At 36.7% G+C, this 70866-nt stretch overlaps 5 protein-coding genes and 2 long non-coding RNA genes across 27 annotated transcripts; 5 read left to right on the top strand and 2 right to left on the bottom strand.

Moving 5' to 3' along the window:
* Positions 1 to 3809: 3809 nt before the first annotated feature.
* LOC130993645 (uncharacterized) lies at positions 3810 to 7124 on the top strand. The gene is made up of 3 exons (XR_009091729.1): positions 3810 to 4118; positions 6188 to 6252; positions 6848 to 7124. It is a non-coding gene; the product is annotated as an uncharacterized LOC130993645 (long non-coding RNA).
* A 4521-nt stretch (positions 7125 to 11645) lies between these two features.
* LOC130993642 (methyl-CpG-binding domain-containing protein 9) lies at positions 11646 to 25619 on the top strand. 4 transcript variants are annotated; one of them, XM_057918613.1, is made up of 11 exons: positions 11646 to 12372; positions 15693 to 16353; positions 16811 to 17896; positions 17968 to 18546; positions 19290 to 19592; positions 19707 to 20042; positions 21054 to 21152; positions 21507 to 21944; positions 22167 to 22445; positions 22598 to 24346; positions 24826 to 25619. In XM_057918613.1, exons 1-11 carry the CDS (start codon positions 12017 to 12019, stop codon positions 25180 to 25182), a joined length of 6243 nt encoding a protein of 2080 aa, XP_057774596.1. In that variant the 5' UTR covers positions 11646 to 12016; the 3' UTR covers positions 25183 to 25619. The 4 variants fall into 4 exon arrangements, with proteins under 4 accessions (XP_057774596.1, XP_057774595.1, XP_057774594.1 ...); XM_057918612.1 differs by having other exon boundaries at positions 15660 to 16353; positions 22601 to 24346; XM_057918611.1 differs by having other exon boundaries at positions 15660 to 16353.
* A 666-nt stretch (positions 25620 to 26285) lies between these two features.
* LOC130993643 (RNA-binding motif protein 25) lies at positions 26286 to 31530 on the bottom strand. 11 transcript variants are annotated; one of them, XM_057918617.1, is made up of 9 exons: positions 30939 to 31475; positions 30484 to 30567; positions 29830 to 29896; positions 29461 to 29705; positions 29160 to 29309; positions 28507 to 28951; positions 27741 to 28403; positions 27084 to 27658; positions 26286 to 26706 (listed from the first exon to the last, which is right to left on the bottom strand). In XM_057918617.1, exons 1-9 carry the CDS (start codon positions 30987 to 30989, stop codon positions 26455 to 26457), a joined length of 2532 nt encoding a protein of 843 aa, XP_057774600.1. In that variant the 5' UTR covers positions 30990 to 31475; the 3' UTR covers positions 26286 to 26454. The 11 variants fall into 11 exon arrangements, with proteins under 11 accessions (XP_057774600.1, XP_057774601.1, XP_057774604.1 ...); XM_057918618.1 differs by having other exon boundaries at positions 29881 to 29896; positions 30939 to 31458; XM_057918621.1 differs by lacking the exon at positions 30484 to 30567 and having other exon boundaries at positions 30939 to 31527.
* A 5605-nt stretch (positions 31531 to 37135) lies between these two features.
* LOC130993639 (ubiquitin-like-specific protease 1D) lies at positions 37136 to 46290 on the top strand. Of its 7 annotated transcripts, none has more exons than XM_057918608.1 (14): positions 37136 to 37571; positions 38194 to 38230; positions 39003 to 39094; positions 39196 to 39458; positions 40843 to 40891; positions 41592 to 41674; positions 41806 to 41835; positions 41968 to 42063; positions 42981 to 43083; positions 43558 to 43652; positions 44309 to 44431; positions 45422 to 45536; positions 45680 to 45787; positions 45919 to 46290. In XM_057918608.1, the coding sequence occupies exons 1-14, from the start codon at positions 37275 to 37277 to the stop codon at positions 46033 to 46035; spliced, it is 1608 nt and encodes a 535-aa protein (XP_057774591.1). In that variant the 5' UTR covers positions 37136 to 37274; the 3' UTR covers positions 46036 to 46290. The 7 variants fall into 7 exon arrangements, with proteins under 7 accessions (XP_057774591.1, XP_057774590.1, XP_057774589.1 ...); XM_057918607.1 differs by having other exon boundaries at positions 41803 to 41835; XM_057918606.1 differs by having other exon boundaries at positions 38194 to 38236.
* A 245-nt stretch (positions 46291 to 46535) lies between these two features.
* On the bottom strand, positions 46536 to 52759 carry LOC130993640 (uncharacterized). Of its 2 annotated transcripts, none has more exons than XM_057918609.1 (19): positions 52455 to 52759; positions 51504 to 51541; positions 51347 to 51369; positions 50615 to 50721; positions 50489 to 50540; positions 50319 to 50403; positions 49811 to 49901; positions 49329 to 49364; positions 49149 to 49216; positions 48989 to 49051; positions 48803 to 48858; positions 48651 to 48724; positions 48484 to 48576; positions 48300 to 48401; positions 48082 to 48162; positions 47911 to 48002; positions 47781 to 47796; positions 47026 to 47136; positions 46536 to 46937 (listed from the first exon to the last, which is right to left on the bottom strand). In XM_057918609.1, the coding sequence occupies exons 1-19, from the start codon at positions 52572 to 52574 to the stop codon at positions 46812 to 46814; spliced, it is 1434 nt and encodes a 477-aa protein (XP_057774592.1). In that variant the 5' UTR covers positions 52575 to 52759; the 3' UTR covers positions 46536 to 46811. The 2 variants fall into 2 exon arrangements, with proteins under 2 accessions (XP_057774592.1, XP_057774593.1); XM_057918610.1 differs by having other exon boundaries at positions 51347 to 51415; positions 52455 to 52474.
* Positions 52760 to 55614: 2855 nt separating this feature from the next.
* LOC130993641 (uncharacterized) lies at positions 55615 to 56729 on the top strand. The gene is made up of 2 exons (XR_009091728.1): positions 55615 to 55752; positions 56164 to 56729. It is a non-coding gene; the product is annotated as an uncharacterized LOC130993641 (long non-coding RNA).
* A 6757-nt stretch (positions 56730 to 63486) lies between these two features.
* LOC130993638 (CBL-interacting serine/threonine-protein kinase 12-like) lies at positions 63487 to 65098 on the top strand. Its single transcript, XM_057918601.1, has one exon. The coding sequence runs from the start codon at positions 63626 to 63628 to the stop codon at positions 64265 to 64267; it is 642 nt and encodes a 213-aa protein (XP_057774584.1). The 5' UTR covers positions 63487 to 63625; the 3' UTR covers positions 64268 to 65098.
* Positions 65099 to 70866: the final 5768 nt, after the last annotated feature.

The following is a 70866-nucleotide window of genomic DNA, read 5'->3' as shown; positions in this document are numbered from 1 at the left end:
CAAGCACAACCATTTAGGGTCATTCTAGACCAACAACTACTCTATCCACCACAACCCCCTTAAGTTAGAACCTATGCCCCGCACAAGAATAAATAAGGAAGCAAACAAGGAAACCTAATAAGTATGGGCACGCTACTCAACACACCTGTTATACTTCTGTTCGATACGGGTGCCTCGCATTCTTTCTCTGCAAGTGCATGTGCAAATACCCTAAAACTCATACCTGAAAAGGGCTAATCTGGACATGAGAAATTCTTTACTCATAGGAGGGGCGACGATAGAAACACATGCTTACTCAAACCAAGAGGTAAACATAGGATCATTTAAGGTCATAGTAAACAACTTGCAGTTTATACAATATAGGACATTGATGTAATCCTAGGGATTGACTGGTTAGCTAAGAACTACGCCACAGTTTTATGCAAGGAGCGGAAGATTGCTTTTAACTTTTCGGGGATGGATGCTTTGAGATAAACCTGGGGAACAGGATACCAATTATTTCAGCCTTACAAGCGAGGAAGATGATGAACAAGATAGACTGCCAAGCTTTCCTGGTATACCTGATCGGAGGAGTTGAGACCAAAGGGATAATTGAAGACGTAGAAATTGTACGGGAATTCTGAGATATTTTTCAGAAAATTTACCAGGGCTGCCACTCGATAGACATGTAGAATTTACCATCGATTTAGAACCAGGATCAGCACCGGTATCCAAGGCACCTTACAGGATGGCTCCAAGGGAATTGGAGGAGCTAAAGATCCAATTACAGGAATTATTGGACCTAGGTTTTATCAAACCTAGTGTATCCCATGGAAAACGCCTGTGTTATTTGTCAAGAAGAAGGAAGGCACCTTGAGGATTATTTATTCGACCAACTCAAAGGTGTGAGTGTAATCTTTAAGATCGATTTGAAGTTTGGGTATCATCAGTTAAAAGTTAGACATGAAGATATACCCAAAACGGCTTTCCGAATAAGATATGATCACTACGAATTCGTAGTTGTGCCGTTCGGATTAATAAACGCGCCAGTGGTATTCATGGACCTCATGAACAGAGCATTCTATCCTTACTTGGATAAGTCCATCTTGGTATTCAAAGACGATATCCTTATCTACTCCAAGATTAAGAAGAATATAAGAAACATTGAGAATCGCGTTGCAAACACTAAGGGGTGAATGTCTTTATATCAAATTCACTAAATGTGAGATTTGGCTTAAGGTCAGAAGGTATCAAGGTTGAAGCAGTACAAGGATGGAGGTCACCAACAACTCCAAATGAGATAAGAAGTTTCTTAGGATTAGCTGGCTACTATCGAAGATTCATTGAAGGATTTTCAAAAATAGCAAGACCAATGACGCAGTTACTTGGGAAAGAAATCAAGTATACTTGGACTGATGAGTGCGAGAGAAGTTTTCAGCAGCTCAAGGACATGTTAACTACTGCACCAGTGCTAGCAGTTCCAGAACCAGACAGGAAATATGTGATCTACACGGATGCGTCGAAAAATGGACTAGGTTGTGTGTTAATGCAAGAGGGAAAGGTGATAGCATATGCATCGCGACAACTTAGACCACATGAACTGAATTATCCAACCCATGATTTAGAATTAGCTGCAGTGGTGCATGCACTGAAAATATGGAGACATCACCTATACGGAGTTAGGTGTGAGATATTCACCGATCATAAAAGCTTGAAATATTTTTTTCAAGCAAAGGGATCTGAACATGAGACAAAGAATATGGCTCGAACTAGTAAAGGATTATGATTGTGGTATTAACTACCACCCAGGCAAGGCCAATGTAGTAGCCGATGCATTGAGTCCTAAAGTCTCGTCTAAGTTAGGATACTTTCTCACGAGGGAAGATGAACTCATTAAAAACTTTGACAAGATGAGGATAGAAGTGATTAAACCACCTAATACAATAGCGAGTGTTATTGCGACAATACCCAGTTTGAGAAAAATGGTGGTAGAAGCAAAAAGGAAGGACGAAAAGATGGAGAAGCTACGAGGAAGAATAAGGATAAGAAGTTTCAAGAATTACAACGACGAATCAGATAATACTATCTTCTTTGAAGGGAAGATATGCATGTCCATGACAATGAACTTAAGAATAAGATAAAGCCATGGCACCCATATACTGTCACCAGGAAGTACTAAGATGTATTAAGATCTAGAAAAATTCTAGTTAGGAGGAATGAAACGAGATGTAACCTCATTTGTTGAAATATGTCTTGCGTGCTAGCATGTGAAGGTTTTACAACATATCACATTGTTACTTTGAGTCTTCGAGCTCATAAAGTCAAGCTTAATGTCGTGTTTGGGACAAACTGAGCCCTTAACGAACCAATGAATTTCGTTGTCGAGATGGATTTTTTTTTTCGAATCCATCATACTTAAGCAAAGGTTGTCACGAAAGGGGGCAGTCAATGCCCACATGACTCGAGATTCCTTCGATGAATGAATAAAAGTTTATAACGGCGTTTTAGGCTGACTGCCTATATGCTCGAAATGGTTGGTCTCCTTACAAACTGTTTAAGTTGCCTTAAGAATGCTCTAGAGATATTAGTCATTATAGTTCCGCTTAAACGACATAGAAATTACTAATAAGGTATGTTGAGGAAGACCGAGCTAAACCGGGGTGAAAGCTGAGAACATGTTTTTGCCACTCATTGTGAGACATATAATACCAGTTATCAATTGACTATCGATAAATTGGCAAATGAGGCGTTATACCTGAGGAAATATAGATCACCACTTTGTTGGGATGAAATGGCGATATGATTGAGATCGTCCGTCAAATCAGAAAAAGGAATCAAGGAGGCCCAGGATAGACAGAAGTCATATGCTGACAAACGCCGAAAGGACCTATAGTTTGAGGATGTAAAGAAAGTTTTTCTGAAGGTTTCTCCATCAAGAGGAATCGTTAGATTCGGTGTAAAGGGTAAACCTAAACCCCGTTTTATAGGCTCATACGAGATTGTAGAAAGGATAGACCCAATAACTTACTGGTTGGCGTTAGCGCTAAGCTTTGAGAATGTGCGTAATGTATCCCATGTGTCGCAAATAGAGAAGTATGTTTACGATTCAAAGCATATGATCCATAAGAACAACATTATTATTAGTCAATATTTGAGTTACGAAGGAAGATCCAAATCTATCTTAGATCGGGAAGTTCAGGTACTAAGGACTAAGTCAATACCGATAGTAAGGGACCTATGAATATATCATGGTCAATAATAGACTACCGTCTTACAGGAAAGTGAAGTACTCAGAGTTATTTTCTGAGGTACAAATTTCGGGACGAAATTTATGTTAAGGGGGATAGTATGTAATGCCCCGACTTTTTTATTAAGGATTATAGACTTTTAATTATTGATTTAAGGATTTCTTATGGTAATTAGGGTTCAGCATCCATTAATAAAATACGGACTTATGTGAATTTGATGATTACATACGTGATAATTTATTTTTATTTTTATTTCAACGGATGATGCACTCAAAATATATTTTGAGTCCATTAAGAGAATGATGGAGCTCAAAGATTTATTTTGAGTTTTCAAATCGAAAAAAAAAAAATTATGTATTTATTTATTTTTACCGAGAAATTTAGGAATGATGAGTTATAAAAATTTTCCATCAATATTTTTCTCAAATTATTTTCCTATGATGTATTTATAAATTGAGAGAGTGTACTAATGTTAGTTCTATTTATTCTAATTTTGATCACAAGAGTTTTATGCTCTAGCATTTTATTAATTGATGATTAGTCTTACATATATTTTTTTTCTTACACATGGGTTATTACTACACCACATTTTTATATTTACTTAATGTAACACCCCATTATCCTCCACTAATATTTTCTTTTCCCTACCACTAATCTTTTTCCCTACCATCACTAATATTTTCTTTTCCCTACCACTAATCTTTTTCCCTACCACTACTCCTACCTCTCCACCACACTACTCCTTTTCCCCCACCACTACATTCTTTCTCCCACTCTCACAACTTTTCTCCCACCATTATCACACTCCATAGAAGCCTTTGAAGCCCCAAGAGAAGTAGCAAAGCAAGGGAGAGTGTGGGAAAACTATAGAGTGAAGGTTGTGCTTCGAGGGTGAGTTTTTCTTTGCTTTTTCTCAACTGAAAATGCTTTATGGCCATGGATTTTTACACATTTGTGTGCTATATTATGTGAGGATATGTTTTATGATTTTGGATGATTATTTTGGTAGAGTTTATTGGGTGAAAAACCGTGCATGAGGTAAGGCAGCGAATCTGCCATAAGCACACTGCTCGGCAGTGTTTTGCAAGGCGATTCCAGCCATCCAAACGGTTCCCAAAAATTCCCAAATTACTTGTGTATCATCTTTCATATGTTTTCTATACTTTAGTAAAATTTCAGAAGGTTTGGAGCTCTTATGATTTATTTATGAATTTGTAAACATCACTGCCCATCTGGAATACATTTTTGGTAAACAATCTTTGGGAGGCCATAAGTAAAGTTTCAATCGGTGAAAACCTTTGAAACTTGAATATGTCACTCTAGACTCCCGTATCTTTCTTTTGACATCGGTCTCACCATTTTTGAGTAAGGGAAACAACCGGTATAAATTCTTGAAATCTAGTTCTTATTCCTTGTACCATCCAGTAGATTTTACAAACCTACGACTTTGAGGTGGCAAAGGCCGACTTAAATCTTTGATTCTCAAGCCTATCTTTCTACTGAATATTCACTGACATGTTGGGAACTTGTTCAGTTTTAGAATTTTTGGTGAAGCCTAAAGTGGTTTTTCCGATTTATGTTCTGAATCTGCCAAACTTGAACTCTTTTTGTGCACTGAACTTTAGACAGTCATATCTTCTAAACCATGAATGTTCTTGGAGTAAATCCAACTGGAGAGTGTTATGATCTCTCCCTAGTTTCCAGATTGACCCTTGGGGTTCCCAGTGGAGTTTTGTAAAGGGAGATATGACTTTTTAAAGAAAGCCCACTGACTTGGTTGTAATCTGGAAATCTGAAATTTTCAGATTTTTGCTTGTTAAATACCCATCTTGAGAGGGCATATCTTGCTCGTTTGAATTTTTTTTCATTCGATTCAAATTGGAGAATGATCCTTGAAATGTCTAGTTTCCAGAATGTCTTTTGGAGCCTCATTTGGAGATCCGAGGCAGATTTGATGTCTGTTGCAAAACAACCTCTTAAGAGCTCAAGTTGTTGAATTATTTTCTATGTATCAAAGTTTATTTTAAAGGATGTTTCATGAAAGATTTAGTATATGTGCGTAACGAGTTTGGGACTATTTATTTTAAATGAGGTCCGTTCTTTGATTTAAATTATGATGGACTTTTAATGAATATTTTTGGGATTAAACTCTTATTTCTTGATTTATATAAATTATTTTTTTTAAGGACTTATAAATATGAATTTCGTAGGCCTACTGACCTACTGTGATCGACGGTTTATCGATGTCTAATAGCTTTGAAAATTGTATAGCAAGTCCCTACATGAGTCTTGAGTACCCTGGTAAAATTTCAAGCCATTCCAACTTCGTTTGATACTTCTTTAAAATGCAAAACCTAAACTGCACATTACTACCGAGAATTTCAGAGAACAGAGGAAAGAGTCATTCATTTCAGTAGCTTCCTGTGTGATCTAGCTTTCCAAATTTTTATGGTATTAACCTTATTGTGTTAGCTAGATATCCACCAAAGTTGAGCCCAGTTTGACAACGTTTACTATTTTTAAAAAATCCAAGTTTTCGATTGTTCAAAACTGCCGAACATGGTAGATCGTGGTAAAAACGTCATATCTCTCAAACCACTTGGAGTTTTCGACTCTACTTTTTTTTATATGAAACTAGACTCGAAGATCTTTCTTTCGGTATGAGTCTCGAGTCCAGGAGATGTCGGAGTCAGAACAGATTAAATTTTGAAGTTGAGTCAGTGTAAAAACAGAGCATGTTTTGATGATGTTTGATTGTGATTCTTATGTGCCTTATGTGTTTGTGTTGCCTATGTGTTTGAATGAGATTAGACGAGGTATGATTGATTTTTGACTGTCTTTAATGTAACGAATTATGGATGCTAGAACCCTAAAACATTAAAAGATACCCTAGGCACGTAGAATTAGACTTTGTCTTATGACAATTTCTTCACGAACTTATCGACTCTTCATCAATGAAGGTCCGGGCGACAGAAAGTGAAGCCGAAGAAGAAACGACTCCACGCCAGCTTTAAGAACAATTGAGGTGGGCATTACTTTTACTATACGTATATAGAGATCCCCTGCGTGTCGTAGGCCTCTTATACGAATATATGCATGAGATGATTTTAACTGTTAATTTCAGTTTATTATTATGCCCAAATGATAAATGACTCTTATGAAATGAAAATGAAATGTTCATGAAATGAAATGAAATGTTTATGAAATGATTGACTGCCAAAAATGTTTATGTTTTTATATGTATCCTATCTGTGTTGGTTCGCCAACTTTAAAGGAAATCCAATTGGGATCCTATGCTAGACAAAGGTCGCTAGCTAGGGTTAACGTGTACACTCATGGAGACCGCGAGTCGCTTGCGACCGGTCTTGGCGTCCGTGGTAAGGAGGCCTCCTTCCCGGCGCGTGACAGAAAGGACAGATATGGATCATATAGACTGAAAATGGGATGCGCATCCACCTTTATGAAAATGAATTAAATGTTTTAGTAAGCGCAGGTCATTCAAGAAAACCCCTGTGTGTTACTGTTGGCAGTTCAATTTATATATGTATGCATGTTGTATTTTCGGCTTATGTCACTGAGTATTTTTATACTCAGCCCTGCATGTATTTCTAAATGTGCAGGTTGAGCAGGCGATGGAATGGATCGGTGTTGAGCGGATTTCCCTTTTGATGTTTATGTAATGAAACCTTGAGTATGCATCTCCATATGCATAACTCACACGTTTTTTTCGCTGCAAACACTCTGACTTATTTATCATTTCTACTTGAACTTATTACTACTTCATTTTAATTAACTTTCAGTTGGGGTCTAGTCGTTATGGCAGACTCATTTGTGAATTACCCAAGTGGTTATATATATATACCACTAGTTTGTTATTAATGTTGGTTACTTAGTAAATCCCCTTTAATTTCCGTTTCTTATTGATCACCCCAAGTCATAACCCCGGTTAACCCGTCATTGGGATAGTGGGCTGTGACACTAGATCTTTTTGAACTCAAGTGTTAGAGTTCAGCTATCTAGTTAGACTGAAGAATTAAAGACTGAAGACTAGCGAACTGAAGTTTGAAGACTGAAGATCGCAACTTAAATGGCTGAAGACAAATACTGAAGTATTTAATGGACGGAGTTTTTACTGAAGATTCAGTTACAACTGAATAACTAATGCTGACCACGTGGAAATAGCGGACTGATACATAAGTTAAGTATTAGTGAACATTCTTCATCGGACTGAAGTCTTAAGTTTAAAATAAGCCACGTACACATCAAGTACAGCCGCATTAAATGCAGAGATATGAAGATCGTCCTTTCCTGTGTAGAGCTTTCTTATTCCGTGCTAACTTTTCAGAAGCACCATGCTCCTACAGCTAGAGACGCCCATTCCTCAACAAATTAGGAGCCTCGAAGATTGAAGCCTGAGCCGAAAATTTAAATCTATCTCACAACGGACGAATTCTTGAAGACCATCTCGCCAACGGATCTATTCAAGACTTTGCCTATAAATAGGGCTCGATGATCATCTTCAATCTTCACCGATTCAAACACTCGAGCTGAAACTTTGTAGAAATTGCGACTCAGCCTACTCACTGCTTTTCAAAGTTTGAATCGAAGAAGAGAATATTCAAAGTTCAAATCAGTTTACTGATTACCCAAATTCTCTTACATCCTTAAGCAATTTCCTCTCAAAATCCCTAGCCTAAGTTTTGATTCCAGAAACCCTGTTCTCTGTAATCATGTTGGTATTTCGAACCATTTTTCAAAAGAGTGAAAAGAGAGTTTGAGAGAGAGAGAGAGAGTTCTAGACGGTTGTCAGAACTCAATAGTTCTTAGCCCTCGCAAGCAAGGCGAGTGTGGTCATTGCAACTGCGAGCTGAGAAGGAGACGAGAAGTCCAATCCAGTGTATTGGCACTGAAACTTTGTTTCAGTTTAAGGTTTGCTGTGCACCCGTAAGCACAAGCCCAGAGTGATGGCAATTTGATCAACTGGTCGTGGACGTAGGAACTTGTTTCCGAACCACGTAAAAATCTCGTGTTGTTTATCGCTTTTAGTATTTACTATTCCTTACTTGTGCACAAACTCTTCATTTAACCGAAACTGATAAACTGAAAAGAGAAACATAAAAATTGACTAAGTGTTAATCACAAAGGCTATTTCCTAAGTTTTATTTCCGCTGCTAGTGTTATCAGTCTAACTGACAAATCCTTGGATAGGAAGTAAGATTTATAACACCCATCTGATTTCAAAATCTAGATTGAAACCTTACGTGGATCTTCAGTTAAAGCTTAGTGCCTAACTGAAATCAAAATACTGAAACTGATTCAGTATCAGTCTAAACCCATTTCTAAATTGAATCATCTTTGACTGTTGACTTCAGTCGACACCTTTCAGTATCAGTCGATACTCACTTCAGTTTTACAAAAGATTTTTGAAAAATAGCCTACCGGTGTATCCCCTCATACACAAGTTCAGTGACCCTACGGGACCCAACAAATATTATTTTATAATAATTACATAGTACTATTAATATTTTTAGTATAAAATAAATATAAATACATAATTTGAAAAATTAAAATATTAAATTTAAGAAAAAAATAAAATAAAAAATGTTTAAATTATGGTTGTTAATTAGTTATAAGGAAAATATCACAACTTAAAATATAAATTATCTAATAGTATATTAAAACTTTGAACTATCATAATTTGCTCATTTTAAATCTATTTTTTTTACCTATTATATATTAAATTAAAAGGTAATTTCACGACATTGCATTCAAGATTTACATTACATATTTATTATAAAATATAATCACACGAAAATAAAAAATATATATTTTACCTACAAAATGAGAAAAAAAACGGAATAGATTAAAATTTTAAACTATATCCAAACAATAGCATCACCTCTAGGGCAGTTTTTTTTTCCTTCTTTTAGTTAGCATTTTTTTACAGTTTTGAGTTTCGTGAATTATAATTAATATGGATGATATCATGTGTGACGGTGTATTTCATGTTCAACTTTGGTTGTAGAAAGAACATCAGGGCGGAGGGATTTTAGACTAAAATAATGAAAGGTTTATTGGATATTTCAATATTTTTGGTAAGTAAGTTAGCATATATACATGGACATTGTATATATATATATATATATATATATATATATATATATATATATATTGTAATATTACGATCTATAATTTTTTTTGCAATAAGAATGACATAAGTAACAACCACCCTGATCAGCGCAGATGATTTGAGTATCATTCACAATTGTGGTCAAATCTCATGGACTGTACGTAGATGCCGAGAGAAATGAAAGCAATCCTGATCAGCCTTATGTGTTATTCGTGCGAGAATCGTCAAACAGTCTGAACATTTCTAACAAAAAAAAGGACAAAATCTAGTTTTTGAGTTAGACGAGTCTCTTAGATACGCACGATTGATATAATTATCTATTGCTTTACACGTGAAGATGGAAAAATCTAGATTGCCCTTGAATTGTAAACGTGTATAAATAAACGTTATATATAGGCTTCATTTGTAAGTTGTAACCCACACACTTTTCTTAAACCTTTCTCTATAAATACTTGATAAAGTATCCTCTAGTAATATAAGCTCCTATGCTATCCTTCATATCGTTTTCTATAATTCTTTTTATTTTCACTATTAAACCACCATCATCACCAATTATCCGTGAGAAAATCGAAGACTGTTTAAACTTTCACACTAAAAAAGGGACATGAGAGATCACCATTGGTTTCTGACTCCCTCAGAGAAAGCATATTTTATTAATTTTTGCCTTTAATTAGTTAATTAATTAAACAATTTATTTGTTCAGATTTAAGCCGATTCATCAATAATTTTTTTAATTCCAAGTACACCATTCAAATAGATTTTATTTACCAACTTTATATATATATATATATAAAGATAAAGATGTGTATTTGTATTACATAATTTTGAAACTCATGTATTATGTGTAGCAAAGCATGATCTCTACCATTATATTGCGAAACGGTGCATTTAAATCTTTAAATCATACCATGAGAGTTGTTTATAGTAAAAAAAATTGGATATCATTCACAATTAAAATTGGACTAGTTAAGAAAAAAAAAACTCAAGTGCAATTCTTGAATTCCTGAAAATATTTTGAATTTACAAATAATCAATCATTTCGCTTGGTTGTGACAACAAAACATAACTCAATTGGTAAGACGCTTTCCCTCCAATCAATAGACGTGAGGTTCGAGTCGAGTCACTAAGGGGGAAAATGAGAACTATTATTGATCCTCTTTACGAAAAAAAATTGATTGTCGGGTGTGTTCAGTGTGTCCAGCATGTCATTTTTTGATAACCACGTCAAATTAAAATTAAGAAAAACAGACAATTATACCAAATCTAGAAAAAATAAAAAATTATGCATCATAAAGAAAAAAAGAAGAGAAAAACTTAAATATAATTCCCGGATTCACAAAAATATTTTGAATTTACAAACTATTAAGCCTCAAAAACAAAAAGCCTACAAAAAAACATAAGTACCACATATATAAATATTTACTAACACTCTCTAGACTTTTCACACAGACTCACAGAGTCCTTTTTTTAAAAAAAGGGAAGCTGATTTTGCTTCTATATGTGTTAGCAAGTTATAATCTTTCACACATAAATCCATCGTGTGTTCAATATTTTGTTGAGATGTTGTGTACGATGCATGCATGCATTTTAATCATATAATGTACCCACTCCGTCCCACTTCAAATGATCCAAAATGGGACGAAGGGAGTAATTGAAAAATAAAAGTTATCACACGTTTATTTCAATTTTTTTTTGCTATATTAATATTTATTAAGACAAAATCACCATATTTTTTTGTTGAATTAACAAAACACCATATTTGACAACTCGTTTGAATATTTTCCTAAGATACATTCATTTAGAACTCTGACATCTAAAATTTTACAGTATTTGCATTTTATCATCTCAACAGTTCATAAGTTGTAAGTATAGTATACCGATGATCGCGATTCTCTTTAAAAAAATATATAACTCATTTGTTGACCGCGTATTATGTGTTTCTAAATTACTTCAAATATAATAAAATAAACACTTGACAAACATTTATTGTGGTGATGACACTAATTCGAAAGAGAGTGGTAAATTTACATATTGGCCCGCCCAAAATAAAATATTCCGACATGTAAATGCAGCATGGTCACACGTGTAGATCGACAAAACTCACAAGTGCAAGAAAACCGTCGTGGAAGGGGTAAAATAGTGATTTCGACAAAAAACCCGGATGCGCCTCTCAACCAAAACAGGGGTAATTTCGTAATCCCAAACCCTACCCCACACCCCCCCCCCCCCCCCCCGCCCCCCCCCCCCCCCCCCCCCCCCCCCGCTCTTCTCCGAATTCACTACACACCGATTTCAAGAATCCCCGCCCGGCACTTCCTCTCTCTCTGTCTCTCTCTATCATCCCCTTCTTTATCTCTCTCTGCAATTTCTCATTTAATTTGACCCAAAAAGTAGGCGTCTTTCGCCTCATTCTCACAGCTCTCCCTGTTGCATACGTTACAAGCGACTGAATTGTGTTTTCTACCAAACAATTCGTCATCACTCGTCGCTCTTCCTTGTCCGCTTTCACCAAATTGATTGCTTTGCTCCTTAACCCCTTCCTGCATCCCACTCAATTCTCGTCGTCTTCCACCAAACTCCCGCTGTGCTCTCTTCAATATTTTCATGTACATAGTCAGTGCTGCATTAAGCGCCACAGGAGCTGAACAGCGTTTCAGTAATGGAAGCTGAAACCAGTAACGCGAAAGGGGGAGCTAAAATGGCGTTTCAAATAGATCTAAACGAGATGCCAATCTCGTCACCCCGGGAAGTAGCCGACGACGCCGTATTGCGAAGCGCTGGTGCTTCTTCCGTCTGTGTGGTGTGCCGGAAAGGGGTTCCGGTCGGGATAGTTCCCGACAAAGTGACGGGAGAGCTGCGCCACGAGAGAAAGTGCTTCCGGTGCTTGCTCAGGAACGATAACGCCGGTGGAGGCGACGCGGGGCGGTTCGACATCAATGCATCGCCTCCACGCGAGGCGGAGGACGGCGATGTCATCACGGTTGTGGCTGGCCGGGATGGGACCGGCGGGGGGAGGTATGCATTTAATTTTCGGTTCACCCCCTTCTTTTTCTTTTTTTTTTTTGTGGGGGGGGGGGGGGATTTTTTTAAGTTAATTATTGCCATTCCCCTTGTTTATGCAATGCTGGACCTTAGTTCTTATACTCTCATGCTTATAATGGTGCCTTTGAGTGCTTTATGTGCGTTTTTAGTCTTTTATGTGCTAGGAGTTTTGCAAATCCTTTTGTTTTATTTGTGTTGGGTCGTTTGTGTTATGCTTATCTTTCTCGTTTTTGTTATTTGGCTTAATGCTCACTTTCTAAACCCTTTTTTCCCCTTCCTTTTTAATAAAAGTTGTGTCGATTAAGTATGTTTAGTGTGTGTTGGCATACTGTATGTGCATACGGTAGAATAATTTTTGAAACCTTTGCCAAATATCACAAAGCTTCTAAAGCTCGGCGCTTTTGAAGTAACAATGGAGAATGACCATATCTGAAATATCAGATATGCATGTCAATGTAAATCCTATGTTAGGGAGGACACAAATTTTGACATGTATGTGAGTAGGATTGACCATCAGCATTCTCCTTTCTCATAAAGGAATTTCCATATCCAACTAAGCAACACTACTGAGAACCTGTTTGGATTCTTTGTAACAGTATTAATAATCTAAGAGCATTCTCTTCAACTCTCGGTCTCTTTTGATTTTTAAAACTTCCTTGCTCTTAGTTTAAAAGTTGATCCCAACAATTAGACAGTTTTCTTCATTAAGCTATTATGTTCAAGCTGAGCAGTTTTCTCCCCAATAAAGATTTCAACATATTTCAAATTAAGTATCAATAAAAGTCTGTAAAATCTTTGATTTTTTTGGCTAATGTTTGGCTCCAAGCTACTTACATATAAAGCTTCTTTCTCATCAAGTTTTGTGGCTAGGATGTATAGTGCTAAAATGAACTAGGCACATTTCACAAAGTTGATGCAAAAAAGATACTGCTGTCATCCATTTCATTCCAGTTCAAACCATGATAGTTGAAGAAGAAGAATCTAAAAGTGCATACCTCTCATCTATCCGGATTGGTCTTGCAGTTTCCGATGTTATGGACAAGGCGTCACGAGGGGCCTAAGGACAAGGGAAATAGAAGATTGTAATTTTTTTGGCCCTGTCCAGATCTCCTATGCATTAATTGTAGCAAGCTTGAGAAACTAATGAGAAAGGCGGTAGAATAGCTCACCTTTCTGATCACCAATCAGATCTTTGTTGAAGTTGTAGAAAGGGAAAAGGGAGAAAGAAGTGGGAGGGGTATGTTTCAGATACTTTTCTAGTCGAGTAGTTGTGTCTCTTAGTCCCCTCCCCTTTTAAATGGTAGGGTTTGCTAACATTGCATATGAAATTGGGCCACCTTATATATAACTTATATGGCCTAAAACCTTGATTAGTGACTAGTGGGCCTAAATAGCTTTTTGATTGGGCCGAGGAATGTTGATTGCACATTTGTGAAGATATGATTAGACACTGAATTTTCTATGTATCCACAGTAAGAAACATGCATGTAGCTCCACCTCGAATAATGCACGATGCTGGTTTATGATCTTGACAACATGTAATGCTTGAATAAAATTCAGTGGAGGTTGTCGGATCCAACATATTATTGTTTGACATCCTATGAGCTTAACCCATTGTTGGTCAATATTCTAAAAATTTGTTATAAGCAAACTATAAGTATAATAAACAAAACACATCTTCATGTAATTTTCTTTGGTTCTTCCCTTTTACTATCTTCTAATTTTCTAGTTTATATGCGCCATTCAGCTGCTGAAGTCCTCTGCTGCACGTGTATCTTGTATTTTCTTATGTAATTTATAAATCTCTCATGAAGCAAATTTAATTTATCATAATAACAGATTTAACATTCTTATAACGTGCTCATATCAATACATAAAGTTTTTGGATATGACATTTTTATCACATATTATTCCCTATTTGTTGATATAGCTACACACCATTTTTGGATATACAGTTTTTTGGACTAATTGAAGCATTTTCTTAGTTAATGTTTCATCATTGAGTGACATATTTATCACCTGATTGCTAGCATTTCTTTGAATTTTTAGTTGTTTAGTTCACCGTGTACATGATTGACATACGAGTTACATAATTCTCACTGGCTCCACTTTTGTTCATGTTGGTGTGTCTTCAACAAGAGTCCATAACTCGCCCAAATATTTTATGTCGGTTTGAGTTCCAATGCTAGGCCACAACTATTTGTCAATTAGCTACACATGCCTTCTCTCAGGGATGCGCTTTTTTGCTTGAACATATATTTCTTTTTGTTGGTTCTCATAAATAAATGTCTCAAAATGCCTTTTTTTATAAAAAAATTAATCCATCCAGATGCTCATACCTAACCAAGGACTTGTTTGATTGAAGCAGTTTCTTTTTTCATAAAAAGCTATGGTCATTTGTCGATGTAAATGTGCATCTTTTCCATGTGAATATGAGCTATTTATGCCAAGAAATCTCCCAACTACTAACATAGGATTCTTTTTCTTTACTTCTTTTTCGCATTCTTGTTTACACTATTTCAATCATCATTTTCTTCTCGATTTGATTACTAAATTTTAAGGTAACAAAAGTAAGATCTTTCTGTGTTTATTCACTTATTTCTACCTGTCATGGACAACATACTTCTTTTGTCTATGTTTGATCCCTAAGCAGAGACAATGTGTGAAGATTATGCTAGCGTTTGAAAATTAAAAAGACTCATAATTTTTTCTTTCTTTTCTTATCATTATATGTTAAATATGTCAAATGAGGCCAAAAAAGACGACTGTGCTCTGAAAATCTACTGATATACGTTTCCTTATGGAAACAAATTTATTTCTGAACCTTGTTTACGTATTAACCGCAATTTTTGCCTTGATAATGACTGGGAGATATGAGCCATACTGAGCTCATGATTCTCTTAGAGTAGCATCTGGAATCTGAAAACTTTTGTGCGCTTCTCCCTTTTATATGCCTCCTTTTTTGTGTCTGTTACTATATTGCATTTATTGAATAGAATTGGTGTTATATTGTTGATTGGTTCTTGTTTTGGTAGATTTACCTGATTAAAGGCATTATAAACTCCTCTTGCTTGTAAAACTTCATCCCCATCTCCATAACCTTTGCATTTTCGTAGTGTTTGCCCTATCTACTTGAAACCACACAAAGAATTTGATTGCTGTTTCTCCCAGAGCCTCTTGTTCTCCCCCCCCCCCCCCTCTCCCCCCCAATGCCTATGCTGTTGAACTTTTATCAATTCCCATGTAATTCCAATCTGCAGAGTACAGGCTTATGTCCACTCTTCTTTCTATAGCCATCATGTGAATACAAGCAAATTAAATCCTATGCTGGATGGTATTGGGCATGATCTCCCAAAGACGTCATCCATTGCAGTAGATTCTCCATATTCTAGATTCCGCGGTGCATTGCTGCAAAAAGTGCATTCTGATGGAATCTTAGGTACAATTCACAAAGAATCTACATTTGCTGCACGGCTCCGAGCTAGTCATACTCCACCGGAGTTTCCTCCTGCAAGTCCAAATGTGTTGTATCTACAAACCCTTAGAGAATATATTGCCGAAAGATCGGGTACTTTGGGAGAAGGTTGGCGTGTTGAATTTGAATTTTGTGACAAAGAATATAAAACCTCTGCTGTTTATATCGCACCTGATGGCAGTAGGTTCAGATCTATGGAAGATGTTGCTTTCCACTTCGGGCTGTCTTCACGCTATCACTATTCGGAGAATGATAATGTAAGTACAGAGTCTGCCTCCATTCGGAGTGGGATGAAGAAGGAATCACCAGTGATTATGACTGCGCAAAACTGCAGACAAAGGCAGAAGATGTCAAGGGCCAGCAAGAACCAGGGTTTTTTGTTCAGCTTAGGGGTCAAAAGTTGTCCTGAAATTATTTATAACAAGAGTATAAGAGAATTTGGCTCTTCAGAACATGGTGATCTCCATGATAGTATCCATGTAAGTGTATCCTCAAACTGCAATTGAAACTCATTACAAAAACTGCTCTCTTTATGCTTAATCTTGCTTGCCTGTGTAACTGATATCTTCACTATTTATGATTAAAAGTCAATTAAAATGTCATGAGCACCAACTCAAGTGCAGCTCTCTATGCATATACGTTCGGTAGTTAACGTAGAGGCTAAAAAAGGAGCTATGGTATTCTTCCTTAAGTTAGCAGTTATTTTGTAAACTTTGCTTTCTACTCCTTCTGAAGCTGGTGTGCTGGCAGAGTACCAAATCTGCGGCATTTAGAAGTTGCTCTTTGACAGTGTTTTGATATCTGAATATGGCAGCTTGGGTAACAACAATTCTACTGGTTTAGCTTGATCTTATGGTAGAACATATTGATTGATTTGTTAGTAACTGTGAACTTGATGTACATCTCCACTTGACATTTATTTCCTCTATTTCCCAGGAGGGTTTCCCAGTTCAGTATCATGACTTCTGTCTTATATCAGCTGGCAATATTGATCCACGACCATCATACCACAATGCTAATCAAATCTGGCCTGTGGGATACAGATGTAGCTGGCACGATAGGGTTACCGGGTCTCTTTTTCTATGTGATGTTTCAGATGGTGGTGATAGTGGCCCAATTTTCAAAGTTAAAAGATACCCATGCACCATGCAGTCAATACCAGTTGGCTCAACCATCCTTGTAAAGAAGAAAGCAGCTGTCTGCAAAAGTGATGGCATTGAGGGTTTAGATGATTTAGCTACATTCCAGGTGGTTGATGATGATAGTATATCCACAATCACACTGCTAAATGAAGAAACCCCCCCATGTCTAGACAACTGTCTCTCTACTCTAAAGAGAGAAGAGGAGGTTCAAAATCCCCAGGAAGATAATTCTTCAAATTCAAATCTAGAAGTCCCACCTCAGAGAACCGGAAATCTAGTAAATGATGCTGCAGGACTGAATGATATGATAGGGGAATTTCAAGTTGAGGGCAGGTCAATATCATCTGTGTGGGAAAAGGTTTCTCAAGCTTTCTTGTATGCTTGCCGTGAGATGTACAAACAAAAGGGTGCAATCAAGTTTTTCTGCAGTCATGATGTGTTTGGAATGAATAATGATAATCTTGATGGTGCTGATTCTTTATCAAAATATTGTTATTTTGAAGGACTTGCTAGCATCCCTCCATTGGTTCAGAATGAGAATGAGCTTAACAAGGCCTGTGAAGTGCTTTCAGCATGGTTGAAGCAGGACAGGTTTGGTCTGAATGAAGATTTTGTTCGAGAGATTCTAGAACAGATTCCACTAGTCACTGCTTGTTCAGAATATGAAAAACTGAAAGACCGGAACAAGAATTCAGGCCTACAAACAGTTGGAAGTGGGTTTCTGCAGGTTGAACAGAAGACCAACAATACCTCTGAAACTTCTAAGAGATCTCTGCTAAAATTGGGTGAGGCAGAAGATACTTTAAAAAGGGATCCCTGCCCTCCAGGCAAGCAACTTAACAGAAGGCTACCGTCATACTTGATGGGAGATGCTCTACAGGTGCAACACAGTTCTCTTTTGTGTTATAGATTTAAATTCTTTATGCTTATATCTATCAGTATCTTTTTCAGGTTTGGGAGCTAGCTTGGCGTTTCTTAGAAGTGCTAGAGCTTGGGCAGCCTTTCACTTTTCAAGAACTTGAATCCGAGCTTGTAAACCCTTGGTTAGATAGCTACCCTTTGGATTTAAGACATGAAACTGTTGAGACAGGGGATGGTGCTTCCTCCAGTTGTGAGAAGGTTTCTCAAGCTGGATCAGCCTCTATTGGCAGATGTACTGGTCTTCTTTTGGCCAAGATTCTTGGCTCGCTGCTGAAACTGCTTGTTACTGAGCTGTTGTCAAAAGCAGCAGTATACGTGCGCCCTAACCTTGATGCTGGCGAATCTAAATCTAAGAGAGGCAGGAAAAAGGATTTGGACTGGCTGGCCGAGTTAAAGAAAACCAAACTTGATATGCTTCCTGTTAATGAGCTTACATGGCATGAAATTGCTCGTCGGTACATTTTAGCTGTGCTGTCCATGGACGGTAATCTTGATTCTGCAGAGGTTGCTAGCCGTGAAAGTGGGAAAGTTTTCCATTGCTTACAAGGTGATGGTGGGGTTCTTTGTGGATCTCTAACTGGCATAGCTGCGCTGGAGGGAGATGCAATGGTAGGCATCATTTACTTTTTATTGTTTGATGGTTATAATTAATTTTTCCAGTTAGATAAAACTCTAGAATCTTGAGTTTTATGGTAATGCATTTAATTTGTTCTCACAACTTCTTTATGTTTCAAATTCTATGATCACGACTCAAGTTAAAGATAGGTATGTTGGATTGCTATTTGATACTGCACAACGAAGGAAAATGATGACTAACCGCAAAAGAAAAGTTATATGAACGATTATGGGCATCAAGATCCTTGTCTTTTGGGTTTCACAATGAACCTATATCAAAATTGTTCACCTCACTTGGTAACAGATACTTATGACATGCTCAGATCTAAGACTTCTTCTAGTAGCAGTTCCTCTCACAGATGGTCATCATAAGAACTTATGAAGAATGCAAACAGAAGTCTTGATATTTTAAAAGTTTTTGTAAACAATCCCCCCCACCCCAACCCTAACCAAAAAGACAATAAAAGAAAATTAGTGACTGATGGGTAAGTCAAGCCTGTATGGTCAATTTGAAGTAATTGCTTATTTGGTGTAAATATGGAGCTTTCTGAGTTTTGGTCAGATCACAATCTCCTAAGACTTGCCTAAGTTCCCTAACTTTCTAGTCTGTAACAAATTTTGGGGCTTATTTACTTATGATGGTCGAATGTGATCATCCTGCCGATTTGCTGTTTGCTAAAAACTTCTAATTGTTATATATGAAGATGTTAATAATATTGTATTGTATCTTATTGCAGGTTCTTGCAGATGCTATGAAGGAAATATATGGGTCATTAAAGACTAAAAATGACATAGTAAGTTTATGCCAGGGAGAGTCTGATGCCAATGGTGCTCAAACAATTGAGGTGAATGACGGTGTTATCCCTGAGTGGGCTCAAGTGCTTGAACCTGTGAGAAAATTACCCACGAATGTTGGAGCCCGAATCCGAAATTGTATCCACGAAGCTTTGACCAGAAATCCTCCAGAATGGGCTAAACGGGAACTGGAACATGCCATTAGTAAGGAAGTATACAAAGGAAATGCATCAGGACCAACCAAGGTGATGTCTTTATTCTAGTTGAAAATGCTTAGATGCTTTCATTTCTAGACAATATAAGGAAGGTCTTGTGAGCTGTATATGGTGAATTAATTTGGTTCTGCTGCTTGACTACAGAGAGCTGTTATTTCAGTCCTTGCAAGAGTTACTAGTGAAAATCCACAGCAGAAGGCTGAGAAAAAAGAAAAGGTAAAGATTAAGACCAACATGTCTGATCTCATCACTAAACAATGTCGTATAGTGCTACGACGTGCTGCTGTTTCAGATGAAGATAAAGTCTTCTGCAATCTATTGGGAAGAATAATTTTGAACCCCAATGATACTGATGATGAAGGGCTTCTTGGCTATCCTGCAATGGTGTCTCGTCCTTTAGACTTTAGAACTATTGATCTCAGATTGGCTGCTGGTGCTTATGGTGGATCTCATGAAGCGTTTGTTGATGATGTTCGGGAGGTGCGTGATTCACTTATGACTTTACTTTTTTCCTTCATCCTGACCACTGTTTGTGTCACTGAGTTACATGTAGAGACATTTGTCACTTTTATAATGCTTGCTCAATGGGTGGACTTGATAAACAGTTTGCCTAGGCATCTGTTTTTTTTTTTGTGTGTGTCAGAGTTTGCCGTGTGTTGCACTTTTAATGTAGCCAGTTTCTATTTTATGTCTTGCAGACCCTTCTTGATAGCCTAAGATTCTTTTTATTTCTCAAACTACGTATCTACTCTTATCATAATGTAAATTTTCTTTCTTGTATTTGCTATTGTTTTTTCATTTACAAATCAAATGCTCCCAGAAGTCATGGTCATGAAAGTGCTAGGCCCAATTAACAAATGCTTGCATAAGTTTTCTACTGTGAATCTACCATCTTTTACTTGACTGATAAAAGATTTTGAACGAGATAGGAAGTTCAAAGTTCACACCCATGCACTTATATTTATTGCTGCTTTCTGTTTTCTAAATATCACACGACAGTGCTCTTGCTCTTAGTAACTCTTTGTTTGGATATTCCTTTATTTTCAGTCACTGTCTGGATTCAAAACATAATTATTATTAATGTAAAGATAGACACGATTCCCGTCATTGTCTTACTTGGTATTTAGAAATTCAATCATTTATAATACCTCCCAGCCTCTGTGACATCATGGCCTCCTTTGGTCTAGGTGAGATGAGGGTGATTGATAAAATTTATGTCATGAGGAACTCATTTTCCACTTTAGTTCTAAATGATGAGAGCAAAACTTGGTGATTTGTGAAACTTGATTTCTGTAAATCTATAACCATCTGAGCAGATTATTCAATTATAAGATTATGTTATGTTTGTCATACTTGCAGGGCAATTAGTTGGTCCAAGAAGGTAAGCATCGCTTCTTTCTGATGGATCAGATTAGAATCAGACTTCTAAGAATATTATTCCTTTGTTCATGTCTTGGAGTATGAATATTTTTTGCTCATGTTTTTCTATAGGTGTGGCGCAACATACATACTGCATATGGTGATCGATCTGAATTGATTGATGTGGCTCAGAACTTGTCCAAAAAGTTTGAAGATTTGTATGAGAAAGAGGTGATCTTCTATTCTCTATGTGCATGTGTGTTACTTGATAATTTTTGCCAGTGTTTGATATCTAGTACTAGTCTCTATGAATTAGATTTTGCTTCCATTTGAGACAAGTCTATCCCTTTTCTGTCAGTTCAAGAACTTTAATAAGAGCACTTGTCCAACAAGTCTGAAGCTTGACTTTGCCACTTTTTTATACTTATACAGATAAATTATGGCTGAATCTTAAGCTAATATGCACTGATGTGTGTAGTTGTCTAGTCAAAGAGTGACCTGGATTTGAGTTCGGCCAGGCTATGGTGTTCTTTTTGGATCTGTTGATCTTCTTCCTGAACTTTTTATGCTTGTAATATATTACAGGTTCTGACCCTTCTCCAAAAAATGGCCGATATTTCCAATGTTAAAGATTCAAGTCCTGATGCTCTGAAAGATAGAGATGATTTGCTTGTTCAGGTGTGTAATAGTGCACTCCCTAGAGCTCCTTGGGATGAAGGAATATGTAAAGTCTGTGGAATGGACAAAGATGATGACAATGTTCTGTTGTGTGATAAATGTGATTCTGAGTATCATAGATATTGCTTGGATCCTCCACTTCTAAGAATTCCAGAAGGAAACTGGTATTGCCCTTCCTGTGTTACTGGCCAGTCTCTTCCTTGCAGTACAACCTACGGGTCAGTCTCAAATCAACACCGGAGAAAAAGAAATCTTGGAGAACTCTCATGCAAATTTTTGGAAGAACTGTCCCGATTAGCGAAACTGATGGAGATGAAAGAACATTGGGAATTCACAGTTGAGGAGGTCAGTTGTCAAGATTTTTCTGAGTTTCAATAATTTGTGTGAAAAGCAGATATCCAGTGGAACCAAATGGAAAACTCTCGCTGTTCACATTTGTTTTCTCTGCCACTTTCCTTTTTGTTGATGAACATTTTTTTCTACATTATGATATTCAGTACTTAGTGATTTCAATAGTCCTTTGCCCTACCCGATGAAACTAAGTATTTTTTTTCCCCTTTTTGGCAGAGAATATTCTTCTTAAAGTTCTTGTTCGATGAAGCGCTAAACTCTGCTACTGTCCGGGACCATATGGACCACTGTGCTTCTCGAGCTGCTGATTTGCAAAATAAATTGCGTTCTCTCACTTCTGAATTGAAAATTGTCAAAGCGAAGGAAGATATGTTTGGTTTAAGCGCCGAGAAAACAAATTCTGGAGTATTTAACATACGTGGAGATCTTAAATCAGATGCATCGTCTTCCCAGCACACTAATGAAAATATCGCAAGAGGAAATCCATCTGAAAAGGTCAGTCTTCTGCTCTTCTTTGGTTCCTCTCAACCTGAGGCTGGCCCATGTATATTGAAAGTTTTGATTGCTATAAACTGTTTCTTTTGCCTCCTTCAAGGAGCAGTTGAATCACATGTTGCGATGACTTATTGAATCAAACACGGTGTCAGCAGCTTGCAGGGGAGAAAAGTCAACATGAGAAGATCTTTGTCAAAGCCCAACCATCAGGAGGACCTATCTTGCAAAATGAGACACCGATTTTCATTCAGCAGCAGCAAAGCGACCAAGGGCATGCCAATGTTCTGAATAATGTACAGGGTTCCCTCTTTACTACCACTCAAGTGCTACCTGGTCATAATTTCTCATGCTCCACCTCCGACCATGAGACAGAGTTTGTGCCACCTGCAACTGTGAGTTCAATTCATGAATCTGGGGGCCATCAGCGTCCCAACCAAGCTGATATGCTTTCATCACAAGGCAACAGTCTCAAGGTCTGTGCTGTAAGGAATGAAATTACTAATCTGCTGGACTCAATTGCTAACATAGAACTGGAACTAGTCAAGGTATCTCTTCGGCGGGATTTCTTGGGGAGAGATTGTAATGGCAGAGTATACTGGGCCTTTTACTATCCTGGTGCTCGGCCATGGATAATAGCTTGTGGGGATGCAGCATCCAAGGAGAGGTGTCCCGGAGATTTTGTCAGTATTCCTGATTCTGACAAGTGGATGTATTATGAATCTGAAACTGAAATTGAGAAACTAGTTGGATGGCTGAGCGAGAATAATGTCAGGGAGAAAGAATTAAAGGAGTCCATTTCACAGTTCCAAGCTAACAAACTGAAAGACTCCGAATATACAGAAGATCACATCCTTAACAGAAGAGATATAAACAATGGTGGAAGAAAAACTTTATCTGCCGATTTTTTGGCTACAAAGGCGACAAATGCATTGGAGAAAAAATATGGTCCTTGCAATAGGTTTGAGGCAACAGCTGTTCTTCAGAATCTTGTTATGGGAGCAAGTCAGAGTGGTAGAATGTACAGATGTGAGTGCCTAGAGCTGTTGTGGCCTTCTAAAGACCATTGCGGGTCTTGTCATCAGAGCTTTTCTACCTCTGAGGAACTAAGACAACATGCCAAAGAAAACTGCAAAGCAGCATCATCTGGCTCTAAGCGAAGCCAGACAGCTGAAGATATCACTAAGCGCAAGAAGGCAAGAAATGTGGCTTCTCAGGAAAAACGCTCCACTAGTATCAGCATACCTCAAAGATCAACAAGTGAGAAACAAATTGATGGATGTACTTCTGTTGAAGGCTATCATGCTGATTGCCCCTTTAATTTTGAGGAGATTATGACAAGGTTCATTGTTCCTAGCTCAGTTAAGGATGGGGTGAATGACATAGGACTTATTGGCAGCGGTGGCGTCCCTGCCCTTTTGGCAGGCCAGCCCCCTTATCTAAGCGATACTGCTTTAGCATTGAGCCTTGAAAGAACAAATGAGGCCAGTTCAAGGCCAACTGATTTGAGAAGTAGACAGCAGAATACTGAACCCAGTGATGTGATGAACAACAGGGGCTTGAAAGACTTGCATAGGTCATCCAGATCTGTTGAAAATGGCCTATCTGATGAACTATCTATTGTTGGGAGATTGAAATCCATATTGATGAGTGAGAAGGATCAAGTTACTTCAGTAAAGGACAAAAGTTCATTAGTAGCTGGGTTGTCGAAAAGCACTATAATTCGTGAATCTTCATCAAGACCATTAGTAGGTAGAGCTTCTGAAATATTGAGGTATCTTAAGATTAATCTACTTGATATGGATGCTGCTCTACCAGAAGATGCTTTTAGAAAATCAAGGTCAAGTCAAGATCGAAGATGTGCATGGCGTGCATTTGTTAAATCTGCAAAGTCAATCTATGAGGTTAGTCGCACCTTTCTATTATTAGATTTCATACCAATCTTTGTGTTTTTTAGTTTGATATGTAGGTCATAAAAAATGCTTGATGGAGATTTTTATCATTTGTGCTCTCTGGATTCATTTTGGCCCTTCTGATTCTCAATATTTTAGATACCCGAATCTCAAGGTGACATATACATGCTAATCAATAATCTTGCTTTTGTAACACTGCTTCTATAGGTGCTATTTTACTTTCTTAGCTGCAGACCATACTTTTTGTAGTATTTTACAGGCCACACTTTTGATTTTACTGATTTCATTTATCTTCTTTCAAATGCCGAAGCTTACTTATCTTCATCTCTAGATTTGATTGGGAAGTTCTGGTTATTTCAAATGTTCTAACTATAAGTAACAGTGTGGCTTATATTAATGGTACCACTTGAGGCAAGAAATTCCATGGTCCTCCATTTCTCATTCCCGTTGCATATTCTCTCTTCTTTCAGATGGTTCAGGCTACAATCATATTTGAGGACACAATTAAAAGTGAGTACTTACGAAATGATTGGTGGTATTGGTCGTCACCTTCAACTGCAGCTAGAATCACGACACTCTCAGCTCTTGCTTTGCGTATATACTCACTAGATGCAGCCATCTCTTATGGGGAACCTCTGCCTGGTACTGCAATGGAGGTTTCGGAGCCAAGTTGTGCAATAGACGAGGAAGTGCATCGAAGTCCAACTCCAAAGAATCCTGCAAATCCTAGTAGCCCAACACTGCAGAAGACACCCGAGCCAGATTCTTCTGAGAATCCAAGAACTAGGAGTAGAACTAGCAAGCGGAGGAGAGATCTGAATAGCTGAGACAGGACAAGACAAGTTTGTATTTATCTGCCAGTGATGTGGCAATAAACTCCAACTGCTCTTATTAACAATTTTTTTGGGCAGTGCCTCAGACAAGTTTGCCGCATTATAATTGTGGGGAGCGGCTCCTCGATGCCTTTTGGTGGAGAAGATGGAGGCAGGTATATTTTGCCCCATTGTGTATCATTTTTCTGGAGTATGTGTACATCAATGGAGTTGCAGAGCTGAAATTGCAACTCAGCTTTCTCCCAAATAAGTTGGTATATGAGGCACAGGAAACAGGTTAAAATGTATATAGACTATCTTGTAAACTCGAGGAATTTTCTTTGTAATTTTCAGCCTCGTTTTTTATTATGCATGTGAAAGATCAAAGAAATGTTGTATAAGTACTACATAAGATAATTGTTTCAAAGAAACGTCAATTATAATTTTTCTCATGAGATTGCAAGTAAAATTCTGTTTCTGTTATTCCTCTTATTCTGCTACATCCCCCTCCCCTATCTGTTATGCAAAATAGTGTTACTGAGTATCTTTCAACAGAGTGAAAGGGAAACTAACACTTTGAATCTAAGTTACTTATATATATGCTTTAAAAGATTTATCGCGCGTCATATTCTATTTAGTTTTTTCTGGGTAATTTTGTTATTATTGCATGAATTAGATTTTCTTTTTTTCGAAGTCTGCATGAATTTAGATTTAGTTCAAAATCTCACTGGCAACTTTTACTCGAAGATCTCCACGCATGTTTCAGGACATTTTCACAAGCACTAGCAAAATGGAGTATTTGGGAAAAGGACATGTTGCAAAGTCATCATATAATAAATCTCACAACTCTGCAGTTTAGGGTTTAGGTTGTAATCACCTTTGAATCCCAACAAAGAATAGACTTTATTTTATTAATTAAAAGCATATGCAAAAGTTTAACATGCACAACACCTATGACCTGATTTTTTTATTTTATTTTATTTTATTTTATTTTTGAGAGAGAGAGAGCACCCATGACCTGATTCAGTAAAAGGTAAAAAGATGGTCTTTTCTTTCTGCTTTTTTTTTTTAGAATTCTTTCTGCCTTAGATTGCACTACATTTTCATATCGAAGAGCATAATATAATTCTGCACGTCAATTAAGAAACTGCACCTGAGGTAATACACTGAAAATTACAAAATTATGACTGTTGCAAATTATTCCATCTCTAAGACAAGGACAAAAGGGACATGTGGTGCAATGATTAATATACGCTGATTAAACCAACATTTTTATTCGTTTTCCGCTCAGGCCCTGGGCTTCGGAGCCAGGCCAGTCTCTACCTTCTTGATCTCAAAAATAAGCATTCTCCACATCTTAAGCACAAACATTTCAGCTTCATCATCCAATATAGTTTGGAGCCTCTCAAGCATCTCACCTGCCTCGACATGCTCCTGAGTGCTAGACACGATATAGTCCACAAGCGTGACCTCTTCCTCACCCAAAAAGTCTGTTATCTTCTTTGATACCCATGGTCTCATTCTCTCATGCAGCACATTCTGTAAAGTACAAAAGTAGGTTCCCTTAGAAACTATTATGCACATAACCTTTCAATCATACAGTAACAGTAATAAGAATTCAATTGTTCCCTTAAGAATAATAATCATGTTAACAAAAGAAGCAACATAGCTAACTACTTAAGAATGACCAATCCATGAATTTCCAATCTAACAATTTTTATATCAAACCAGATGTTTGGCCTTTAATATCGGACAAAATCTTAAGGCACTCGGATAGTTTATTTTATCACAGCCTCACTGGTTTTCAACAATAAAGGCAAAATGAATAAAATGATAACGAATTACCCCCCACCCAAGGATATAATTAGTCAAAAGAGAATAATTTATGACATCAAAGAGACATATAGAGGTAGTACCTGATCATAGATCGCCCAATTGATCTCATAGGAAAACAACTCATCTTTGGTCTTTGGTATAGTGTCAATCAACTGCTTAGCATCCAAAAGCTTCTGGTTTTCTGGGGTCTTTGTTTTATTTGATCTTTCTCTTTCAAAATGATCTCTTCTGCTCTCCTCACGGATGCTATTGGTCTCTTCCTCATGTCTATCACGGTCACGATGGCCAGATCTCTCATGAGAACGTCTACTTTTTTCTTTTTCTACATCAAGTTCTTTAGGATTAACAGTTGAAATTCGCTTCACAAATTCTGCTGCGGCAGCCATGTTGGCTGATGGGGCTTCAGACATGGAAGATTGAATAGCTTCTTGTTCCTCAGTTGAGTAATCAATTGGAACTAGAGGTCTCATCTTCTTTTCCTTGTGTGCATCCTCATCCTCATCCTCGTTAAAAACAGAAGGTACAGCAGCTCGCTTTCCCGACCCTGAAAGCCCGAAGCCCAACTTTTTAGTTGGCACATTGCTATTTTGCCGAGCATCTGAAGCAGAATTAGATGAATCACTGGTGCCATTCTGCAGAATCCCTTCGCCTGTAACTGGGAAAAGTATATTTAAGTACAAAGGTGGAGAACCCCATAGTGGAATACACTCATAAGTTAAGCCAGAAAAAATAAATACCTTCATAAGCCCCAGGACTTGGTTTGAGCTCAAATTCAGCCTTACCCTGGTTTTCAGCACTGGTTTCATTTGGCAAAATAGCTTTCTCAAAACCATTAGCTGGTGCTGGAACAGTTTCAGATTTCAGAACCTCAAGCTGTTTCTTCTGTTCTTCTTCGGCTCTCATTTTAGCTTCTGCGATTTCTTCCTCCTCTCTCACTCTGTCAGCCAGGTCCTCTTCCTTCTCCCTCTGTCTTCTTTTCCTCTCTTCATCACTGATCTTGTATTTCCTCTTCTTTCCATACCCATCATCACCATCACGTTCTTGGTCCACAACTTCCCACTTCCTATCATGAGCCCTATCTTTCTCCCTATCTCGCTCTTTCTTCCGCCAATGCTCCTTATCTCTTTCCCTGGATTCCCACTCTTTTTCACGCACTTTATACCTCCGTTCATCTTCTCGACTTCTATATTCTCTCTCCTTCTCCCTCTTAGCTCGTTCTAGCTCCCGCTCTCTCTCGTATCTTTCAAGTTCCCTTTCCCTTTCTCGTCTTGGGTCACGGTCACGATCCCTGCTCCTGTCATGCCTTCTACTCCTATCAGGAGACCCTGTTTCAGCTCTATCAGGCTCACTAGAGGGTTTGCTCTCAGCAGTCTTCTCGTCCTCATTTTTGTCTTCTGCATCTGCACAATGAAGTTTAAGCATTTCATCGGTGTCTGGAACAACTAATGTGGCATGGAAACAAAAAGTCCCAGTTAGATTATCAGGTCTGATAGAATTACATACCGTTCTTCACCCCATCTTCTGATTCTCTATCCTTTGACCCAGAAGGCTGCTCTGAGTTTGAGTTTCCAGGTCCATCAATAAGTGTTTGTGGCTGTGGAGGTGGGGGTGGAGGAGGAAGTGGTTTGTTCTTCAGTCGTTCCTCTATCATACCTGTGAGCTTCTCAGAAACATCACGGTCTGCATCCTTGTCTTCATCAGTTACAAGGCCAAAACTGGCAGCCTCAGGTTTTTCCTTATTCATCTCACTGTCATCCTTTTTCTGTTCATCTGATGAAGGCTTTAGAGACTCTTCAGTTAATTTAACAGCTTTGCCAGTATCCGAGCTCGACTCTCTTGCTTCCTCTTTGTCAGAACCGTCAGTTGCAGATTCCTTGGCCCTTGAACCTTCGATCTTTTTCTCTACATAACGCTCAAGATATTTCCAAGTTGTTTGATTAACATTTAACTGCAGACCCATCAAGTTCATAGTATATCAGCAGAAATACAAATGTCCTTTTCAACTTCCAAATGTCAACATATAAGATTTCTAATGTTACAGAGAAATTTGTAGCATGAGGCATCAGCATCTTGCATGAAACTGGCAAAGGCTAACACAGCAAAATTGAAGAAAAAATTAAGACGTATGTCTTTAATAGAAGGCAATGCAACCATACCATCAACTCTTGTCCATCAACTCTTAGCTTATTAAGTAGTCGCAATGCACGAAGAACTCCTTCAGCAGACTCAAATTCACAAAATCCAAAACCTCTTAAAGTTCCAGTGGGGTCTTGTGGACGTTTCCAATTCTTTACAGGCCCACAAAGCTTCAGAAAGTGTTAGAAGTCAGACTTGTTTGATATGTTGAACATCAAGCTATCTTATTCAACAAAATTCCATAAACTAAACATACATAAAAATGAGAAACACAAGAGATAACAATAGAAGAGAACAATATTTCAAGATACTATATCAAACCTGGAGGAGAGACAGCATGTAATCATTATCCACAGTTGATGATATCTTCCCAACATAAACAGTTGTCTGTGGCTCCTCAGCTGATGTGACACTTGGGGTAATGGGTCTAACAATGGGAGGAACAATTGGACCACGAATTCCGATAACAGGAGGGCGTGCCAATGGTGGCATAACACCAACCAACGGTTGCGGAGGAAATGCTGGCCGAAGCATTGGTGCATAAGGAGAAGGATATCGAGGTACCCCTGCATGAATAAGCCACAAAATCTAGGAAGATTGTCAACAGCATGCTAGTAAAATTACATACCAACAGACTATAGATTGAATCAAGCATTAAAAGATCCAACAAGATAAATCAACTGTTGTTACCAAAAATATCAAAGCAATAAGAGATTGCAGCACAGGCATGACAACACTCACCAGCTGAACATATAACCTGAAGGAACATCAAGAAAATAACATTGGGATTCGTGAAACAGGAAATGCGTGAACAGGGCATACCTTAAGCATTGACTTGCAAACAGAAGGCATGACAAAACTATCCAATATGAGGCGCCTTAGGTGAAGGTTTAATTTGAGAAGTTAGATGACCAAACCAAATTCTCACTCAAACCAACACATTTCAGACATAAAACTAGTATTTAATGGTTTACAATCTTAATTAATGTAAAAAAATCACATAGTATGGTTAGGAAGATTGTGATACCTTGAATGAGAGGCATAGCTGCACTCAACTGTTAGCATAGTCTGCTGTCGGCAATTCAAAAATTAATATCCCGTAAAAGGGCTAAACAGTCTTATCACTACAATAACAGCCTACTAAGTAAACAGCAAAACCAGAACCATTATCAGATCGGAGTGGCAAAATCACATTTTTAGGCTGTACATTAAGTTTTAAAGATCCTATTATTTCCTCATTCTATTCTTTCTAAAGCATTGGACTTATAAATATTACTATATATTCCATTAGAACATATGCAACAGAAATCAAAGAAATCAATCAAATAAAAAATGCGTGCATACCAACAAAAAGGAGTTGAAGTGTGAGGCATACTCAGTCTCTAATGAAGCCTTCCAACCTTTCCCACCGTAATCAATCATGGGACACTGTAGAGAAAACATCCAGTCATCGATACCCCTAATCTGACTAACATGTACCCCTCCCTATCCCTTATGCCTCGTAAGCTCTTTCTGTTATTATAAAATACAACCTAGGATGCATAAGGCATTGCAGCACATATATTGGCCCATAAAATCATGTCAATTAGGGAGCAATTTTGATAAAGCTTCGTACTTTATAATGATCATGATAGATGATTCAGCTAATAGACCAATTTCGTAATCAATTATGATGGCAGAGCTTCCATGTCGTTAAAGCATTAAAGCCATAAGAAGTGCATCCCTATGCGGAATTACGACACACACACACCGCATACATTCAGAGGCAGATTTCATCGGAAATAGAGAGAAAAACCCACCCGGAGGCATGGCGCCTTGGTGAAGAGGCTGAGGTATACCAGGGTAGCCATTCGGCATAGGCGGCCTGTATCGCATAGGCTGACCGGACATGGCGTAAGGCGGTGCCATCACCGGATGTACCGACGCCACCGGGCCGCTTCCAACCGCCGGAGCCGGTACCACTCCCGGAGGTGGAACACCGGGAGCCTGATACGAGACATGTGAGAATTGCGGGGCAGCGGCTCCCGGAGGCAAGGGGACCAGCGCCCCAGCAGGGCGGAAGGAGGGTTGCATCGCAGGAGGAGGAGGAGCGAGAACTGATGGAGGCGGAGGCCCGCTAGGGTTAGGGTTTGGAAACGGGGGAAGCGATGTGGAAGATGGATCGGGTTGGGCGGATCGAGATTCGGGTTCGGGTTGATCGAGGGTGGGATTGTGGTCAGCGGGGGCGGCGGTAGTTTCCGGCGCTGGCGTTGAATCCGCCATTGGTAGATGATGATGAAGTTGTCGTTTTTCCAGTTCCGGGGGTTTTCACAGACCACTGAGATTTCTGAGCCCTAATTTGGGTTTTGTGCTGCGGTAAAGATTGAGTTTCATGGCTGACGTGTGCGGTCCTCATTGGTTACTATTACTCCCCCTATACGCAATTATATTAGCGAGCACCTATGATCGACAAATTCTTCAAAAATTAGCATCTACGGCGAATCGGACTCTTTTAAGGTGCGATCCTCTCGGATTCTCGTCGGATTCGCACTCAATGCGATCCTCTTGGATTCTCGTCGGATTCGCACTCAATTCGCCTCGTGGCGTATCTTTTAAAATAATTTATAAATCGGATTCACAAATTCCATATGGCGAAATTCACGTATCTCGTGCACGAAAAGCCTACACAAAGTTATTTTGATAATTTTATTTTCAGTTATGACTTATATATTGGACTAATAATATTTGAATCGTTATATTGTTATTCAATTAACTTATATAACTGAAAATGCTTAACTTTTGGGTAAAATAAACTGTAAATTACATATAATTAATTTAAGAAAATTTAAATTGTATATATTTTATAAGCATTATATATCATAAAATTTTAATAATTAGATGTATCCTTGCCGAATCGCACCCTATAATTTTTAAAAACTCGTATCCCCGTACTCGTATCGCCCCCGCATCCGCACCTCCGTACCCATGCAACATAGCCGAGCACAAAGCTGGGTTAATGTTTTATAAAAAAAAAAATCAAAAGACTTGGGTAAATAATACTCCCATCGTCCCGCTTTAAATGACCTATATCTATTTTGGGTTGTCCCACTTCAAATGAGTCAACCCAAATTTAAAAATATTTAACACTTTTTTTGGATGATCTCGCTATTACTTTACACATTTATCACACATTCTTTAATCTCCGTGTCAAAAAATTTAGGGTGACGAATGGAGTAATAATAATAATAATAATAATAATAATAATACATAAACTTTTAATCCAACATGTTTAGATACTAAGAATTTTGAAATGTTTTAATTAAAACTTCATATTTTGATTGTTAGCAAATTCTACACCTCCAAACTTTTACGACAAAATCATTTGTTTTACACCTTAATTGCAAATGTTGTAAGTTATCGTCTTGCGGAAAAAACTCATATAAAATTTTAATGTTCGAATTTATCATAAATCAATAAATAATATCTTTAATTGAAATATTACAGAAAGCTATTTGCATCTGTGTTGCTTGATATGTCCCCATAGACTTTCCATATGGCATCCCATCCACTAAGAGACGATTCTCAATTGAAAATTAGATTCAACAATATTGTATGGTCGGATATTGCAGAACCTAAAGTATTTGAGCAAAATTGGCACGACCTTATCGAGGAGTACGCTACTACAAGAATATAAGGGTTTTAGCCACACATAATTTGTGACACATAATTATGTGTGGCAATATACCCACACATAATCAAATATGTGTAGGTAAATTCATTAGACAATTTTAAATAGTTAATGACATTTAATTATGTGTAGGTAAAAATATTTAGTCACATTTATTTTTTTATTTTTTATTTTCCGTTTAACTCTTAATATATTTAATGCTGACGTGGAAGTTTTAGCCACACATAATTTGTCACACATAATTATGTGTGGCAAAATACCTACACATAATTGAATATGTGTAGGTAAATTCAGTATACGATTTTAAATAGTTTAAGACATTAGTAAATCAAGGGTTTATAATTGGTCCTCGTTCTCACTCTAATTTAAGGTTTTCAATAGAAGCTAACCCTAGGGTTAGGTTTCGATTGATAATTTGATTTTTCATGAGAAATGAGAATAATGCACAAAATCAATAAACTCTACGAACAAACTATATAAACTGATGAACAGACACATATATTTAAGAAACAATGTAGTCAAATGGCCATAATGAAGATTGAAAATCAATTTTTGGCCCATAATCTTAAAACATCAAAATATGGCCATTAATTAGGTGGTATGCCTAATTTGCCCTTCTTACTCGGCCGCTGGGGTGATTGGTCGGCCGCTGGGGTGATTGCTCATCCGCTGGAGGCTTATAGGTGAGCTGCGCGCTCGCGGGGAAAAGCCAGCGCCCGCTGCACGTATGGCACTTATGACACTAATAGTGTCATAAGTGCCATACGCATCATTTTATTACTTGGTTTTATTTTGGATTTCCGTTGGCATTAGTGCCATAAGTGCCAAAATGACCATTTTAAACACTTTCCCGTAGAGTTTAGATGTTCCATTTAGGGTTTATATGTTCGATTTAGGGTTTAGATTATCCATTTATGATTTCTTGATTCTATTATTGTTGTTTCTGTTGCACGTATGACACTTATGACACTAATAGTGCCAAAATAAAACCAAAGTAAAATCTTGGCACTTATGGCACTAATGTTAGGTCCGGAGAGTCTCGAATAAGTGTATGGGGGGGGGAATACACCTATGGGCTATTTTCACAATTTCCTCTAAAAACAGAGGGATCTCAAGAATGAGATCAAAACGAAACTTTACACGCAAACTATGACGCCTGTTGACTGAAAACAGTTTTGACCAAACATGATTGACGACTGATACTGAAAACTTTTCAGTAAGGAGTTATCAGTTAAGTCACTGGAACTTAATTGATGCACGTAAGGGCTTCAGTCGAGTTTGCTAAAACAGAGATGATATAAGTCTTCCTGACTATCAGAGGATAGATCAGTCAGACTGATATCACACGCAGCGGAAATAAACTTGTTTCGTAATAGCCTCGGTTGAGCACGTTGTTAGTCTTAGGTTTCTCTTTGCAGTTATTCAGTATTCAGTTTATCAATAGTAAGAACACAGATAAGAATGGAAAGACTGAAAGCTGTAAATAACACAGAGAGTTTTACGTGGTTCGGAAAATACTTTCCTACATCCACGGTTGGTTGATCAGACCAACAATCAACTCCGCAAGTGCTTAACTGGTGCACTGCAAACCGAACCGTGTGCTTGCCGAGTGCACACAACTGTTTCACTGAAGAGACCTTACTTCAGTACCCACGCTTCACTCGCGTCGGATTTCTCACTCCTAGCACGACCTTGCACTAGGATCTCACGGAGTCAGAGTACATTCCTGAACTCATTTTCACTCAAACACTCAGTTTCTTTCTCACGAAAGGAGGTTTGAAAAACTTGCCAACTAGACTTCAAATAACAAGTTCTTTGGAGCAAGTTTTGACCTGAGCTTCTGGGTAAACAGATATATGCCTAAGGTCTAAGAGAATGTGTGTAATCAGTAGTAACTGATTTTGGCTTTGGAATTCTCTTCTTCGATTCAAGCTTTGGGGAGATTAAGCTTTGGGCTGAGTAGCAATTTCGGCAGAGCTTCAGCTTAGGTCGTTGAATCGGTGAAGATTGAAGTTGATCCTCGAGCGCTATTTATTGGAGAGGTCTTGAATAGATCCGTTGGCGGAGAACGTCTTTAAAATTTCTTCCGTTGGAGAGCATTTCGAATTTGGGCTGAGGCTTCAATCTCCGAGGTTCCTTGTTTGGTGGAAACGACTCTCTTGAAAGACAGGAGATGTGACGTCTCTGATAAAGTAGCCACCAAATAGGAATGACCTCTGCAGAGAGGGATGATCCTGAGATCTTTGCATTTAATGCGGCTGTACTGTGTAAGCACGTAGCTTCCTTTGAACGTTGGAAGTTCAGTCCGAGGAATAATGTTTAACTGATACTTGACTTTAGTATCAGTCTGCTGAGTCCTCGAAGCACGCATTAAGTAATCAGTTCTGAACTGATTCTTCAACTGATACTTCAGTTGGTGTCTTCAGTCTTCAGAACTGCTAACTAAACTAGAAGCGAACTCTAACACTTGAGTTCAAAACAGTTATAGTCTATTACAAATTAAACCTAAGGATTTTGGTATCATCAAAATAAAACCTGATATTCCATGGGGTTCCCAACAACTAATAGTGCCATAAGTGCCTAACCCGATCCGGCACGTAACTCGCGTGCTTAATCCTACCCGGTCCACCTCATTAAGGGTAAAAACGTCCAAATCAATAAAAATGGCCAAATTTTATGTTTTTTCAATGTGTGGCTATAAATGTGTTTTATGTTTCATTTTGGCTACTTCAAAATTTTACTCTATATTTAATATGTTGAAAATTTCGCCACCTCTAGGATTTAAACCCAAGACTAAAATTCTTGTTTATAAAAATTATTGGCGTGTTCATCAAAATGAAATAACTTGTTCGCAACTATTCATACGTATTCTCATTTCTTACAATACTTGTGGATTCTCAATTGATCATTTCTCTCTCTCTCTCTCTCTCTCTATATATATATATATATATATATAACATGAGAAGCAAAGAGACCATCCAAGGTGGGGATATAACCGATCCCAACCTTGATTTTTGTTTGTTTTTTTACTTATTTTAATTATTTTGTTTTTTTAATTATTGCTTGTTCTTTCGCTACTTCATTATATTAATTAAAGTTTATTGTTTTTTTGATTGGATTTATATGGTACATTAAATTATAGATAACGCCACAAATCACATTTTTATTAGTATCTTAGATTTTAAGATATGTATTGAATCATATTTAAATCTTCAACAACAAAATAGATAAAAATAGAAAAACAACACACCGAATTTTACGTGGTTCGATTATAAAGATATACGTCCACGAGAGATTGTCGAAGTTTTCACTATATTTGGTGAGGGATTACATTTACAAGATTAAATGATGAAAAGAGAATCCCCTTAAGTTAACAAATGGAAGTCCTATTTATATATTACAAAGAAAACCTAATTATAAAGGCACATCATGGCAACTAGGCCCAAGCCTCATTGCAATAATCTTTGTTTCGAAGTTGAGCTGTTAGGTATGAGCTAGAGCTGAGTTGTCAGGTGTAAAGCAGAGCTAAGTATGACAAGTGTGAGGTAGAGCTGAGTATGACAAGTGTGGGCAGAGTTGATATGTCACATGTGACATTCAAGAGAGCTGACTCACCAAAGTTGACACTGAGCTGATTTGTTAAGGATGACACCTAGTAGAGCTGACCCGTCAAGGGTGAAACTCAGCTGGGCTGACGTCAAGGGTGACGCTTAGTAGAGTTGACCTGTCAAAAGTGAACTCAACAAGGCTGACGTCAAGGGTGACGCTCAGCAGGGCCGAGGCTGACGCTTAGTAGAGCTGACCCATCAAGGGTGAACTCCATCGGTGTCACGAAAGGCCAAAATCCGTTATCCTCTGACAAGATCGCCCATGCAAATGCTGTTGCCGTGGCGTGAATACGTGATAGATAGGAATTTACTGTTTTGCCCTTCCACGCATATATCTTATATATAGTCCTTTTCCCTATTTGTAATGTACGTAAAAATCAATACCAAAAGGATAGATACATTTTTACTATTTCCGTTCTTCTTCATTAGCGAATCTCACTGTGCAGGTAATGACTAATGAGGTCACAATCGAACGATAGAATATAGGGTCGTATTTTTATCATTCAGCATCGTGTTAAAAAAATGAATAAAAAATATAAACTATAAAGGTAAAATTATCTAAGTTATATAGTAGTATAAATAATACTACTCCATAAAATATAAAAATATATTTATAAACATATCAAAAAGGAAATAAATGCATAAAATTCATTAAATGATTTGCGTGGAAAATCGATTAGGTCTAATTTATTAGAAGAAAATACAAAACGCATTTTGGTTTATATTAGTGTAAGCTGTTGTATAGTGTTTTGCGGGTTTGCCCCCGAGCCGAGAAGAAAGCCGCAATCATCATCACGGAAGAAAGGGGCAAAACTGCCGACTGCTCACTTTCTCTCACCGGCAACCCTACACACAGATGCATGGCAGAGGGAGGAGAGAGAAAGAGAAAAGGAGGTATAGAACTCGACTTCGACACGCTACTCGGCAGAGACGACGAGCCTCCCCCGGAGTTACTCATTCAGGATGCGCCCGCGCACGCCGAGGAGGTGGACCCGATGGCCGACATTCACCTCAGAAAGCTCTCCGACAAAGACCTCACCGAGAGGATTACTAGGGTCAGAAAGTTCAATGCGTCTAAATTGCCCGACGGCGGCGAGAAATTGAGAGCACTCAATAAGAAGTTGGAAGCGGAAGTGGCGCGCAGAAATCTTGAGAAGGTTGGGGTTTCTAGTGACGATCTATTTGCTTTCCCCGCGGATTTTTTGTGCTTGTCTGTGAGAAACTGAAACTATTGGTTACTGTGACTTGCGTGAGTTGCGAGTTTGGTCATACGACATTGAAGATATATATCCTTGAATTTGATGTTCATGAATAGGGGGCTCGACTAGGAATTGTCAGGAAGAAAATCTCTATTTGCCCTTATTTCATCAAAGGATTATCTAAAGCTGGAAATAATAAATAAATAAAATAGGAAAAGCTTCTTTAGCGATGATGATAGTTGGGTTTTCTTTGACATTATGCTGTGGCATTGTGTCAAGGTGATTTCATCATAATGAATTATTGGATAAGCATATGGGCATATGGTAGTATGTCCTATCAAATGTTTTAAGTTTGAATTAAATAATTGCAACTTAATTCAAGTGAATTTCTGTTACTTCACCTGGTGTCCTAAATTGCCGCTAAAATCATGCTTGAATTTGGTTTCTGGACGTTAAATTGTCATGTTTGTTTTATAGTTGCTCTATTTCTATCGGACTGTGTGGAGGTATTCCTACTATCTGTCTGTGCTTTTGCATTGCAATGGGAACTTGGTCATTTATTTGTGATATTTCTTTTCAGGATAAGAAGGTGATAACATTAGCTGATGACTCTACTGGTAATGGTGAGGTTGCATCGCTTTCTACCAGTATATGTTGTTGTTGTCCCTGTTGGTTTTGCTTTTTCCACCCCTTCTATCTCCCTCCTGTTGATCTTGTTCCCTGTTTGTACTGTCACGTGAGTGTAACTCTTATGCCTACTGATCTTTCGAACTTTGGTTAACATACTATTGATCTTTCACCTCTAGACATTAAAGATGCTAGCTAGATACATATGCGGACTTCTTAGCCACACACACAAAAAAGAAAGTTTATGCTGCATCTGAGAGGATGAATAGATTTTTGTGTTGTCAAAATACCTTGGATTCAAAACTCTGTTTGAATTAATGTTCATTTTATCATTTTTTTTTTGAGTTGGGGAAATGGGAGTGTTCACTACTTGGATGTCCCCGAAGGGATTTCATTTTAACATTTTTGCGGGAAGCCGTTCAGAAGATACTTAGAAAATGTGTATGAATGTATTGTTACTTGCATCATGTGATCAATCATTTTGATATGTTGATTTGGTATTTCTTTTTGGAAGATAATATGTTATATCTGCCTGTTTTGAAACAAGAAAAATACAGGTTTGTCAATTGAACTTTAATTTCTGAAAATGGAGGGATGGGATGTGAAAAGTAAGATTATGTTTTGGAATGTAAATGTTCTTATTCCTTTTCTGAAATCAAATGAATGATTTTTATTTTTATCTTTTGCAACTTTAGCGTAGCTTCAGTATTAAGTGTTTTACCTAATATTAATAGCAGCGTTAAAGCGTATTGCATTTTATAGGTGCCATGGATGACTTATCACATCCACAAGCTCCACCATCTAAACCTACTTCAGAATTTGCTTTCCAGTTCTGCAGCAAGTTGGACAAAGAAGTATGAGTTTGCCATGAGTTATTTACTTGATAGTCCTGATTACTCAATGAGATAACCTGGTATCAGGTCCCCTTCACTTGTTCCCTTTTCTTGTCAAACAGAGGACAAACAGGAGTTTCCAAGAAGAATTATCTACTTTGAATCAATCTGATCACAAAAAAATCAGAGAGCACAAGCCATTTTTAGCTCAGATAACACAGAAGCATGGTTTATCTTCAAGACAAACACCTTTTAAATCTCCAAATCATCTTTCAGCAAACATTGGTAACCAGCAGCAAACCAATGGTGAGAAACGAGGAATCAAGGCATCTAATTCTACATCTAATCTGTCTGACAAAGATGTTTCTGGCCGTTCAACAAAAAAGTAAGTAATGGTGTGCTGAATATTTAGCAGAACAATTCAGATTCTTTGTGATTAAGTGACTAGTAATTTTCCTACTTTATTTTACTATAATGTTTGGACCATCTTTTTAGTGATGCTATCATAATGCTCACTGCAACTACTGCCTCCATCTTTGAAGGTCATTTGAGCCTGTAACCTCTTGTTCTGTTGAGTTGGATTAAAGGAAATGCTTGTACATATGGGCCATGGTAATGGTTCAAAGCCATCATAACCTTTTACTCTGCCGGGACCCCTCCACAGCTAATGATCATCATACATCAGCATTTTCGTGAATGTATCTTTCCAGTTGTAACCGTCTGACCCATATTTATTACTCCCTCCATCCCACTCTAATAGGCTCGTTTTCCTTTTTGGGACGTCCCACTAGAATAGGCTCGTTTTCCATTTTGAGTAAAAAAAATGTTCTTAATTGGTGTGGACAACACTATTTTCTTCCTAAAACGTAAGTTTCTTAATCTCCGTCCCAAAAGAAGTGGCCCTATTAGAGTGGGACGGAGGGAGTAGTAGATAGATATGCTACTTGCCACCTACCATTTGCCCCCTCATTCCAGTTCATTGCTAGTTTTCTGCCACTCGCTTGTGTTTCTCCTGCACTTCTCCTCATTCTCCTTATACACATGCAAGCATATTTTTATGAATATATATAAATCTCATGCTAGCTTCAGGTTCTGGGTTAAGGTATTTGTTGGAATGTTTGGCAAGTGTTGGATGTGGAAAGAAGGAAGAGATGATGATGGAAAAGGTCTGATCTGAGAAGTTTAGTCCCTGTCGAACAAAAGATCCTGTTGTCTCATGTAGAATTTGGTTGGTTTCAGTATGAAAATAATGAGTCATGGGGTTATTTATTTAATTATTTACTCCCTCCGTCCACGAAAGAACTTCCTAGGAGGGAGTGACATGAGTTTTAAGAAAAATATTGTTGAGTGTATTGAGAGTGGAGAAAAAGTTGTTGAGTGTATTGAGAGTGATAAAAAGGTGTTTTAATTAATATTGAGAGTTGGGAAAAAGTGAAAAGTAAGAGTAATTATAAATGGTGTGGTATAGTTCAAAAATATGTAGGAAGTTTTTTTGTGGACGTCCCAGAAAGGAAACATATGAAGTTCTTTCGTGGACGGAGGTAGTATATTTTTTTTATGGAGATTCAACTGTGTTACTTGTGCTGTGGAAATTTCCTATCTCCAATGGCTGATCCTTCTACTGTGCCTCTAACCCAAAAATCTGATATTTAATTTACTTTTCTCTCCCAAAGACTCTTTAGAATTTATTAGACAAACATTTTTCTAAAAGCAACATATCGTACATGATGCCGCATATTCTTGACACATATTTTTTTGGTGTTGTTCAGGGAAAGTGGTGCTCATAGTTTACATCAACATAACACCAGAAGGAACAACGTAAGTACACTTAGCTCTGAGTTGATTTTTCAATATACCTCTTTGCCCAACTGTATTTTTTTTTTCCAGTATCTGCTAACTAAACTTTTATCTGCAAGCTTTCTTGGTGCACCTACTGCTTTGTCGCTAAAATTTGGTGTTATCTAAACCTTTGAGATGATATTTTCTAAGGCAGCCATGAAGTTCTGTAAATAGAACTAGAATACATATTTGAATAATGGGACTTAGTATGCAAATCTGGGGATGCCTGGAATTGAGCCATTAGTCAAGTCATCCATGATAAAGAGATTATTAACAACATTGCTGGCAAAATATGTTCGAAAATTGATGAGTATGTCCGGAGTCCTATCTATCTGAAAATTGTAAAGCCAATATAGTCAGTGCTATTCTTTTGTATCTTTTCTGTTATTTGTCAATTAACTGCCCACTTCTCTGTGTTGCTTATCAAATTTGTTTATGCCTGTTTCTTGTTCATGTTTTTTAAGTTACAACTCTCACACACGCATGCTGGGTGACTCGAACCCCCAACTATTGGTTGGAGGGGAAGCTTCTTACCAACTGAGCTGCGTTTCGTCATCATTGTTCATTTCTATTCTATGCTTATATTTTTGTTTAGAGAGGTGCAGTGTTGTATATCATGTTTTTCAGCTGTTATTGTTAATCAACTCTCGAAGGTGACAAGCCAACATAAAATTTTCAGCGGAGAAGTTTTGTTCTAGTAGATGAGGATGAGGAGGAACTCGACGTTGATGTAGAAGATGAAACAGACCAAGTGTGTCAAAGGTATGCTATAGATCCTCCAACTCAGCAAGATTGTAACCTTGGTGTCTGCTTTCAGGAATAAAGTTTGTGACATGCTTTGTGTAGTTGGGATCAGCATTTACTTATTCCTTCCTCTTAATTTGTTTCAGCAGTAAAGATGCCCGTATATACTACCCATCAAGGTACCATCTCGCTGCAATATGTATCATGGCGTGCTGGATTCTTCTTTAATAAAGATCCTTCTTATGCTGCTCTCAAAAAAAAAAAAAAAATGTTCCTTCTCATGCATCCTAAATTACTGCTTCTTTAAATAGGGATGATCCTGAAGCCATCGAAATTTGTTACTTGGACATGGAATGTCTGGCTCCCGAGTCTTATTTATCATCACCAATCATGAACTTTTACATTCGGTAAGCTCAATAAAAGATTGTTAGTTATTCTACTTCTTCTCGTCAATATGTTTGTGACCATAACATTATGACTGATAGTAATTATTGCTCCTGTAAATTTTAATGAATATTTTTTCCCTAGCATACAGGAGGACCTTCTTCATCTTCTTCTCCTGTTTCTGCTTAGTTTCAATTGATAGTACTGTTAAGTTAAGATTTCTGAACTGATATTAGCATGTTTTATAGAAACTCCTTTGGAATTCGATAGTCCATTTTATGTGCTGCTAGCAACTTTGTAATTCACATTACATTTTCCTTACAAAATGAGGTAACTTGAGCTCGTAGTTTTAATTTTATTTGTTCTACTGCATTCTTTGAGTCGTGTCCAAGTTTGGTTAACACTAAATGTCTAAATCTTCCAGCCATTACATGGATATAATCTGGATATTTTCCCGCCATTCTAAGCTAAGACTATTAATTATCGATGCTGAGAATTATCTTGAACCCATTTTTGAAATCAAAAGGAAAATAAAAGAAACAAACTAGTGTTTCAGTTTGGCTAGTATTCTGTTGCTAAAGTGCTTGTTCTGTTCACTTAACCTATGCCATAATTTAATTTATCTTTATGGATTTCATCCTTCACGAGTTGTTTGTGTTTGTCGTCTCTTTGTTGGTCTCACTTACTAATTAGACTAATGACTTAATGCTAACCTCAGTAAAAAATCATTGCACTAATAAGTGCTCATCTTGTGGGAGACTAATTTATTATGAATTCTTGTGCAAAAATTAAGAAAAAATCTGCAGTTGTCCTATCATCCTCTAAACTGTTTACTAATGGTACTGCTATTGCATGCTAACTGTTTATCACTTGGGACTGCATGTTAGATGTGCTATAAATTTGTAATGAGATAGTTCACTAACTGATATACTTTGTTTAGATACTTGCAGAAGCCAACATCTCCAAATGCCAAAAGAAAACATGATTATCATATGTTCAATACGTACTTCTATGAGAAGTTGAAACAGGATGTTCTGACGAAGGTAGCTTCTGAAACTCTTGGAGCACTCATCTCTTTGCCATAGAATCTTCTCATATCCATGAAACAACAAAGACATCAATGTGATGTACAATGGATTGATCATCTAGTGTATCTTTGATAGACTTTTACTATGACAGGCATGGAAAGACTTTCTTATGAGAATTTGATGATCTTGTCAACCTCAAAATCATTGAGTCTTTTGTAGAATGTTTAATGTGCGCAAGTCAAAATTCTTCACAGTCAAAATCAGAAACTGGTCCTGTTGTATCTCCTACTTGCTCTCCAACTTTTGATGTTTGTTTTTTAGTTAGTTGTTTGCGTGTTTTTGGGCTGCTTGTTTAAGAAATTTTGGAGAAACTTGAACAATTACTATTTCTTAAAGTCATAACAATTTTGCAAAGATTGGAGTCATTTACTTTTATGAAAGCTAAATTTCCTAAAATGTTTTACTAGTCTTGATTTTTCCCTGATGCAGACTGAGAGAAAAGCTTTATTTTTGAAGTTCAGAAGGTGGTGGAAAGGTGTGAATATATTCGAGAAACCATACATTTTCCTCCCAATTCATGAAAAGTAAGCAGTGAGACCAGATGTTATGATTTCAAGCCACCCTTGGAAGTGTTTTTATTTTTCTACATCTGTTGATCATCCTATGACCTCTGCTTTTGTGCATAACATACTACCATGATGGCAGTGATTCCCTTGATAACACAAATGTATGTTGGTCTCACTGCTATTTCCCTACATTATGTGTAGGGTTTGCCGACCCCTTTTGGAGAGAAAGCTCAATTCTTAACCAGGAGCAAGACAATCATCTAGCGCAAAGGAAATATCACTACCTAAAGTTAAACTGACGTATAGAAAAAGATATAAATTTCTACTGAAATAATGGAATCAGCCTTCTAATTTCTCCATTCAAAAATGGGGTGATGGTTACATGAGTACTGTACCAAAATCGAATGAGCCGTAAAATGACGCCTTTTATTTCAAGTCGATTGATACTGATAAGAAGTAGATGCTACCCCCAGAACTTCTGAGTCATATGAACATTTGCATTTCATCCATAAACCACGATGCATTACCATTCTGGTCCTGTACATTACATTCGGTGTGAGTCTGCTGTTATGTGAAGTATTTGCTGAAACTTATTAGATCTTCTTTTCTAACCGCATTTTGTATTGCCTGGGCTTCGTCAGTGACCATATTTTGCTTTATCTCATTTCTGGCAGTCGTCATTGGAGCTTGGTTATTATATGCATACCAAATAAACAAGACGAGTCGGGGCCAATTATACTGCATTTGGATTCCTTAAGACTTCATTGCAGCAAGTCAATTTTCGGTAATGTGAAGAGGTCAGTAAATTTTGTTCTTGGTTATGTCGCAAGACAAACACTATTATACTGGTAACTGAAATTGGTTTTACATCATAAAAATTGATAGTTTGCCAAAGAATGTCAAAGTGTGTGCAGCAGATAGCTTACAATGTGTTATAGGACATTTATATTGGGTATTAATTCTGATATCATAGTGGGAGAGCTTTTATTAGTTAATTGGTTACTACACAGTCTACACGTTTGATTATCTTTAAGTTGGTGCATAGATTTTTTTTTCCTTTCTGAAAAAGGAAAAATACAATAATAGTGAACTTGTCCCTGGTGGAGTTTAGTCGATGAGAAGTTGTAATATTTCGACGGAACACCAGGAACCTTGTCTCTCTTCTAAGTCTTAACCATAAGGGAGTATATTTTGTATCTCATATGTGTGTTCTTTGAAACTTTCTAGACATTTTTCATTCCATTGGTACTCTATAAAAAATTTCTTAGTGTACATGGTCCATGAAGTGGTAAGAGAGATAAAATTGTTGCTGTATGGCAAGTATCTAGCTGTCAATGACTATGCAATTTCACTTTGTGCCTTTAGTATGGGTGCATAGTAAATTGTTCTATTAAATGACAGAACTTGCTCAACATGGTTCTTTCATCTGAATTTTCTAACCTCATTCGGTTCTCTCTGTTTACTATTGGTATTTATTTCCTTAATCATAGGGAGCATATTTATGTTTCACCAGATAATAAGTTGAATATTCAGCATGTGATGTATGCTTTGGCAAAAGCACTACTGTTTATGTAGAGTGGTCTATCATCAGAATACTAGAGAAAAAATGTCATTCCTAATAACTACCTGTCTATATCATAAAATGTCACTTTGACCGGGTTGTTTAGTTGGAATGCTTTATGTTAATTGACCTTTTTCCCAAAGTCATTAAAATCAAGTTATTCAATTGATTGCTCTTGCGAAATTTTATTTGTTTTCAAATGTCACCGTGATTTGTTATCCGGCAGCTTTCTAAAAGAAGAGTGGGAGTTTCTAAAACAAGAAGAAGTGCTGCCTGAACTGCCCATCTCAGAGAATATCTGGAACAGGCTCTCTCGAAGAATTGAAGAGAAAGTAATTGAGGTAAAGTTCCTCTTCCTTAGAAATAAATTCTGTAACAGGAAGATACCATACCATGGCCTAAGCTTTCTACTTGCTATCTCAGTATTCTCCCTAGGCCTGTTTATTTAACTAACACAACTGCCTCATTCTCTTTCGTGAAACAGGTGCCTCAACAACAAAATGAATACGACTGTGGTCTTTTTGTTCTCTTCTTTATGGAACGTTTCATCGATGAAGCGCCTGAACGTCTGAAGAAGCAGGATTTGGATATGGTACTTCTCCATTCTAATAATGTGTTGCATGAGGGCTGTATCTTTTTGGTTTTCTTAATCTTTGTGGTTCATCACACTTATTCTCCCAGTATTATTTATTATTTGCTTTGCGCATTGTTATTTGTCATCAGTTCGGAAGGCAATGGTTCAGACCTGCAGAAGCTTCGAACCTAAGGAGGAGAATTCGCAATTTACTAAGAGAAGAGTTTAAGAAAGCAAATGACAGCCCATGTAAATCGGACTCTTGACCCCTGCTGTTAGATTGAAGGATGAAGTGAATATACGGTGAATATTGATACATCCGTCCTGACAAATTTTGGAACGACTTTTGTACAGGAATCTTACAAACCTGAGAAATGTTAGAAATGAACTCTGACCTACATTTTAGAAACCATCGCGTTAGTGTTAACACAATATTTGAGGGAATTTTGATGTATATTTGATGATAGCTACAATGTAAAGATCAGATTTTAGGAATCCACTTCACTAAAATGAATATTGAATTCTCGCCTCATTAACTTCATTGTTTATAAATAATAGTGGGTTAATGGAAATTCCTATTGATTAATGGACCTCTCAAAACATGATTGCAATGACGTGCGTGTTATTTGAATGCGGACACGCTATTGACAAAATAGAGTAAACATCAAAGTCACATCCCATGGTTTAGATTTTCTAGTGGTAGATGAATTTACAGACAAAAATGTATTGAATTCGTTCATTTACCTATGTCATAAAGGAGAGCTCATACCAAGATGCAATCTTCATAATGCTAAAGCAATGTGCTTTTGCAGTGGTCTAACTCGTGTAATTACATCAGTTCACAATAGAGAATTTACATGTCAGTTTCTATACTGCAAAAACATTACCATAGGTTACATTGTTTAGGTTCTGGATCATGGATACATGAAAATAAGCTTTCTTTTCAGAAATAGTTGTGCATATTGATCTTTTGGGGGATCGATATCTGTCTGCATGACCGTATATTCCAACTAAGTTCAGTTGAGACGATGTGGCGTGCAAGCTAAACACGAATTGGGTTGTACTTCAACTGCTTCTTCTTTTTCTTCTCGGGAGTTTCATGTACTTGAGTTTTCTTCCCATATGTCTTCTCCTGAAAGTTTGCGAAGGCCTGAGACGCAGCTTCCACCTGTACGTTTATTCGGTAGAAATTCAGTCCATAAAAGGTTATTGCACGACTACAAGGAAGCTTGCATAAGAAATCACAATCTTCTGACCAGGTGAGGCTTCTTGGTGTAAACTCTGACAATCATGTCTTCATAAGACGCAGGGAGCAAATGACTGATTGCACCATTATCAATACTGAGTTTTTCATTGCTGTCATAATCCTGGGAATTACCACATAAATATTCGAACATATGAACTCTCATTTCATAAAAACAATGCAATTTCTACGAGGATTTAAGTGAATTGACTCTGTGGACGACTTTCTTAGGTTGATTGCAGGATATGTCTACAATTATGAATCATAAGGCACAAAAATATGACTGTATATAGTTAAGGGTACAGCAACTACAAGTAGTATATAGATTCATCAGTTTTAATAACTTAAGAAGACATTTACTTTTGAGAATTAGCCTAGATATATTAACAAAGTATAGGCTAATCCATTATTTACTAAGATGGATTGGAACTTTGGGGTAACCCAAGGCCCTTCATAATTTATATCACTTGAGCTAATTTTGCTTGACATTGAAAGAAGGAGATTGGAGAAATACTAATGACGAGGATAAAATTACTCAATCATGTATCTAATCAATCAACTCAATCATGTATCTAATCAATCATGAAAAAGTAAAACCCCCCTAATTGGTTCCATGAACGCCTCCTAATTGGTCATAATTACTTGGTTAAAACAAGATATAACAAGATGTAAATTGCAAGATAAGAAAGTTTGCAGCATGACAAGAACAGATAATTCCAGGATAATGGAGACAAACAAGTTTCTTAGCTTTAAGGAAAGTTGTGGTACCTTGAAAAAGCTGATCCTGAGGTGGAGAGAAGCACATGGACACAGAAAAAGACGAAGTAGATTTAGACTTGAAGTGAAACCTATCGTTTACATGAAAGTCCATATAAATAATTGAAAACTTCTGAAATACCTTTCAAATGGATCATTCTTTCCATGAGTAAGATCAATTCGGACATTGCTCACTGCAATATCTTCCTCATGTAGAGTCGGGTAAGCAGAAATCTGCATCACATTTTACATACTCAGTAATTTCTTATCTATCATCAGTGTGATATACTTGATAAACTTAGAATGAGTGGACCTGTGAGCAAACTATATCCTGAGGAGTAACACTTTTGAAGTGTTCAATATCTTCCTTTGGAACTGAATACTCATTGCAGAACTGTAGAAACATTTTCAAGCAACAAGTATGACATTTGTTCAAAATATTGCGTAGCCGAGTTTCTGAAAACAAGGAAACAGAATTTTACATGTAAACTATAAGAGAATGGTGTTTCCTTTAAGTGAACCGAAAGTTACCTGGTATAGATCCCTTCTCCGGATGCGGAGGATCAGATCTCTGGACTCCTTCAGATCTTGGGAGGTAGAAGTCTCAATTGTTTTTACTATTGTGTCGTCCAACTGCAATGACATTTTTGAACAGAAATCTAAGCCCAAAAATAGAAATTAATGTGCTATCACTAATCAATGAATATCAAGTAACCTTCCAATATTGAGCTGGTTCATCAATGTAGGATGAAATCTGAAGAACATCATTTGCTTTTGTCATGGCATCAACTAGCATGAGTTCTATTGCCTGAAAAGACTCACTATGAGATTATCTGCTTCAGATGGAAGTCATAAAACAACAAGAGATTATAGATCAGGCACCTTCACTTTTGCATGCATATAGACAGTGCGATGCAAATCAGCTCGAGCGGCAAATAACTTGTGGATGGTAAGATCTGATATATGACATACGGGATTCATTAATTAAGGGATATATCAACAAGAAAATAACATTATTAGCTACAAATACTTACACTCCTTAGCACGATGGCATATCTCATCATTTATCACTCTCATTGTTTCTAAAACTCTGCAAATGATAGCAGTGAACTTAGGCAATGTTTTCAATAGGAAGACAATAAGAACCAAAAGGAAAGCTTTGGTGAAGCTAAGATACATTTTTCCTATATTTCAATAGTTTACTAAAAATTCAAGCATACCTCTGATACTCAAAGTTGCAGCCCAAACCACAAGCCCTGGAGTCACGGACAATGTAATCAAATCTGCAGACAAATGGTAATTATTTCCTGGCTCCTGCCAAAATAACACTTTGTCACAGCATTGGTTTCAAGAAGGAAGTGAAATGAGAAAGAAATATACTTGTCAACATCAATTCCATTGCGTCCATTAGCAACAATCTCATATAAGAATTTCTTTTCTTTTGAGCTCTAAAATGAAAATCAACAGTGTAAATGTTATAAGGTCAGGCAGAAAAAACTTCCACCTACAGCCAAACAATATTTATTACTATTACTGAGACCTATTCATTAAAATACTTACATTTACTGCATCCTTCTCAGAGGCAATTATCATTTCCTGACAACACAAAAAAGAAAAAGCAATAATCACAGGGGGGGTAGAGAGAGTGTTGTGAAAGGAAATTTATATAATTATGCCACCAAACTGCAAGATGATAGCTTGTGTCATCTATGGGGAAATGGTGTATTATTAGGTGAACTCGAAAAGGATGAATTTCAAAGCCAGATTCTGATGTCTCTCCCACGCATTAGACAACGAATGCCATTTATTCTATTTTTTTGCTTTTCCGTATTTATATGCTAGTATTAGTGTCTGTTTGATTCCTCAACTTTTAAAGTTGTTATCAAGATAGGCAATACAGAATCTCCAATGGGAATGTGGTTCCAATTAGGGTCCTGCTTGCATTCTCAAGTTACCAACAATGTAAAACCTCCATTACAATATTAAAACAAACAAGAATCTACATACTAAAACACAAGCATTAAGAGTACTTAGCAACAAACCTTCACTTTCTTAAGCATTTCAGAATCAGTGTCAATGTTATGTTCATCTACAATATAGTCTATCATCTTCAGAGACATTTCTTCATGAGACCTGCAGACATCATTCAGTATTTAATTCGATTAGCAGTTAAGCAGTGGAGAACAGCTTCCAACAAGGTCCAAAAAGTTTCAGGTATCAAATAACTGGAATGGAAATTGATATTTGATATACACCAAGAAATTACAGATATACTCAAGAGAATCAAACAGGAACTTTTCTTCCCTTATCCAGAATTCACAAGTATGTCTTAAATATACAAGGAATGAGATTGACTATCGACCAGATCTGATTTATGCATGCATAAATTGTATGATTTTTTTTCAAATTCTAACGCGCATGACAAGAGTAATTCTTATAACCAAAACCATGAAGTATAACCACAAACTTTAGGGATTATACAGATGATCAAATACTAAGCAATGCACTGAAATATTGATATAAGAGGGGAAAAAGGATTATGGAATTAACCATTTCAGGCCATGGCGAACCCGTGGAATAAATTCACGCTCAAACATGTGGCTGAACGGTCCATGACCCAGATCATGTAGTAGACCTACACACAATCAGACCAGCAAGCAAACAAGTGAATGATAATGGTGACTGTAATAAAGCAAAATCAAACCAGTACTCTGATTTACCAGCAATCTTCACAGTTTGTGTGTCAAAACGATCAATGTCAAGCTCCAAGCCCTAGAAAGATAGCATGAGCAACCCTTATTCCAATTAAAGATGTATAGTCACACTGACAAGACCATTTGCATTACTTGATAGGTCTTCAATCTGTTGATAGCTTCACTAGCCAGCCAATATACCCCAAGTGAATGCTCAAAGCGAGAATGTACAGCCCCAGGGTAGACCATGTATGACACTCCTATATTTTCATATTTATATTGGGAGAATAAAATGGGTCAGACAAAAAAGCCCTGATCATAAAAGTCCCAAACAGAAGAAATTAAGACTTCTAGAATTGGCCTGACCCTGGATCTCCCCTATGTTACAGTTTTGAAAAAAAAAATTGAAATAATTGTAACTGCTAATATTAATAAGGAGAAGTTTCTATTCAAGGAGTTAACATACTGCAACATAGTGAATTAATTAGAGTGTATGATTAGGTGTCAGACTGTAAATAAGTGAATCAGGAAGCAGTTAATCAGGATCCATATAAGTCAGGCTCAGAATCACTCAATAAGGATTTAATTACTTCTTAGATTTAGGTCCAACCATAAGCCTTGTAACTAAGTGGTATGCCTCCCCATAAGGGTAAGGGAGGGAGTCGATCCCCCAATTCACCTACTCCAAATAAAGTAAAAAAAAGAAGCAAAAAAAAGTTAAGAGTATCATTTTCCAGATTCCTGATAATATTCTGGATTATGGATAAAATTAAATAAATATTTTTAAAAAATTTGCAAGATAAGCCATATCCTCAATGGTTGAGTTCACATCTATAAACGGCACCTAGATAGCAAATTTATACAGGAACAGTTTACAAAACTCACCTAGCTGCTTCAAATCACGAAGTCTGCATCACAATAAGGAATTCAGTCAATAATGACTTGAGATCGAATCTAAAAGTAATATAGGTAATGCATCAGTGCAGAGCCTATATCTGGACGAGGAAAAAATGACAGAATAAAAGGAACATTCATTAGTTACCTCTGAAATTGTTCTGTGTCGATAAACTTCAAAGAGAGCTGCAGAGGGGGGGGGGGGGGGGGGGGGGGGGGGGGGAAGATGAGACTGAGGATCAATAACTGGTTGAAATATTGAGGGAGTAGGAACTTAAGAACTTCCTACTAGATGGTACTTGCAGCTAAATAATACAAGTGTAACATGTAAAGGTACGTCGTAATCTCACTTTGTTGCCTTATATTTGAAACTCAAACTATCAATAAAGAGTCAAACCACTATTTTATCACACAGCATCGTGCATACAATTAAACCGAGCATATATGTGATGCCTACAGTCTACAAAAATACCGATGCGTATGTGCTTATGCATGAACTTTTGCACAATAGAAAAGCTCATACTTAAGAAAAAATGTACTGCGTTATCAGAACACTAGCTATGATTTTTCAAAATCTGTGACAAAAACTCATCCGAACAGTATCGGACCAATCAAGTAAATATCTCAACCAAATGTATGATCGTGTCTCATATTTGAGAAGAATATCAATTTTCATTAACAAATAAAACCGATAAAGTGATGCTCCATCACTCAAGAGTCTTAGAGATATAAAAAAAACAAGGAAAAAGAACAAAAATCATAAATCAGAACGAAAAATTCGAAGCATCTCGGCTCCGAAAAGGCACAGTTTTACAGATGCAACTTCCATCACAAGCAACGCACCATTCAGGAGGAAAACAACAATAATAAGAACAACAACAACAACAACAACAACAAACGCGATAGAACACTATTTACATCGATTCCGCAAAAACACAAGCGCACGAACAAAATCTCAACATTTTTAAGCGACTATTTCAAATTTCGGTCTCTTCGAAAACGAACATAAATGCTAAGCATGCAGAGCAGAAAAACAAAACAAACTCAAAAAACTAACTAGAAACAGAAATTAAAACGCGCACGAAAGCATAAGAGTTACAGGATCGAGATAGATGTTTCCGTGAACGTTATCGTGGACGTGCTTCGAGAAGCTTCTCTCGTCGCCGGAAGAAAGCGCGGCGCCGTAGCTCGTGGCATCATTGAGGTAGTTAGCTCCCATCCTCTCTTGCAGGAATTTTCGATTTCTGCGGCGAATAGAACAGAGCTTGGGAGAGGAAATTCGAAGTTGTAGAGAGAGAAAAGTATATTGAAAGTATGAGGGGGAAGGAGTATTTATGGTGGAATATGAGAATTTGGAGTGGTGCTTCGATCGTGGTGGTGAAGGGGATGTAGTGATGCCGCCAAAAAAGCTGTCCTACTGTTTACTCGCGTTACTGTACCGTGAAACCGCAATTCAGCCCTGCAGTTTCATTATTCTTGCACATTCGCCCCAAATTTTGTTGGGGTCCACCTTTTCAAAACTTCAGTAATATTGTGAATTAAATTTTGCATACATTTTTGGTTTCTTGCTATATGTTAAAATAATCATTACAATTCACACAACATTTTATTATGCTCGCTTAAAGTATGTTATTTAGAGCAATTCATCTTTACTATTATGTCAAAATACTTCAATTCCTTCAAATTAATTCCTTCGAATATATTTATATAATTGACTTCTCGTGTAAAAAAAGTTAACTTACACAAATTTTACATAAATATTGGAAAAGTTGACACTTTCTTAGAAAGATAGTTGTGTAATTCTTTCTCAATGTTAAGGAATTTACAGCGCATCAGTTTTTTTTTTCCTCAGTTGTAAAGACCTGCCATGATTATGGAAGTTAATTATCGGTTATTATAGGAAGAGAATGGTCTATCAGTTACTTTTTGAATTATAAATTGAATTAATTAGTATTAGTGACTGAGGTAGTTACAGCTGTCTAACATGAAGATTAAAGAAAAATAGGTGCGGAATGAAAGCCACACGAGTTAGAACATTATAATTGGTGGATAATTGCGTACATTGCTACCTTTATACAATTTTTTTTTTTTAACACGATGTTTAAGAATAAAAAGAACACGTTGTTTAAATTATTGAACTAAAAGAAATACCAATCTAACAACTGCTGCAAATTAAATAGGAAAAAAGAATTGAAGGTGACAAGTCAAAATTATCTTATCCCATACGCCAAAACAAAAGAGAATAATAACTTGCAAGAATAAAAAAATCCTCCCAAATATTAATTAATATAATGATCATGTAATAATCCGTTCTTTTTACATATTAATGTAAGTTCAGTATAACATTTTTTAGTGTCTTTTTTTTTTAGAATTACAAAAGGTCTATTATCTAATTAGCTCAACAATTCGCATACATGTGAGACCTCTATACCATACAAATGTGAAAAGATAAAACTATTCTTGCATACAGGTGAGACTTCTACACTACACAAATGTAAGAAAACTATCTACACAAGTATGAGGAGAGAACCATCTCGCATACAGGTGAGATCTAAGAAAACTACTTCGCATAAAGGTGAGACTTCTACACTACACAAATATGAGAAAACTATCTGCACGCAGGCAGAACCTACCCACACAAATGTGTAAAAATTATACCGCACAGAGCACACAGACGAGATTAAACCCAATACCTCTCATAAAGGAAAATCTTTGGGTGCTCAGCTTTGTCAGTTGAGCTAGACCTCATCAGCAAGATCAATATAACATTTAAGATTAATAAATATAGTATTTATATTTTGCATCCTCCATGATCATATAGATTATGATTATCAGATAAAATCAATTCAATTATCTGAATTGAAATAATAGTGCAAAATTTAATTTATGTGATTTTTTTTTTGAAAAAAAAAGAGAGATTTTATTTATCGCACGAACACGGGACATGGAGATGACCCTCCACAAACGACGGGGGTTCATTCCAAACATGTATCGTAGAAATATCTCTCGCAACTTTAGCTGAGCAATGAGCTATAGCGTTTCTAGTACGACGAACATTACATAAATGAACTTCGGGGGTGGAGGCCAACTCTCGACGACAAAAATCAGCAAGAACACCTCTTTCATTGATAAGCCCCACCTTCTTCAAAATGGCGTCACATGCAATATTGCTGTCACACTCCACCCAACCATACAAATAACCAAGACTCTTTAACCATGACAGTGCTTCCTTCACCCCCATGATTTCCCCCTCAACAACATCCCTATGGCCTGGAATCTTCATCGATTTACCAATCACAAACTCCCCCACATGATTTTTAATTACAATACCAATTCCCATGGAGTTATCTTGAGCAAAGAACGCCGCATCCACTCCACACCTAACCCATCCCTCTGGAATATCATGCCAACCTGCACAAGACATGGCAGTCGAGGGAGCAGCCATCATCGGAGCAGTGGACGAAGAGATATCGCGCGCTAACAACCACTCATCACGGCAGCTATTTGCTAGCGCCACTGTACGACGCTATTTAATTTATATCAATTAACTACACGCACAAATCGCGATCAGATTATTGAGCGAGTCACTAATTTTTTTTAAATTAATAATTAATTTATTAAAATCATGTTATTTAATTATTACAACAAAAATTTTATAACGAAGCGTTATTATTAGCGAGACCTGGATGGATAATTGCATATAAATCAAAAGGAGGATTTTATTTGTATTAAGGCTACCTCCTTACTTTTTCACCGCACTTACAATCATAGTCATTTCCTACTATTCTACATGTCATCAAGATACATCACATTTCCTAATACTCTACGTGCCATCACCATCATAACTTTTTTGAGATAGGTATACTTACAATCATAGTCATTTCATACTACTCAAACGCAACTGAGTGGAGTCGAGGGTGAGCAGAATGGGGAGGAGACGATGCTCCGGCTGCTGCCCTATCTCGTGGCCTCCGGCACGACACAGGGGCGGCGGCGAATTTCCAGGAGAGGAGGCAAGCCGATTTCCAGAACAGCAGCGGTGGCGGACGACTCCAGCGATTCCGGGCTTCAATGGCGGCAATTTCGAAGAAAGGAGAGAGAGAGAGCTAAGGCTCAGTCCTTGGTATGTTTCAGGTGACAGATGAGGAGGGGGCGACGCTGACCTTAGGACGGCGATGTCGACGGATTTAAAGGGAAGAGGCGGCGATTTTGAAAGAGGAACTAGGGTTCGTCTAGGTGATTGTGCGTGTCAGTCGACGGAGAAATTAAGAGGGGAGATAGGGAGACACGGCGAAGGGGGAAGGTGACGCCGACCGCCGGAAATTCAGAGTCAGCCGAGAAGTAGGGACGCGGCTGATGCCGTGCTGGATTAAGAGAAGTATTGTGAGCCAAATTTCGTAAGTTAATTTTTGGGCCGAGTTTTAAAAGCTGAATTCAGCTAAACTGAAATCATAAGCTGATCCATAATCTATCTATCTATTATATGAAAACACAGTTTGTGGCAATTTAGAAAATAAAATAACATACAAAGGGCAAATCTATATATCTATTACACCGCTAAATCTTCTCTTTCTTATTCAGTTTTTCCACGCCGCATTATACCAAGTTTCCATCGTATTTTTATCCCTTCTGCATTCCATAACCACCATGTTTCTTGAATGAACAACCCACGCCAATTAGCAAATAACTGCAGCAACCCACTACTAAAAAGTGGTAACAAACTGCTACAAACAAAACATCCGGATTGACAATTTATAAATACCAAATCACATTCATTTACCATTTCATACTTCTCTAACTTATTTTAGGAAAAATTACACAATGAGCGATATGCCCCATGGAGGAGCCACGGAGGCAGAGTGGCAGACTTCAGTGTTGCAGTTGCTGATGTAGAAGGCAGGAATGAGCGATAGGCAAGAGAGATGCGATGCTATGATCAAGAAGGTGTCTTCTGGGAAGAAGCATGAAAAATGGTTGGAGGGTGGTGGCCGGAAGCTGCAGGTAAAATGGCTGAGACGCCTTAATCCCTGAAGCTCTTTTTGCAACCTCCTATTCTCTTCTCTCAGTGTCTCACAACACCTTTTTAAATCCACCTCTATCTGCTTCAATTTGGTCCTGTCAAAATATCATAAATGATTGTCACATTTAATTCCTCCACACGAGAATTCGGAGTGAAGAAGAAGAAGAAGAAGAAGGTGCCGCCTAAAATTTGGGCGTATAGATGGATTTAGATTAGGGATTCTTTCTTATTGTTATACATAGTTTATACTTAAATTAATTGTTAGATTATTTAATTATTCCTTTTTTTTAATTGTTGAGTTTATCGTTTATGGTTGTATTCTTTCTTTTTGGTCCAAATTAATTCTTTAGCAAATAATTTTATTTTATAATTTATTATATCAGCTCGAATTATTTAATTCGGCCATTTTAATTTTTCATCATAATCAAGAGATTCACGCCCAACAATTTTATTTTCTATAATAATGCCCATCTATCTATATTTTATATAGACTTTACTATAGTATAGTCGATCTATCCATATCACCTTCTTTTACATGAGGTGTGTATTAAATAAATTTTTCTTCGTATATAATATTATTTTTGTTTCATTAAAATACTTTTTAATATTTTACATAAATATTAAAATATAACTTATATATAATTACTCTATTTAATCCTTATTATTACTTATTTTTAAAAATATTCAATAAAATTATTTCAGTAATAGAATTTTCTTTTAAAAAAGAAATATTGATGCGGCAGTGAAGCGGAATTTTGGAGAGACACCTTTTCCAACAGTAGGTAGAAAAACTCTATTGTGATAAATCTTTATTAAATAAGTCTATTTTGTTTTATTCTTTTTTTTTTATATGCATATAATTTTATTTCAATGACTACCGATTTAAAATATTTTAATATATAGTCGATCGTGGATTTTGTTGTCTACTTTTGTATTTCAATTACTTTGGCTGATGGTAGTTTACAATTAATTTTAGTGATTTATTTGATAATCTTGCTGAGATGTAATAATGCTTCTTGTGACTCACTTGAATTAAATATTTTAGATAATCTTAGTGTTAAATGCTTCTTCTTGCGATTTATTTTAATTAGTTAACCGTTGATGTACCAACTTTCAGAAAATAAAAGAGTTTGCTGATATATAAATGTTTCTTTCTGTAATTTATATAATTTATACGTACAAATAATTTGCTATAATTTTTAAGGTTTGTCTTGCTATCATGAATCTGATTCGCTTGAATATTATTTTTCTTAATCGAATGTTTTGGAATTTCATGTTTTTCTTAGTTTTTTAGAGACACGATTGAGGATGTATGCTGCTTTTGAGTCTAGAAGCTCTGTGTATGTATCTATTTCATGTATATATTTACTCTCCAAAATTTACAAAACTTATCAACATTTGTATATGTATATATCTATTTTTTAATATAAAATATTTGGTCACTCTTTTCGATTCAGGTGCTTTTTTCGGCTAATTCAAATTCTTTCCTTCTATTTTTTCTCTAATAGAAAACTTTTTGCTAACAACCTATATTTAATTTTGTAACCACAGGTATTCTATTCTTATTTTTACTAAGCTTCTCATACACTTTCATCTTTTCTCTTTAGTTTGCTTCTTTTCTTATTAATGTTTACTAGCACGAAGGACACGAAGTTGAAGAAGAGGGAATGAAAGAGCAATTAATGGGAAAAAGACAATGTGCATTACTGGAAAATAGTTAGAGAATCATCTATGTATTTCGTAATTTTTAAATCTTTTGCAAGTCCATATTTTGGACGCGTGGAAAATTGTTGACATTTTTTCGATATCTCTAATGAGAAATAGATTAAATATAAGAACATTTGAGTAGATTTAATTAGTGGAAATACTTTAAATATACTTTATTCTAATCAGTTCATTAATTGGGTTATTGAACTCAAGAATAGTTGTTGGGTCTAGAAAATCTAAAAATGAAAAAAATAGACAAACACATGAGTTTATGGCTATAAAGACCTTTTTTATTTTATGCGTGATGATTAGAGAAGGTTGCATCGCATGCTATATTTGCTTTATTTGTATATGATATTTGTAGATTTTATTTACGATGTGTTTATTTTGATGGATAAATTTATCATTAAAATAGGATGAATAACAAAAATTGATGTTTTCAAAATGTCTCATTTCTTTTTTCAACATTTGACATAAAAGATAAGTTCACAATTTTTCTTTCCTTATTTTCATTTAAAGGATAGATAATATTATCCACTCAAAAATGGAGGAATAATATTATCCATTGTTGAAGTGAAAATAAGGAAAGAAAAATTGTGAACTTATCTTTTATGTCAAATATTGTAAAAGAAATGAGACATTTAAAAGCATAAATTTTTGTTATTCATCATTTTTCAATGATAAATTTATCCATCAAATTAAACACAATTTTAGGAGCTGAAAATATATGTATTTTTAGTTGTGTGTAAAATCTTATGGGTTGGGGCGTTTCTCATGCTTCTTGAACAATTTTTTATTTTTGATTTTGGAGTTTGAGAAAATTGACTATTCACAAGATGATGAAATTAAGTTTGATTACACATGAATAAGTTGTATTTAAGCATAATTAATAAATCATGATGACTATTTTAAATTTAACTGAAAATTATGTCTCCGTGCATCGCACGGGTGAGCGTACTAGTAAGTTCATAAAAGAATCAATTTCAGTTGAGCTTGAGCTGATTTCACGAACTAACTCACATACACTCCAAGACTTGATTTCACGAGCTGACTTTAACTATCCTGATTAAATTAGATGGGATCCTCTGTCCCGAAATATCGTGTATAGCACGTGTATCACTCTTGATTTCTTTGTTTTTATAAATTATTTTTTATAAAAATAAAAATTATTATCATATTATAAACTCTAATTAGTATTTATCTTTGAAAAATTAAAATTTAAAAAATTATATACCTTAACTTTGAATTAATGAACCCAAATAATCTATTATTAATTGAAATAAATATAAAAAAAATAATTATAAACCCTAAATGGATGAGTGAATCCTTGTTAATTATCTTTATATTACATAAAAGCATAATAAATTAAAATTGAATAAAAAATAATTTAAAAATATAAAGAAATGAAAAGTGGTACACGTGGTACACATATATTTTGAGACAGAGGATCCCATTTGAATTAAATTGGGGGCTGGCAACTCGGCTAAGTTGCCAGCCCGGCCCTGGCATCTGTTCGCCAGTGGGCTTCTCTATCCCCACCGACCCTGAGTTTATCCCTGTGTTATGGGCCGACATAGTTGGTGTATCGACACTCAACAAGTTAGGGGCCATTGGAGTAAATGGGACCTCCATTATTTGTCGCATGATTGCATAATTGAACATGGCAAGCACCTGTTCTATCATAGTGACGTTAACTAGCCCACCCCCAGACGTGGTAGATATAATGTTCGCCATCCTTAACTCAGTAATTGTTAACAGTGATGGTTGTCTTATGGGTGTAGTAGTTAGTCTTGGAGATAGTAGTGAAGTGATGTTCTCGATAATGAATCTCGGCGACAGTGAAACTGAAGTAGTAGTGATGTTTGGGGTAAAAGATGCCCCAGCAGCTCTGTCGTTCAGATTGGGTATTTCACCCTCGAAATCCTTAGTCAAGTCCGTGTTGATATATATTGGTGGAATCCATTGAGTTTCCTGCAGAAAAAAAAAATTGTGAATGATGATGATTTCTATTATGTCAGCTTTGTTGACCTACCCGGTCATGGAAGATTCTCCATGAATATAAGATATCCGTATGAATCAACAAACAAGACTATGCAGAATAAAATCAGATCAAATGTACGGATTGTTCAGATTTTTTATACAGATTTAAGATTCCCTTTATAAAATATCATGAACTATATATAACACACTTTCTGAAAATAAACCCAAAAAACATCCATGATGTGGAGTATAGAAGACGACTGCAAAGACACACGTTGGGGTGTGTTGAGGGCTATTCTGCAATTACTACAAAGTTAAGGGCGATAGTGTTATTTCTGGGAGCAGCTGTTATAACTGTTCTTCATTAAGAAGCACGACGAAGGTTTTGAACTAATTTTTAGTTAATTAGCTGATAGCTAATTTTGTATCTTCTTCTTCACGAAAGTTTTATTCTTCTTCTGAGAGAGAGTGGAAAAATTGTGAGATGTTACTTCATTACACATTTGTGTCGCGTTTCTCGTTGGTGTTGTGTAATCTTGGTTTCTCCGGTGATCTTCTCCGGCATACTCAATAAAGATCTAGTTGACCCGTGGATGTAGGCTTTTATAATCGAACCACGTAAATACATTGCGTCATTTAATTTTTGCTGAGTGTGTGTAATTCTGATTGCGGGTGTTGATCGAAAATTTAACACATGAAAATCTGATAAACGAGATGATCTCTTGATTATTTGAGAAATCCAATAATAACCCAAGAAGCATCTGACGTGATTCTGGCAGCAAAAACTCAAAAAATCCATCAATAATCGGTAACGTAAGAGTATCATTTTTTTTTTTTGACTTGGGAAAGTTGGGGAGGGGGACCTCACTGTTCACACACAAGAGGTCGCACCGCTTGGTGTCCCCTTGGGAACCGCAAGAGTATCATTTAAGAAGCATTTTAATAAACCCAATAATTAAAGAGATTCGAACCCTACAATATATTATCATAAATAACCGAGCACATCTTGCAAAAAATACCCCCCAAATCATGCAAACACCCCACTGTTAAACCCTCCCACAATTAAGATATGTAGTAAAACATTGATGAGATAATCATAGATTTTGAACGGAAAAACAATAACAGCAACAAAGTTTCTATTATTATTATTATTATTATTATTATTATTATTATTATATGAAATCAATTTTGGTCACACTGTATGGTATTTTGAGGAGAATTCTACAATTGTTTATAGTTTATAAGGTATCCATTATCATATTTTCAAGTTAGGAACAAAGTTAAACATGATCGGATTCGTGCTGTTTCAATTTATTAGTTGTGTTTACATACTGAAGTCTTTGGATGTCGTCTTGGGCAAAATTTATTTGTTTCAATAAGACGAATCAAGAAAATAAAATTAAGAGAGAGAGTCAGGTGAAGAACTAAATACTTTTTCTCATTCACATAAAACAAAGAAGGGCGTGATTGATAAAAATAATAAAGTTGGAATAAAAAATTGAAATAATTTGAGGAATTAATATTCAGAGTCGAGGCTGGTTGCCCCTGAAAACTCCCCACAAGTAGAGATTGTCTTGGAACCTGGTGAAGAGCGGCGGCAGTTCAACGGAAGTGAAGAGCAGCAGCTCCGAGCCCATGACCGACGCCTTGAGCGCCATGTCGTGGCGAATCAGATCAAACAACAACGAGTCGTAGACGCTCTCGTGTTTCGTCACCGACGGGAAGAAGAAGACCGCGATATCATCACCGGTGGGGCCGCCCATCCGCTCGAAACTCTTGGGCCACACGGACCGCCTGGGCAGCTTCTCCCATACAATCGTCGCCCGCAGCCGCTCCATCACCGACCTCACCGCCGCGCACGCCTTGCTCGAAACACAGCCCTTGAAACCCTCGAATGTTTCACAAGTCTCTTCCAGGTCACAGCAAACTGTGAAAGTCCCCGCCCACGCCGCACGAATGAGAGGATGTGCCTGTGCCTGTGCCTCGTGCAGATCTGGTTTTTTAATGGATTGTTGATTTGCAGAGTAAACCGGCCATTTTAGGGTGGCGGTACCGTGAGCGCATTTTGCTATCCAAGGATTTGGAGATGCCGTTGCACTTACCGCCTTCCAATTGGAAGTCTCGCAGTGATTTAGGTTATAATCATTAGAATTCTCATATTCAGACTGTGCATCTGCTTCTTCCCCGATTCCGATGGAGGATTTGGGTCCTGCAGTCTTGGGACCACAATCAGAATCCTCGTACTCATCAGTCTCCCGTTCTGATTCCACAAAATATCCGGCGCGGTTATCTTCCGGCGGGGGCTTGGTGCCTCTTCTTCGGATTTTCTTGGATTTGTCGCTGGAACTCCCCTCGTCGGAATCAAAGACGTCCAAGTATGCTTTTCTTTTCCGGCATTCATAATCTATCGGCGAATCATCATTCAGATTCTTCATACTCTCAATAAATTTTATCTCTATCTCTGGTTTTCCGCAAAAAGATTTGTATATGCGATCTCCTCTGTGAGTCTACACTATATATAGAATACATAGAAGATAACTCCTATTCCTAATTGGAGTTGAAAAGGGATGCCTATATCTTGGAAGGCAAGAAATCTATATTATATTAAAAAAATAATGTCTTAATAGTACTTTTATAATTAAGGGTAATTTCCTTTAGAAAATAATCAACGAGGGTAATTTATATATCTAAAAATTATGAAGCTTTTCAACACTTCATTTCATACGATTTTAACAAATTTCCTTAAATTCAAGATTTTTTTTGTACCTTTTTCCCTTGTTTTCTCTTCTCGTTTCTCTTTCTTTTCTCCTTAAAATTATGTCATTTGATTAATAATAAAATATTTAACACACATATCGAATTAAATTTTTTGACAATAATTTTAATTTGATATATATTAGATAAATTAAAATAAAAAATTCAGAGTAAATTAATTTCGTCTCTCCTCCCCCCCCCCCCCCCCCCCCCCTATTTTATAAGTTTCAAAGTACAAGGCTAAATTTTTAAAAGATTATTGCAAGAAATATACGTAAAATTCACCTTATTATTTTCCCTAAATAATGCATGGAATCTCGTATTTGTTTATTATTTATCTACTTTATTCATATCGGTTCGATAAGAGAGGATCAACTAAATTTTTATACTTTTTATAGGGTAAAGGTGCAGATTAGTCCCTAAAGTAGACCCCCCTAGAGCGTTTAGCCCCCCACACTCGACTTTGGTGCAAATACCTCCCCTATAGTACATAAAAAATATGCAACTTAACCCACGAAGAAAACGGACGTCTAACACCGTTTCCTTGAATTTTTTTTATTTTTTTCTTTTATTTTGTAGTGGGTCCCACCACCACCTCCATTCCTCCTCCGACCACCACCACCACCACCACCTCCATTCCTCCTCCGACCACCACCACCACCACCACCTGCAAAAAATCAGTTGCGAATTTAGGGTTCTCGATCAAAATCAGCAGCTGTATATTATCTCGCATACTGCAATCGAATTGAGCTTTGAGTAAATAAGCTGTTAAACCCTCGAGATTAGAAGCTAAAATTCACTGCAAATCAATGACCGCCGCCGCCGCCGGAAACAACGGCACAGCCGTAAGCAAATCTCTGAAATCGTCGAAGCAGAAGGAGCTGCAGGGGCTGCTATTAGACCGGTACGACGTCGGAAAGGTCATCGGCCACGGGACCTTCGCGAAGGTGTACCACGCGAGGAACGTGAAGACAAGTGAGGGCGTGGCGATAAAGGTCACCGACAAGGAGAAGATCTTGAAAGTCGGTCTAATGGCGCAAATCAAGCGCGAGATCTCGATCCTGCGGCGCGTCCGCCACCCAAACATCGTGCAATTGTTCAAGGTGATGGCGACCAAGTCAAAGATCTTCTTCGTGATGGAGTTCGTCAAGGGCGGCGAGCTCTTCAGCAAGGTGGCCAAGGGCCGCCTCAAGGAGGAGGTGGCGCGGAAGTACTTCCAGCAGCTGATCTCCGCGGTGGCGTTCTACCACGCCCGCGGCGTCTACCACCGCGATTTGAAGCCGGAGAACATCCTCCTCGATGAGGACGACAACCTCAAGGTCTCCGACTTCGGATTGAGCGCGATTCCTGAGCAGGTGGTGGTGGTGGTGGTGGTTGGAGGAGGAATGGAGGTGGTGGTGGTGGTGGTCGGAGGAGGAATGGAGGTGGTGGTGGGACCCACTACAAAATAAAAGAAAAAAATAAAAAAAATTCAAGGAAACGGTGTTAGACGTCCGTTTTCTTCGTGGGTTAAGTTGCATATTTTTTATGTACTATAGGGGAGGTATTTGCACCAAAGTCGAGTGTGGGGGGCTAAACGCTCTAGGGGGGTCTACTTTAGGGACTAATCTGCACCTTTACCCATTTTTATATTATTATATAATAAATTTGCAATAATTATTCACTCTAATTAATTCATGTATATTGAGAGAACTTACAATACTTATCCTCAAAAACCAAACTATGAAGGAAAGAGTGACTAAGGTATTCTACCTAATTAAAAACGGTGAATAAAACATGGTAAAGTCCCCAATCAAATCCAATATTAAAGACAAGCTAATTTAGATACATGCAAATTAAATTCTAGAAGATGAGAAACATCATATATATAGAGAGACACAAGTCAACAACCATAGATACACATCATAATTCTCAACAATACTACAAAGCCATAAGTTTTAAAAAATGGAACAAAGAAAAAGGGAGAGACGACGAAGCAGAAGTATTAGTTGAAGGAAAGTGAAGATTAGGCGCCCTCAACACGGCGTATAAAAATGGATTCGAGGTCAGGAGGGCAGAAAAAGTCGGTAGCTCGAGCGCAGTGGAAAGTGGCGGCCGACGCCTTCCGCTTCTTGGGTGCCGGCGGGCACGGCAGTATTCTCGGAATTCTTGATTTAGCGCTAGTCGGAGTAGTTGAAGTTGTTGAACTGTACCCATCTTCTTCACCATCACAGCTTCTCTCCATTGGTTTAGTTAGAATCGGCTTCATTGGACAAGATTTTCAGAAACATGCATCAATTGTTACCATCACATTTTCTAGGGATATGTATAAATACAAAATGCTACATAAAGACATGCTTCTTTTCTTTTTTCTGTGTTTTTTTTTTCGGCTGGTAGGGAAGAAGGAATAGATTCTCAAGAAACTTGAAGGAAAAATCTCAAGGAGAAAGGGATAAAAAAGAATTCGAAAAAAAGGAGATGTGTTGTGTTTTTTTATTTCAGCCTCGTTGACAAAGTTGTTGAAACTTGAAAAGAGAAAGAGCCTTTTGAAAATAAAAATAAAAATTGTATTGAGACAAAATGAGAGGGAACTCAGGGAAGAGTGAGTGTGAATATCGTTGTTTGTATTTATAGTGGTGCAAAGAAATGGAAAGTATTTAATTAGGTAAAAAAAAAGAAGAAGAAAAGAAGAGGAAGAAGAAGCCGAGGAAATCGTGAACCAATTCCTTAAAGGCTAGGGAAAAGAAGGGGGTGCAGCTCGTGAAATTTCCTGATTAGGGCGCAGAGTTATTATTGACATAATTGACTTCGATATATGTATATGCATGTTTCATAGCATCAATATATTTCAAATTTATGTCATTACTACAAGGGATGGGCGAAATATATATATATGTATATATATAGGAGTACATTTTTTGAGTTGGAGGATAGGAGGATTGCGATAGGTATTATATCTTTTTTGATCAAAATACCCTCACTTTAAATCACTTGGTCCCTTTATGAGCTGATTGATCTTTACGCTTCTTCCAAGCGCTGGTGAAATTCTTGCTTTCAGAGAAAGGAAAAGGTTATCATGAACAGCTCCCACCTGGCCCTTTATATGAAAAATCATGTGATAATCTCATTCATTTTATTATATAGTTTGTTTTTGTTTTTTTGACAAAATTCATTATATTATATACATAGTAAAACACGATTCCTGCATTAGTCATAAAATCTGGCAATTGTAATTGCTGCGAGCTTCCTTATAAAAAATTGAATCGGACTGGTGGTGGCTCTAAGCTTTGCAGTGGGAGGAAAGCTAAAAGTAGGAAGTAGTATTACCCTACTTCAATTCCTACTACTTAAAGAAGAATCTCAATATTTGCTTTTATTCCTTGGCCAGCTTGCCTGTATGAAGTGAGCATCATTTTTAAGATTGATATCGCCACTTTTGGGTTTGGGGCCATCCTTGTTCTATTTATTAAGTTACATGACTTGCTTCTTTTTAGTAGTACTAAAATTCTTCTAAACCCTCATACACCGATATGATGCACAGCCAAAGATATTGATTACAAAATAACACAGTACATAGTTTTCAGTTTAATTATATACTTTAATCTCGTTTAATCATTGGTAATTAGTGGTATCTCTTTTTACAATTCGATAAACAACATCTCATTTTCGGGGAAACTATATATAATAGATCCATAAGTGGTTTGTAATATAACCAATAAATATGGGCATAGTGAAATAGTCGAGTCGGGCCTCTAGTGATGGGCCTTACAAACTCAGTTAAAAATCACCCAATTATCTTTTTACTTTTGGGATTTGGGCTTAAGCTTTATTCGCAACCATAAGATTCAATCGCGATTTGTGTTTCTTTCACTCTACACACCAAAAACACTGTAGAACACTTAGATTTTGTAGAATTACGCTAGCAAATTTTCATGAAAGATTATGCATAGTTTGTAAGAATTATCTAAATTAGAATACTAAATTTATGTGTTTATTCCGCCGTTTTTATATAATTGATCAAATTTAGAATTAATTATTTTTAGTAATTATAACTAAATAATTTATCTTTATAATTTTTTTAAATATTCATGTATAGAATAATAAAATATGTATAAATTGTGCGAAAAATATTACTCCCTCCGTCCATCAAATGAATATTCATTTGGGAAAAACACGAGTTTTAATAAATTAATTGAGTGTGTGAGAATGGAATAAGAGTCCCACTTTTATTGTGGGTGAGTTATGTGGGGATACACATACACCTACCAAAAAAAAAAAAAGAAATAGATACTCATTTGATGAACAAACCAAAAAAAAATATGAGTACTCATTGTAATGGGCAAAATTCGTATAGCCCATTTAAATAAATATTTGCAACCCAAATACCTTGCCCAAAAAATCGAATTAATTGGAATTAATTCGGCCCATACGCTAAGTCGTTAAGGCCCAATCGCACCAAACCCTAGAAAGGGCAGCGACTTGAGGAAGAAGGCAAGTCAGAGATACGGATCCCAGGAATATTGGAACAACTAGGGTTGAAAAGACGTCCCAATATAACCCTAGCCGTCGAGATACCACAGTATATAAGGAAACCAACTAGGTTAATCAGGGCATCCAATGATTCACGCTCTAGCACGTTCTCTCCTCACTCGCACTAATCTGCCTCCACGCTCTCAATCCAAGGGATCTCGGCAACCAGGACGTCCCGGCGACCTTGGCTGATTGCTTAACGACTCTCTACTCCGCCAATCAAACCGATCCGATCTAGTCATTTTATTCAATATATTTCAATTCTTTTCAATATGATTTCTTATACTGTTACTGACTTGAGCGTCGGAGGCCCTTCCATCGACGCCCCCACCGGTGCTCTTAGAAGGGCTCTAACGTATTTGTGGTTTCAGGTTGTTAGTGCCCACCGTCCAAGACGACTCAGACGTCCTTATTCGTAGTTGTTAGATCTACCCCCAACACTCGTTTAATGGATGGACAGAGAGAGTATTATGCATTAATATTAAATATATACTCCCTTCGTCCCGTGAAACTTGAGCGGTATTTTTTTTCGGATTGTCCCGCGAATCTTGAGCACTTTCCTAATATGGCAATTTTTTTTTTACTTTATTCACCTTTTCACTTATTCACTTACCACACAAAATATTAACTCTTTAAAATTCGTGCCAAAAAGAGATTGTTCAAGTTTCACGGGACATAGGGGTATCAAGTTTTTACACTTTGAATTTTAAAAAAGTTTGCCTCCTAATATAACGTTCCTGGCTTTATCCCTAGTCCTACTCGAAAAAATACAAAGGTATATGTGTGTGTTGTGTTGCCCAAGCGGTAGGTAGTTAATGTCCGAGGACTGAGATTCTTGGTTCGAGTTCACTGTGGCATGATCTTTAAATTTTCTTTATTTACTTGTGTAATTTTAAAAAAAAGAAAAGAAAAAGCTATATAATCCTCATTAGGCAAGAACAAAAAAGTTTGAAAGTTACCAGCTCACGAAATATGTACTCCCTCTGTTCCATTTAATATGGCTCTCTTACCATTTTAAGTTGTCTCATTACAAATGGTCTTTTTTCAAATAAAGAATTATTAATTTTTATCTCACAAAAAATCGTGAACTCTATCACTTTCTATCATTTTTTTCCTTTAATCACTATTCATTTTAATAATCGTGCCAAAAATAAGAGTCATGCTTAATGAGACGGAGGGAGTAATATTCAATTAGTTCAAATACATTATACAAATAAAATGGTGCAGTGTCATTTGATAACACTGTCCGCACGGGCCGCATCATTCGGCCGTCTGACACGCGCGCGTGGCTTACAAATTGGATCTACAGTTGTTTGTGTGAAGGGGTAAAACTATAAGTGTTAATAGGCAAAAGTGCCCCATTCCTTATTCATATTTTGAAAAATGCCCACCCTTATCATGCAAAGCTATCCATGCCCTAAATCACTAATTACCCCTTAATGGGGTCAACATCTTAAGTAATCATTTCGGTCTCTTACACAATCTTACACATTTTTAAGTTCCCATACATTTTTGTACAATAATTTGTGATGTTGACCGAAATGATTACACATTGAGTGTCCGAAATGATTTTTTAACTGTATATATATATAGTGTTCATATGTTTAAATTGAAAATATTATAGACCGGACACTAATTAACACTTAAACAATATATTAAATTAAATTCAACAAAATAGTAAAAATTAATATAAAATACAAATAGATAGAATACAAACTTTTATGTCGATATATCATCGATCCGGCCGGTAAAATGGCCAGAGAAATGTATCCGACCGGGGTACATTTCAGGTTAAAAATGACCCGGCCGGATACATTTTTCCTTGACAATTACCGGCCGGATCGATATTATTTAGGCATAAAATATTCTATTTTATTCAATTTCATTAAAAAAAAAATCAAGACGCTAATAATATATATCCATTCGTATCTATCTTAAATTTTTTATTTTTTTTCCCTTTAATATCTTAATTTCAATACATATATTCTTTGAAATTATTTGTATATATATACCTCTATATATATTGTGTATTCTTGAATGTTGATATATAGTACTATATAACACTATATATATCGTGTAAATCAATGATATCTTTAAATTTAAAATATATATATTAACACACACACATATATATATATATATATATATATATATATATATATATACTCAATATCCGTCCCAAATAAATGCATGCTTGTTACCCAAAAAAATCATGCATGTTACCGATACATAAAGGTAAAAAATATCTTTCTTCAAAATTTGATTCCCTTTTGATAGACATAAAGCCGATTGTATCGGTCCGTTCACTTACTTTAAAATACTAGGGTTTTTTAACACTTTTTACTTCACCACACACCTCTATCGGCTTCTTCACTTTACCCACCGAGAGAGAGAGTTCAAAAGATTGAAGCACCCTCGGACTCATCCATGGCATCTTCTTCACAGGTATTTATTTTTAATTTTCATGAAATTGAATAGAATAGAATAATGTATGCTAAAACACGATTGGTCCGGCCGGTGAAGTGGCCGGATAAATCGATCCGGCCGAAAACATTATTTAAATGAAACATACGGCCGGATCGATTTATCCGGCCACTTCACCAGCCGGACCGAGCGTGTTTTAGCATAAATTATTCCATTTTAATTAGTTGTATGTTTATATTAATCATTAGAAATTTACTGAATTTAATTTAATTATATTTGTTTAAGTAATCATTATTGAATTATTATTGCGAGTTTTGCTGGGTATTACATTGCATTGTTTGTGTGGTTTTTGTGTAATTTAATAAAATAAAGTATTTTATGCCTATAGAGCAACTATCCGGCCGGCACTATGCCCGGAATAATGCGTCCGGCCGGAACAGTTTCAATCTGAAATGTACCCGGCCGGATACATTTTACCGGACACTTCACCGGCCGGATAGTTTCTTTTTAGGCATAAAATACTTTACTAAATCTATCTGTATGTTTACGTTAATTATTACTATTTTACTGAATTTAATTTAATTATAATTGTTTAATTATTAATTATTGAAACTGTTATTGCTTGGTATTAATTAAATTGCAGTTTTTTAATATATTACTGAATTTAATTAAATTGCTTGGTATTAATTGCAGTTTAATATTTTTTTACTGAATTTTTACTGAATTTAATATTAAATTGCTGAATTACTCGAATTTTACTGAATTTAATATTAAATTGCTGAATTTTACTGAATTTAATTGCAGTTTAATATTACTGAATTTTACTTAATTTTAATATTTTAATATTACTCAGAGGAAATGTTTTAATATTTTACTGAATTTTACTATTTTACTCGAATTTTACTATTTTACTGAATTACTGAAATTTAATATTATTTAATTACATTGCTGGTATTAATTAATTTCGCCTCTTTTTTAATTATGCCTATTTGTATTATTTTTTAATATTTTACTGAATTAATATGTTTTCATTTTGTAAATGAATAGGCGAATGTCCCATATCTTCGTCGCGACACTATAGACCAGACGGAGGTTGCTATCAGCACCTACTATAGGG

The sequence above is a fragment of the Salvia miltiorrhiza genome, chromosome 7 (assembly GCF_028751815.1).
Source record: "Salvia miltiorrhiza cultivar Shanhuang (shh) chromosome 7, IMPLAD_Smil_shh, whole genome shotgun sequence".
NCBI classification, from domain to species: Eukaryota; Viridiplantae; Streptophyta; class Magnoliopsida; order Lamiales; family Lamiaceae; genus Salvia; species Salvia miltiorrhiza.
The sequence above is the reverse complement of the archived record's forward strand: the minus strand, read 5'-3'. Positions and strand labels throughout refer to the sequence as shown.

Bases quoted from the DNA above. Each gene is read 5' to 3' on its own strand.
- LOC130993640 (XM_057918609.1), bottom strand. From the start codon at position 52,574: ATGGGAGCTAACTACCTCAATGATGCCACGAGCTACGGCGCCGCGCTT. The intron at 51,542-52,454 runs GTAACTCTTATG...CCCCCTCTGCAG, and splicing joins GAAACATCTATCTCGATCCT to CTCTCTTTGAAGTTTATCGA. The intron at 49,217-49,328 runs GTAAGTATTTTA...TTTTCATTTTAG, and splicing joins CTGAGAAGGATGCAGTAAAT to AGCTCAAAAGAAAAGAAATT.
- LOC130993638 (XM_057918601.1), top strand. From the start codon at position 63,626: ATGACCGCCGCCGCCGCCGGAAACAACGGCACAGCCGTAAGCAAATCT.
- LOC130993642 (XM_057918611.1), top strand. From the start codon at position 12,017: ATGGAAGCTGAAACCAGTAACGCGAAAGGGGGAGCTAAAATGGCGTTT. The intron at 12,373-15,659 runs GTATGCATTTAA...TCCAATCTGCAG, and splicing joins GATGGGACCGGCGGGGGGAG to AGTACAGGCTTATGTCCACT. The intron at 24,347-24,825 runs GTTAGTCGCACC...CTCTTCTTTCAG, and splicing joins CTGCAAAGTCAATCTATGAG to ATGGTTCAGGCTACAATCAT.
- LOC130993639 (XM_057918602.1), top strand. From the start codon at position 37,275: ATGGCAGAGGGAGGAGAGAGAAAGAGAAAAGGAGGTATAGAACTCGAC. The intron at 39,095-39,195 runs GTATGAGTTTGC...CTTGTCAAACAG, and splicing joins GCAGCAAGTTGGACAAAGAA to AGGACAAACAGGAGTTTCCA. The intron at 40,892-41,591 runs GTAAGTACACTT...TAAAATTTTCAG, and splicing joins ATAACACCAGAAGGAACAAC to CGGAGAAGTTTTGTTCTAGT.
- LOC130993643 (XM_057918615.1), bottom strand. From the start codon at position 31,401: ATGGCGGATTCAACGCCAGCGCCGGAAACTACCGCCGCCCCCGCTGAC. The intron at 29,310-29,460 runs GTTTGATATAGT...CACTTTCTGAAG, and splicing joins ACATGCTGTCTCTCCTCCAG to CTTTGTGGGCCTGTAAAGAA. The intron at 26,707-27,083 runs GTACTACCTCTA...TGTACTTTACAG, and splicing joins ATTGGGCGATCTATGATCAG to AATGTGCTGCATGAGAGAAT.